Genomic DNA, 72,089 nt, shown 5'->3' with positions numbered 1-72,089 from the left:
TGTTTGAGTACTAGTTATAGCATTAAATCACAATGTACAGCACATTAAGGACAGAGATCCTACATGAGGAGTAAGTGCACAGTGACTCCTGTTGTTGACTTAACAAATTGACACTCTTATTTATGGCATCAGTAATCACCTGAGGCTCTTGTCATGAGTTGCCAAGGCTATGGAGGCCTTTTGAGTTCGCTGACTCTGATCATATTTAAACAAAGTCATAGTCAAAATGGAAGTTTTCTCCTCCTTTCAGAGGACATTCCTCTTGACTATTGCAACTACTTTCTGGCTGATCTTCCTGCCTCTAGTCTCTTCTTACCACAATAATCTTTGTAAAGTGTCTGGTGGGTTTATCCAACTTGTTATTGATCATTAATATGTGAATATATGGTGAAATCTCAGTATAGCACAGAAAATAATATCTGAGATTCTGCCAGATTTATGCTTACTAGATCCTCCATGCCTGTCAAGTGCTCCCTGGCAGCATTAGAATTCTGAGTTGCTGTTGTCCCCTGAGAATGCCATACCTTCAACTCACCCAGGTTTTCAATGTGCGTCCTTGGATTGCTACTCACCAGTCCCAAACTTACCAATGCTTTTGTTTGTGAAGCTTTCTCTGCAGCCATCTCTGCCTCAAATATATTTAATCAACCCAGTTTTTATGCTCATCTTAGATAGAGTACTTACATTTATTATTTCATTCACCTATGAAGGAGCAATAATGGGAATTTACTTATGCATCTGTTTTCCCCATGAGTTTGTGGGTTTTTTGAGTTGGGAGCAATATGAGGTGGTGTTGAGGCTGTAAAGTCTATATGACCATTATCCAGTAGGCCAGCTATGGGACCTGAGGAGTATTTGATATACTTTTTGTGACATTTACACATTTTAAAATTTAGCGGTTAAATTTTGAAAACCTGGTATTTTGCATATGAAATCAAAACTTATGACTTTTCTTGAAAAATCAGAATGTCAGTATCACAGAGACACCATTCCTGTACAGCAGGAACTCTCAGTTGCAGTAAAGCAAATCCTTTCAGGTTTGGTTCTCTGATTAAGATTCCATACCTGCTACACTGGAGGCATTGGGGTTGGAAAACCTTGAAGCAGGAAGGGTAGAGGTTTTAGAGTTGAACTAAGCTCTAATTGTGGCTTTCTCATGTATTGGTTGTATTATCAGACATAAGTGTCTTAATCTCTCTGAACTTGTTTATTCATATACAATATATGGATAATAGTACAAAATATCCCAAAGGGTTTTTTGAAGTTCAAATGGGAAAATATGCCCAGAACACTTAGCTTATAGTAAGTATTCAATGTTAACTGGTATTTTAATATTACTTTACTATTGCTGTTATGGTGAATAAATATCAATGAATGAACGTGAATCTTATTTCTCCAATCATGTTGTGTATTTCTTGAGGCCAGGAAACAGGATTGTTCTTTGTAGGTAATTGGAAAAATTTGACTTATGGAGCCCTTGTGCCATGGGGATAGACAGTATAAATAAGATTTAAGAAACACTCAAGGTAGCCTATACCTTTAGAATTTATCTATGTATGTAAGGGCAGAGTTAATAATTTGCACATCTGTAGAAAAGCTTAAATGTCACTTTCTTAGGGGAGCATTCCCTAATCCTGGAATAGGCAACATTCCCCTAGTATGTGTTTTTATATAATCTCACACTTCTCTTTTCCAGTGCTTTCAGTGTTTCTCATTAAATGCTAATTGTCTTGAATGTATGTTTCATTTATTAGGCAATGTGGTTTACAGAGAAAGGATCATGCCTACTTTTCACTGTTGAACTACTAGTGTCCTATACTATGTTAAGTATACAAAGGGCACTTAGAGGAGACAGTGGATGGGAGTGGTAAAGAACACAGACCATGGAGCCATGCTCCAGTTTCCTCATATGCAATAGGGATACCAATATATTTCTTGTAGCATAGCTGTGAGGACTAAATATGGTAATTAACGTGAAACCCGTAGAATAGGGGCTGGTGGTGTGGTGTAGCAGGTAAAGCTGTGACCTGTGGCTCTGGCATTCCATATGGGTGCTGGTCTGAGTCCTGGCTGCTCCACTTCTGATCCACCTCCCTGCTAATGGCCTGGGAAAGCAGTGGAGGATAGCTCAAGTGCTTGGGCTCCTGCACCTCTGTGGGAGATAGGAAACAGCTCCTGGCTTCTGGCTTCAGACCAGTCCAGCTCCAGAATTTGGAGCCATTTGGGGAGTGAACCATCAGATGAAAGATATCTCTAACTCTTTCAAATAAATAAATAAATAAATCTTTAAAAACCCCTTAGAATAATTCATGGCATATATAAATATGTAGAAGTTTTTACTCTTCTTTTCAGCAAATGTTTGTTGAGTGTATGAAGAATGAATGAATGAATATATTCTTTTTGAGCAAAAAAGGGTGAGTCATCAGGCGGCATGAACAGGTGTATTCTGGTGCAGAATCTTTCAGAGGAAATGCACAATGACAGAACCAGAAGCAGGTGTAGAGAAAACCTGCCCATTGAGTTCTAGGTTAGTACACAATGATTTGGCAAAGACCAGTGTCAGACTCCAGGAGAGGCACTCTGGCTCTTGGTCTCCTACATTTATGTGGTATTTTCCAAATCTCATACTATATTTGAATGCATTACATCAGATGCTGGCTAAGCCAGTGGGTGGCGGGACCATTCATACTGACAATCTCTGTTATAACAATGGAGCTTGACCAAAAGTTGACTGAGATTTCAGTGGCCCAGGCAGTAAGACAAGAAAGGAAGTGGGGAAGGGGTGAGTGTGGGTCTAGGCATGTTAACCTAGTTGAAAGCTGGCTTTTTCTTAAAATTCTACAGACATAAAATTGTTCATATTTGTGGGGTACTATGATATTTGGATGCATGTTTACATTGTATAATGAGATGAGAGCAGTAGTTCACAACCAAATAGATTAGAATTGAATAGATTAGTTAAAAAACCTATCTAATATCTCAGGTGGAACAGTATGACGGGGTCTCTAGCAGTGGTGATTCTCACAATCTGATAATATCTGTATCATGTTTATAGTCAACTGTCAATTTTGGAAAAAAATCTCAAGAGGGAATTGGGACAAGTTATAGCTTCCAAGGTAAGAACAGCAAATGTTTGATGGGCACTCCCAACAGGTTGAGCATAGAGCTCTAATGTCAGGTGGAGAACTTATGTGAAAGTCAAGAAGTAAAAGCATCAGCCACATTGAGTGTTGAAATTGGAGAGTGAGAGAATGTGGTTGGTTGGAAGGGGAGTGGCTGATGTTGAGGAGCCACCTAAGTTATGCTGGCCATAGGGAATAGGTCAGAAAGATGTACAGTACAGGTCTTTCTTCTGTCCATTTGCTGCTTTATATTATCCAAATGGCAGCAGATACCAAATGCTAAGTTGAATTGTTTCTTGGTGTCTGTGTGGAATTGCTTCCAGGACCCCCTGCAAATACTATAATTAGCCAAATGCTCAAGTCTCTTATATAAAATACATAGTATTTGCACATAACCCATGCATAGCCTCTTGTATACATGAAATCATATTTAGATAACTTCTAATACTAAATATAATATAAATGTCATATAATTGTTATATTGGTCAGGGAATAACAAGAATGAAAGTGTGTACGTGTTCAGTACAGATGCATTTTTCCAAATATAAAATATGAATTTCTCTTTTTTGTTTGAGAGTTGAGAGACAGGTGACAAGGAGAGAGAAAGAGAGAGAGAGAGAGAGAGAGAGAGAGAGAAGGGGAGAGAGTGAGAGAGAGCGAGCACGCGAGAGAGAGCATGCTCCCACATGCCAGTTGATACACCAAAGCCTGTAATAGCCAAGGCTAGATCATCCCAGAGCCAAGAAATGGGAATGCAGTCCAGGTCTCCCACACGGTGGCAAGAATCCAACCACTTGAGACATTACTGCTGCATCCCAGGGTCTGCATTGGTGGAAAATTGAAGTGAGGAGTTGGAGCCAGCTATTAAATCCTGGTACTTCTATGTAGTATCTTGATGGTTATGCTAAAGGCTGACAGCTTTTCAAATATTTTTGATCTGTGGTTTGTTGAAGCCAAAGGTATGGAACCCACAGGTACAAAGGGCTGACTGTTCCAGTTCAGGAGTTAAGTGGCTGGGGCTGAACCTCTAACCTTCTTCCCCAGATGTTGACTACTTCATGCCCACAAAAGCCACACTTTAAGATGTTAGATGCCCCACACTGTCATACCCACCGCAAGCTATCTTGTCTTTCATTGATTTCAGCCTTTTGTCTACAGAGCCTTGGGGACAAAGTCTCCTTGTTCATTTTACAGAAGCTCATTTTCCTAACATCTGTATTCAGATGCCACCAGAAATAACCTGTTATCTCATCATCAAACCCAACTCTTCATATTTCCAGCTTACTTTCCAACCCCAATGGATTTAGAGGCGCCTCAATAAGAAGTCATAATCTTTGAGTAAACCTACTCAAACTGTTGGTTCTCAATTGCCACTGTTTGCTTAGCAAAGGGGTTTATGGATGGAGGCCCAAAGACTGAAAAGCACTATCTAAGGTGCTGGCCCACCATTCCTGTTTGGAATTTTATCAGTTGTAGTGCTGAAGTCCATGGTCTTTAATTATTTGCTTCTTTTCTTAAGTGTGTGGGAGTGTTTCTTAAAATTGATTGTCTATAATGATTACTGATGATCTTGTTAAAAAAATTTGGTCTAAAGGATGGATAATGGGTACCAAAACATAGGCAGGAAGTTGTTCTAATGTTCTATAGCCAAATAGGGCAACTATGGTCTACAATAATTAATTACACATTTCCCAATAATCAGAGAAGAGTTTTCCAATACAAGAAATGATAATATTTGAGGAGATGGAAATGCTAATCACCTAGATTTGATCATTACATATTGTATACATGGATGAATTATAACAGTATAACCCCAAAATAATTATAATATTTAAATGAAAGAAATACAAAATAAATTAAAATGCAGTTTTAGATTTTGTTGCTCTAGGATAAGGGTCTGATATTCTATAAGACTCTCAAGTGATTGTCTAAGGACACACTTTGGGTTGCAGAGGTTTGGGTTTTATTTCACATTTATCATACAAACAGTTGCTCCTGAGAGAAGCAATCAAGCCCAAATCAAGTTGGATGTGTTAGAACAAATAACAAGTGTCTTATCAGATTCAATTGCCTAAGGGATAGAATCCCATTATAAAATGAATTTGGGCCGGCACCGCGGCTCCATAGGCTAATCCTCTGCACTCCGGGTTCTAGTCCTGGTCGGGGCGCCGGATTCTGTCCTGGTCACTCCTCTTCCTGTCCAGCTCTCTGCTGTGGCCCAGGAGTGCAGTGGAGAATGGCCCAAGTCATTGGATCCTGCACCCGCATGGGAGACCAGGAGAAGCGCCTGGCTCCTGGCTTCGGATCAGCGCGGTGTGCCAGCCGCAGCTGCTATTGGAGGGTGAATCAACGGTAAAGGAAGACGTTTCTCTCTGTCTCTCTCTCTCACTGTCCCCTCTGCCTGTCAAAAAAAAGTGACTTTTTAGTTCTAATAAGAGGAATGGGTTAGTATATTTTTTGGGGTATCACATCATTTGACCTACCATACCACCAAGGTAGTATTGTAATGTGGCATTTTGGAATTTGGCATTTAATTGTCAGGTAGATTTAAGTTGCCATTGTAGGAAAACCTTTTGAATAATTGTCCCTAAAGGAGAAATAGAGTGTTTCATGGGATATTAAGAAATATGAACAAAACTGTTGGAATGAAGAGATGAAGAGGAATGTGCATAGGGCTGGAATGCTGCACAGAAGGAATGAAAAAAATATCTAAACCCAAACACTGAAACCCAGTAGGCCTGCCATTTAGATCTGAGCCAAAAGAGCACACTTAAGATAAGTTAGCCCCAAACCCCTAAGTTCTGAAGGCAGGAGAAAGGCTAAAGTTAGCATGTGTGGCTTCCTTCACACAGGGAGTAATCTAAAACAGATATTCTCCAAAGGTCATTTCCAATGTTTCCTGGCCCTGGGCCAGATACTTCAAAGCTGCATTATCAGTGAATTGTGGTCCTTGTGTTGGGAAAGCTGGGCGATGCTCTGAGGAAATGTCAGCCCCGGATCCCCATTTCCTCTCCTTTCAATGCAAGGAGGTAAGAAGAGCCGAGGGCTGCCCACAGTCTGACCGGCCAAATTGCCAGCTCTCACTGTGCGTGTTGGAACCCGCCTTCAGTTTCATCATGAGTTAGGCTGCTATCTGACAGGAAGCAGGGCTTGAAATGGTCTCTGTTGGCTGATTGATGATTCTTCTCCAGAAATCTGACTCTGCCAGGAACGACTCACCTTTTTAATGAAAGGAGTGCAGAGAGATTCCATGTCCTTGGCTTTTCCACTGCTCTTATTTGAATGTGTCTGTTGTCAGCACTGAGCATCCATGTGGTGTTAGGGTACCACAAATTAGGAGTTTTCAAAAAGTTCATGGAAAATTCATATTATGAAAAAAACTATGCACGTATTTCTTTTTTTTTTTTGGTTCTAAAATAAACTTACTTTAAAATTCTACTTATCCACAACATTCTTGAAGTACTCCCATTTGTTAGCAAGCTCGTGAGCCAGGGAGTTTTAAAAAACCTCTTTTGAAAATATAAGGATCTGAAGTGGGTATTTAGCTTTGCTCTTAAGATGCTGGATGATGCCTGCATCTGATTTTGGGCTGCTTGGGTTTGATTCCCAGCTCCAGCTCTTGACTCCAGCTTCCTGCCAGTGTAGTCTCTGGAAGGCAGTGGCAATGGGTTCCACTCACCCTTGTGGGAGATCTGGATTGAAATCCTGGCCCACAGCTTTGGCCCAGCGCAGCCCTTCCTGCTGTGGGTATTTGGGGAATGAACCCGTGGAAGGGAGATCTCTCTTCCTCTCAAGTTAAAAAAAAAGTATGAGGATATTACACATTTCTGTTTCCTCAGTTTCTTGATTCTGTCTCTATTTCTGAGCAATAGAAATGAATTGTGGAGTTGAATTTCCTCCAATCTAAGAATTCCTTCAAATATACTCTTTGTAGTATAGTAACCTGAATGAGGCATAAAGATGAGATCACACCCACATAGTAGGCCAGGATCCTGACTCTGGAGCCAGTCACAAAGTTATTTCCAAGGGCATTAACTGGGTTCCCTCTTTTGGCTTGGAATAAGTATGGAAAAGTTAACGGAACTAATTGGGATCCAAGAAGTTGTTCTGTTGTTTCTGGAATTGGTTGATTCTTATTTTAGTGACCTGGATGGAGAGAGGAGAGAAGTAACAGGTTAATAGGCACAAATCATGAGCAAACTTGCTCCAAGTCAGGTATCACCCACCTTTTTTTCTACATCAATTAGCCACGCACCTGTTTTCTGCTTCTGTAGATTAGTTTGCATGTTCTAGAATTTAGTATAAATATAATACATATTCTTTTTTTTTGATCTGGCTTCTTTCACTCAAAATAATTATTGGATTCATTAATATTGTAGCATGTTGTCAATACTTCTTTCATTTTTACCCATTCAGCTGTTGATAGATATTTGGGTTGCTCCCAGCTCTTGGCCATGACATTTTATTGTGAACTTACCAGCTACTATGAAAATTCTTGTCCAAGATTTTGTGTGGATATATGGTTTTACTTTTTTTGGTTAAATACCTAGAATTGGAATGGCTAGATTGTATTGTGAAAGGATGCTTAAGTTTTAAAGAAACTGTCAATTTTTTTCCCAAACTGCTGTACCAATTTATATTCTTATTAGGTCCTCAAAATACTCACCAACACTTTGTATATTCAGTCTTTTTATTTTGAGCAATTTTAATACACATGTAGTAATATCTAATGCATTATGATTTTATCTTGAATTATGTAATGACTAATATGTTGAGTGTCTTCATGTACTTATTTATCATCTATGTATCTTCTTTGGTGAAATGTTTATTCAAACCTTTGGCCATTTGAAAAAAAATTCAGTGTTTGGTTTTCTGTTACTGAGTTTTGAGAGTTATTCATTTATTTTTGATCCAAGTACTTTATCAGACATATGATTTGTAAATATCTTCTCCAAGTCTCCAGCTTATTTTTCATTCTCTAAACAATATCTTTAGAATAGAAGCTTTACTGACTCCATAAACAAGAGTGCCAAATTGTTAAATCAACAACAGGAGTCACTGGGTACTTACTTAATGTGTTGTCCAACGTGAAGTAATGCTATAACTAGTACTGAAACAGTATTTTTACACTTTGTGTTTCTGTGTGGGTGCAAACTGATGAAATCTTTACTTAATATATACTGAATCGATCTTCTGTATATAAAGATAATTGAAAATGAATCTTGATGTGAATGGAATGGGAGAGGGAGCGGGAGATGGGAGGGGTACGAGTGGGAGGGAAATTGTGGAGGGGGGAAAGCCAATGTAGTCCATAAACTGTACTTTGGAAATTTATATTTACTAAATTAAAAAAAAGAAAAAAAAGAATAGAAGCTTTAAATTTTGATAAAGTCTAAATTAATATTTTTTTCTTACTTAGGTCATGTTTTGGTATACATCCAGGAAATCTTTCCTAATGTAAAGTTACAGAGATTTTCTTTGCTTTTTTGTAGATGTTTTATCATTTTAGAGTTGACATTTGGAACAATGATTTATTTGCATTTTTTAAATTGGTGTGAGATATAAATCAAAGTTAATTTTTCACTTTTAATTGTTACTTTTTCACATAAAAATGTTCAGTTGTTTCAGCACCATTTGTTGAAAATGCCATCCTTTGTCCACTGAATAATTTTTCTTTTGGACTTTTGTCAAAAATCGGTTGTTTGGGCCAAGCGTTGGACTTAGCAGTTATGAGTACATCCCATATAAAAGAATATGGTTTGAGTCCCAACTGTTGCTCCTGATTCCAGCTTCATGATAATGTGCACCCTGGAAGGCATCAGGTGATGGTTCAAGTAGCTGGGTCCTTGCAACTTATATGGGAGACCTAGATTGAGTTCCAGGCTCCTGCTTTTTACCTGGCCCAGCCCTGGATACTGTGGACATTTATAATCCTCATTTGCCTGCAACAGCCAGGACTGGGCCAGGCCAAAGCCAGAAGCCAGGAACTTCAGCCAGATCTTCCATGTGGGAGGCAAGAACCCAAGTACTTGGGCTATCATGTGCCATTTTCCAGGTACATTAGCAGGAAGCTGTATTGCAAGTGGAGATAGGGCTTGATTCCAGGTATTCTGATACAGGATGTATGTGACCCAAGTGGTGGCTTAACTTACTATGCCAAGCACCCACCTGTCCCTTTCAAATAAATAAGTGAAATAAATAAACATTAAAGAATAGAAATCAGGTAGTTGTAGTCCACCAAGTTCATTCTTCTTTTTCAAAGCTGTTTCAGCTATTCCAGATCCTTTGTATTTCCAGATAAATTTTAGAATCAGATGATAAGTTTCTACAAAAAACCCCAAACAGAAACAAAAGCAAAACCCTGCCATGATTTTGATTTTTTTTAGCTTTTATTTAATGAATATAAATTTCCAAAGTACAGCTTATGGATTACAATGGCTTCCCCCCCCATAATGTCCCTCCCACCCGCAACCCTCCCCTTTCCCACTCCCTCTCCCCTTCCATTCACATCAAGATTCATTTTCGATTCTCTTTATATACAGAAGATCAGTTTAGCATACATTAAGTAAAGATTTCAACAGTTTGCTCCCACACAGAAACATAAAGTAAAAAATACTGTTTGAGTACTAGTTATAGCATTCAATCTCAATGTACAGCACACTAAGGACAAAGATCCTACATGAGGAGTAAGTGCACAGTGACTCCTGTTGTTGACTTTACAAATTGACACTCTTGTTTATGGCCTCAGTAATCACCCTAGGCTCTTGTCATGAGCTGCCAAGGCTATGGAAGCCCCCTGAGTTCACCGACTCTGATCATATTGAGACAAGGCCATGGTCGAAGTGGAAGTTCTCTCCTCCCTTCAGAGAAAGGTACCTCCTTCTTTGATGACCCATTCTTTCCACTGGGATCTCACTCGTGGAGATCTTTCATTTAGGTTTGTTTTTCCCCCCCCCCAGAGTGTCTTGGCTTTCCATGCCTGAAATAGTCTCATGGGCTTTTCAGCCAGATCCGCGTGCCTTAAGGGCTGATTCTGAAGCCAGAGTGCTGTTTAGGACATCTGCCATTCTATGGGTCTGCTGTGTATCTCACTTCCCATGTTGGATCGTTCTCTCCCTTTTTTATTCTATCAGCTAGTATTTGCAGACACTATTCTTGTTTATGTGATCCCTTTGGTTCTTAGTCCTATCATTATGATCAATTGTGAACAGAAATTGATCACTGGGACAAGTGAGATGGCATTGGTACATGCCACCTTGATGGGATTGAATTGGAATCCCCTGGTATGTTTCTAACTCGACTGTTTGAGGTAAGTCATCTTGAGTATGTCCCGAATTGCACATCTCTTCCCTCTCTTATTCCCACTCTTATATTTAACAGCGATCACTTTTCAATAATTTTTTTGTATCAGTCTGGGGAACATTGATGTCTTACCAACTTTAAGTTTTCTAACCCGTGGACACATTACACTCATTTATTTAAATTTGATTTAATTTTACTCTGCAGTGTTTTATAGATTTCAAGTGTTGCACATATTTAATGAGATTGAGACCTAAGAATTTCATAATTTTTATTCTGTTATAAATAATTTTTTAAAAAAATTAATTTTAATTGTTCATTGCTAGTAAAGAGCAATACAGTTGATTTCTGTGTACTGATGTATTCTGCAATCTTACTAAACTCATTGTCTTTAGATATTTTATAGGTCTGTTCAATTTTCTGCAAAGAACAATATTACTAAAATATTTTTAAGACTAAAATACTTTAAAATTGAAAGTATTTTTAAAAATGAATTTTGGTACTTATATATGAGATTTAAAAATATATTTATTTGGGAGAGAGGGAGGAGAGAACTAGCATGAGAGAGAGTGCAAGCATGAGAGTTTAAAAAAAAATGGGGCTGGCACTGTGGCACAGCGGGTTGAAGCCCTGGCCTGAAGCGCCAGCATCCCATAAGGGTGCTGGATTCTAGTCCTGGCTGCTCCTCTCCTTATCCAGCTCATTGCTTTGGCCTGGAAAGCAGTAGAAGATGGCCCAAGTCCTTGGGCCCCTGCACCCACGTGGGAGACCCGGAATAAGCTCCTGGCTTTGGATCAGTGCAGCTCTGGCCATTGCGGCCATCTGGGGAGTGAACCAGCAGATGGAAGACCACTCTCTCTATCTCTACCTCTCTCTGTAACTCTGTCTTTCAAATAAATAAAATGAATCTTTAAAAAAAAAAAGCATGAGAGTGACAGCAAGATTGAGAGCAAGAGGGCAGGGGTGGGGCTGAGAGAGAGAGAAAGAAGGGAAGTTCACCTGTGATTCACTCCTGAAATACCTATGACAGCCAGTGCTGGGCCAGACCCAAGCTCGGAGCCAGGAACCCAATTATTTGGGTCATTACCACTGCCTTCCAAGGTCTGTATTAGCAAGAAGAGGGAGTCAGGAGCCAGAGGCACATATTCAATCTAGGCACTCTGACAGCTTAGTTATTAAGTCAAACATCTGCCCATAAGAGAGAGAGAGAGAGAGAGAGAGAGAGAGAGAGAGAGAAAGAGAGAGAAACATCTACTCATTGTAGTTCTCCTACCCACTGGTTCACTCCCCAAATGCCCAGTGTTTGGGGCTGACCAGGTCAAAGCTGGGAGATGGGAAATGGGAAATCAATCAAGGTCTCCTATGTGAGTGTTAGGAGTTTAGTTACTTGAGTCATCATCACTGCCTACCAAGGTCAGCATTAGCAGGAAGCTGGAATCAGGATCAGGAGCCCAGAATCACACCCATGCACTCCAATGTGAGGTGTAGGTGTTAATGGCTAGACCAAATGCTCACTCCAAGCAAATGTTATCTTAATAAAAACTGTCACTATGAAAGGCGAGTTCTTCAATAATTCATTTCTGATAGTGGTTCTTTAGGTGATGAATGGCATTCAAGTTTCCTTCACAGACACATAGATCTTACATCTTTGCTTTCTCTGTGTAATAATGAACTAGTTCACTTTCACTGAATCCATCCCAGCCTGGTGCTGGATTGTAAATTCCATTTTATTGTCATATTTTATGTGCACTTATAATACCTCTACAAACCACACAGGAAAATCCTATATGGGTAGCTGGGCGCTAATACACATTCAGATGAATAATGCCTTTCAGTTAATTGATAGTGGTTTAAGATCTTTTAAAACATTTTTAGCTGCTGCTTTATAAAAGGGGAGATAAAATTGAAAAAAATAAATCCAACTCCATCCACAGTACTTTCACATCATTATCCTTTCCTTGTAGCCCTAATGGATTAAAGATTAAAATGATTTTTTTCCTTTTGGAGGAAGGGTTCTAGAAGGAGCTAAACCGCATGGTGAAAACTCATGCAAACACTTAGATTTTGATATGTTTATTTTTGCTGGCTCAGAGAAGCATGATAATTGACAGGTAGAATTGTTTATCTCCTGGATGGTGCAGACAGAAGGGCTATTGAACATTCATATCCTCCACTCATTCTCTCTCACACTTTACATGTGGACTTTCTTGAGTTACTTGCAGAATCTCTCTGACCAGCATGCTTACTATATGTTCCTTATCCAATGCTTCTCTAATCTCCCTGACTCAGTATATTTTGATGTATTTGTCGATGCAGCAGCAGACAGTTAGTATCACTCATGTATGTGGTTCTGGTACAAACGGCAAGAACAGAAAAAATTCTTGGGGCCGGCGCCATGGTGCAGTAGGTCAATCCTCCACCTGTGATGCCAGCATCCCATATAGGCGCCAGTTCTATTCTTGGCTGCTCCACTTCCAAACCAGTTCTCTGCTATGGCCTGGGAAAGCAGTGGAGGATGGTTCAAGTCCTTGGGCCCCTGTATCCATGGGAGAGATCTGGAAGAAGCTCCTGGCTCTTGGCTCCTGGCTTTGGATCGGTACAGCTCTGGCCATTGCAGCCATTTGGGGAGTGAAGGAAGACCTTTTCTCTTTATCTCTCCCTCTCACTGTCATAACTCTACATCTCAAATAAAACAAAGTCTTTAAAAAAATAAAACAGCCGGCGCTGCGGCTCACTAGGCTAATCCTCCGCCTAGCGGCGCCGGCACACCGGGTTCTAGTCCCGGTTGGGGCGCCGGATTCTGTCCCGGTTGCCCCTCTTCCAGGCCAGCTCTCTGCTGTGGCCAGGGAGTGCAGTGGAGGATGGCCCAGGTGCTTGGGCCCTGCACCCCATGGGAGACCAGGAAAAGCACCTGGCTCCTGGCTCCTGCCATCGGATCAGCGTGGTGCGCCGGCCGCAGCGCGCCGGCCGCGGCGGCCATTGGAGGGTGAACCAATGGCAAAGGAAGACCTTTCTCTCTGTCTCTCTCTCTCACTGTCCACTCTGCCTGTTAAAAAATAAAAAATAAAACAAATGAAAAAGTTCTTAGATGTGTAATCATGAAAACACCCTCAGCTTTACTGTCTATCATTTCTAGGGCAATGGAAACATGAAGGAAGCCAATGAGATTTCAAGTAGGTAACTCATGACCATCCAGACTGTATTTGACAGGAATTTCTAGAAGGGCAAGAAAGTCTAGTGCTAGCATCCAATTATTCAACAAGGATTTTTGAGTGACAGCTGTGTGCTAGCCTCTATCTTAAGCACTTTGGATATTCAAACAAACTTAGGGGAAAAACCCTTTGCCCTTTGAAGTTTGTCTTCTAGTAGAGGAGAATAGAGAGGACAAATAATAAATGTCATAAAGTAAATTAAAAGGTGTATTAGAAGGTGAAAATTGCATGAAGAAAAGAAATAGAGCAAGGTTCCACATAATTGGAAAGAAAGCATAATTTGGAAAAGAATTGGAAATGATTGCAATTTTAAATAAGGATTGCCAAATTCAGAATGTATTTGAGCAGTTGCTTAAAGGAGGCAAGAGGGTCAGCCATACAGAACAGTCATTTTCACCAGTGTGAATAGTTTAAATGGAACCATTTCTGGCATGCTTGGTGAACAGCAAGTGGCTTGCACTATTTTGTTAGACCAGGTTCAGTGTATGTCAGTTTCTAATAGACTGAAATGTAAGAAGAAACTCAACTTGGAGTTGAAGGATGGGTTAGGTATCTTCTTTAGGTTCCTGTTAGTCTCCAATATCAATGGCAGTTCTTCGCTGTGCTTTGATCATACTATGTACTACTTTCAATCTCTTGCCATTCCATAAAAGAGAATTGGGTAATAGTAATAATGGAAGATTCTGATACAAAAAGAAGTTAGATGGTCCTTAGAAGGGGGTTGTGTTATGTGAGATGGGATGCTATGGATGGTGTGTGTAGGGAGTTATTTTGTTGTCTAGAAACTCCTGTGAACGTCTTCAATAGTGAAAAAAATTTGACATTTTGTCAGGATACAGGTACAGTGGATCTCACGGGTGAAAAACCAAAATATAATGAAATCAACCTTAGTTAGGCTACAACTTTGATCTGAAGGGAATTTCCAAAGTAATTTCCACAATTGATTTTATTATCAGCAAAACTTCTTGTGTGTGTGTGCATGTGTGTGTGTTTTTGTGTGTGTGTGTGAGAGAGAGAAAGAGAGAGAGAGAGAGAGGAAATCTTTCATCTGGTGGTTCACTCCCCAAATGACTACAACACACTGGAGTTGGCCAGGCTGAATGCAGGAGCCAGGAACTCCATTTGCATCTCCTATGTGGGTGGCAGGAATTCAAGTACTTGAGTCATCATCTACTCCCTGGGAACTAGATTGGAAGTTGAGTAGCTAGGATTCAAACCAGGCACTCTGATATGGCATGCGGGCATCCCAAGCTTGTGGGTTAACCCTTGTGCCACAGTGTCTGACCTACCACTTATTTTAAATATCAGCAATAGAATCACCCCATTTGCCCCTAAACCTGGAGTAACTGCAGCATTCTGGTTTCTTAAAATGTGGAGATGTCGGAGGTCATCCTGAGGTTGAGGAATAATGTATTTCTGATTATTGGAATGATATAACTTGTATATTTTTATGAACCTCTGGGGATTCAATAATGGAGATGGAGTCATAATCTCACAGAAGTGAGGACTGTCCTGATGATGATACAAGAGGGGAGAGGATGAATTGATTCACGTAGGAATCTAATTCTGTTCGTTTAATGCATGGTCCTAAGTATAGATGAAGGCATTGACATGTTTCAAGGCACATCACCAGAGGGTAGGACTTCACATGGTGCCTTCTTTATGGAACTAGGCTAGAAGTTAGAAGTGAGGAAGCAGGCAGGGTGCTGTCCAGCAGCACCAGCCCTCCGATGCTTGAGAATACATGTTTCAGATAATATGGAAAGGAGACCAGTGACTGGGAAGCTTGGCATCAAGCAAACAGAGGCAGGATCAAAGCCCAGGTTCTTTGTGAGCTCTCCTGGTGTTTAATGAAAGGATTTTGAAATTTTGACCCATGTGAAGGATGGTTAACAGTGTTGAAATGGAAGCAACACACTGGAAAGACCAGTAAAATGGTGGGAGTTGGGATAGAAATTAGAGGGATCGAAGGCAAAGGAAAAAGAAGCCAAAGGGCACAAATTGACTCTGCATCGTTATTTACCTCTTCACACTTGACAATTTGCTCTCCCAAAGCCAAAATTTCAAGCTGGCAATTCTGGCTCTAGTTAGAAAAACTGAGACTCTTTTACAAGGTCTCACATCTTCAGTTGAAAGTCTGATCCTTTTCCATTGTCAGTGCTTAATCTGATCAACCAAAGTTTATTTGTATCCTTTTGTCTGTTATCAATGTATTTATTCTTGAGATACATCATCAATAAAGTTTTTGATTAATTAAATTTGATAGAGGCAGTCATGGTCTGGACTCTGTTTGTAACTGGCTTATGAGAGCCAACCCTGTGCATGTCGTGTTAAATTCATCCAGGAACATCACATTGATCATTTGCAATGGACTGTGTTAGGAGTATTTACACAATGGAAATTGACAATCTCTAGAAATGGGTATCCCTTACCCCCAACTCCTGAATGTCTGTGTGTTAAACATTCACCATAACAACACTGTCCTAGTGATTTTCCCACTTTCAATAGAAAAGATAAATTAATTTTTTTATGGATTCAGAAGTGACAAAAACAAAGACAAAAACAAGACATCTACAATTGGATAGTTGCTAAATTTTACTCACAAAACCTGAGAGGCCTCTGACAAAATATTTAAAAGCCTTTTCAGAATTTTCTAGGTATCTTCCTTGTATTTCTTCAAATTATTTTTTTGAAGTTAGAGAATCCTGGACTTGGATATTAACTTACTATTGTAAGACAAGTGATAAAACAAATTACTTAAATTCTCTAAGCTTCAGTTTCTTCACCTCTAAAACAGGAATAAGAATAATTTTACAGGTGAGGGAGCTTTGTAATTTGTAGAATTCTAAAACTACAATCTGTTATTTTTACACAAACTCATTGAGTAAGTTCTAGTATTGTTGTTAGATTTGTGTGATAAAATTCCCAAGTCAGTTTACTTGTTCTAGAGTAAATAGATGTGCATTTTTTACAATTATGAAAGCATTATACAATAGCTGAACATTTGATTGACCAAGCCCTTCCTTTTCTGAAAAGTTGCAGAAGTCTTTTAAGCACCAAATGAGCAATTGTTAGCATTGCCATTTGAATCATGGAAACAATGTAGGCTTATCCCACTGCTGATTGTCACCGTGTGCAATGGAGGATAGGATTGTATAAATACTCATGGTTTACAGGGCAGTAGAAACAAAGCAGGGAAGCTTTTCCACACTCATTTCCCTCTTTCCACACCCAGCCCCCTTCTTAGTCTGAGCTTCCTTCTTTAACCTCTTTGGAGTATTAATTGCTGATAATGACCTAAATACAGGAGTGCACTTCAGTGGGAATGCCTGCTATTGATTAAAACTGTATTGCCCAGGACACTAGTTCAAAGATTTCTGACTCCCTTCCTTATCTTTCGAACTTCTCTTTGGCTTCCATTAACCACACCCGTCATCAGCCCTAAGTATATACTTGCAGTAGGAATCCCATTTCATCATCCCTGTTCTCTGGCTTTGTCAGTTGAACAAAGTTATGTTCTTGTTTTAAACATTACAGTGTTCACTTTTTTCCCCATTCCCATTGTATTCAATATAGACACAGGGTTTGCTATGGCCTTATAATTATTTTATTTTTGTGCATTTTTCATTGAAAAGTAGGTGTAATCTCTTTGCTGTTTTTTTCTACCACCCATCCAAGCATTAGTTTCCTCAGAAAAGAAAAAAAGAAAAAAGAAGATAGTAATACTTTTCTCTGAGGATTGTGTATTTTAAATGATAGGATGTCTGTAAGTGCTCTTTACTTGGTGCTCAGCACTTTATAGATGCTTAAAAAATGTTAGCTTTCTCCTTGTCCTCTTCTGTACCTTTATTTTAGGTTGAAATTTGTTGCCCAGTAAGCAGATTCTTATCGGGTGAATGATAATAGCACCCATTTGAGTAGGAACTGTTCTTCCACAATCTTGATGTTTCTTTCTGTGTTGAGGGATTTATATTAGCAGAACACAGTGCTATCATAACTCTCTTGGGAAAGAATGCTTTGTTGAAGTCCAAGGAGACAAGGAACTTTGAGATGGGGGAAGTGAAGTTTTGGAAGAAAAAAAGGATGAAGAAGTGGTTCAGCCTCTTTCTTCCTTGTTTCTGTGTTTGTGTGTGTAGCAGGGAGAGGAGGAAGATAGAGAAGAGCTTTGGCTGCTGATAAACACATTCTGTCTTTCTCCTTTGTGCTGAAAATATTCCAGGGGCAAACTCCCACATGAAAAATCTATGTTTTTTCAGCTTTACATGAGCCTCCTTCTGGAATTTAGTAATTAAAGATTCACTGTTTCTGCACATGTAAGCCACAGTCTCTGATATGAGATTGATTAAAAATAAAAGTGGCATTTTTGTTTCCATATACTATTGTTTTTCTTTTTAAAAGATTCATTCATTTATTTATTTAAAGGCCAGAGTGAGAAAGAGAGTGAAGGAGATGGAGAGAGAGAGACAGAGGGAGAGAGATGGGGTGGGGGCAGAGAGAGAGAGAGAGAGAGAGAGAGATAGGGAGAGAGAGAAAGAGATCTTCCATTTGCTGTTTTAATTCCCAAATGCCCATAATAGCTGGGGCTGGGTTATGATGAGACCCAGAGTGAGAAATTCTATCCAGGTGTCCCATGAGGCAGGCAGGGATCCACATATTGGATAATCATCTGCTGTCTTCCCAGGTGCATTAGCTGGAAGCTGGAAATGGAAGTGGAAGAAGTGGAACTTGAAATAACATTCCAATATAAGTTGTGGGCTCCCAAAAGCCAGCTTACTATGTCATGCCACAATACCTACCCCATTTACCACTCTTTTGTGCCTCTCAATTGGATCTGAAATTGGATGTGTAAACATTCTTTCTTTCTTTCTTTCCTTTTTTTAAAAAAGCAATTCCTCCTAATATGCTCAGTAGCCTGTCTTTTAGTTTGTGTAATATAAAATTCCCTCAGTCCAACAATATTCTGTTTCCCTTACTTACTTTAAAAATATTTCATATGAATTCATGAGTGTTCTAGAACCAGTGTAGGCTACCACTACATTTTTTTTTAAATTCTAAAACTCTCATTACCTTGCCTTCTTTCATTACCTTGCCTTCTTGAAGATGAATAGTTTTCATTTGATGTTTTGAAATAACTTTTTTTTTTATTTTTTTGGGGCATTCCACCAAATTGACTTATTAAAATGATAATTTCCATGTTTTCATCTTTATTTTAAAAATTCCTTTTTTTACCTCATCCCCAGCCTTCTCCAAATGGCAAGATGGAACATGGTTAGAGACTAAAGTTGTTGATTTCTGAGTGATTACTAAATGCTTGTGTGGATTCATTTATCTTTTTCTCTTAGTTGTCACTCTGAACCTCTGTGTAGGGTCACAAAGAAGAAAAAAATGGGAAAGAGGTGATGAGTATACAAAAGGCAGATGAGACAGGCTAGAGAGCCAAATAGATTTATGACTGGGGTTTTGGAGAGTGGAGTTTTCCTCCATACCAAGCTGCTTTTCTCATAGCCCAGTGAACCTTAGGATAATTGATTGTCTTCATGTCAGACTTGTGGGGAATGAGTCAACATCAGTTGTTGGGAGAGCAGCGGTTGGTCAAATACAGGGATGCATCAATTTAAAGAACCAGGTTGCATTCTGTGGCATTTTGATGGGGAGAAAAATTGCCAATGAGCCTCTTACTGAATTGTTGTACACTAGCCTAAAAGAGAAACACAGGGAACATACTCTCTTCAGAGTTCTGGTGGGTTTTGCTTTACTACATATCCCAGAGCTGAGGTTGTAGAAAATTTATCATTGACTCTGGAGCAGCTGCAATGGTTTGTGTTGCCATTTTTCTTTCAGTACCGTGATTCTATTCACTGCTCACAGGATTCAACTATGTAGACAATGAGAGGTCAAAGGAATACCAGTTACGTGAACTCTTGGCCCAACCAAATGGTCAGTTTTCTGATTTTCTCTTTACTGGTTCTGTAGAAAATCAAGAAGGGTATATTCCCAGGGTCATGTATGTCAATTAATTAATTAATTAATTGTTAATTCATTTGACACTTTTTGGACTCTGTCATTGGGGTTGATGATGGAAACATACAAAATCAAAGAACTTTGGTTCTGGTTGGAACTCATAGGCTATAGGGGAGGCAAAAATGTAAGCAAATAAACCTCAAACTTATGCAATCAAGAATAACTTGCTGAGGCAGGTGTTTAGTCTAGTGGTTAAGATGCCAGCAATCTGCATCAGAGGACCTGGGTTCTATCCCTGGTTCTAGCTCCTGATTCTAGTTTTTTGCTACTGCAGCCCTGGTAGGTAGGGATGGCTCAAGCAATTGATATCCTGTCACTCATGGGAGAGACCTTGATTGTGTTCCCAGATCCTGGCTTGCCTCAGCCGAGCCCTGGCCTTTGTGGGCATCTGGGAGTGAACTAGTAATTGGGAACTCTCTCTCTCTCTCTCTCTCTCTCTGTCTTTCTGCCCACTACTACTTTCTTACAAGGTACAACGACAAGTGTAGATAGATTTTCCAGAGGGAAAGGGCGACTAGAAATGTCCATTATTCCTAAGAATTGCCTATGATTTGTATATTAGTAGAATATGTGCTGCCTGCTTCATCAAATTGTTTCATTCTGAGCAAGCTACATGGAATGCATGAGTGTGAAGAATCTGTTGTGAACAAAAATGATTTTATTATCTCAGTAATCGTTATAAAGACTAAATAAGCATGTCAAAGGAAGATAGATACCGGTGAAAGAATTGTCAAAAATGTGTGGTTGAATTGGATTATAGTTTCTGAAGGAATTTCAATTTTTAAGTGTATTTGTAAACCATGCTCAAGCTTTTCTAAGTGACCTCTGGCAGATAGCAAAGGCTAATGCTAACTCTGTGTGTCTGGGTGTGGTGGGGTTTGAGTTGTTTAGGCCCAGCAGGAGTGATGGGAGATTTTTATTCTCTAGACATCTCTTATCAGATGCAGAATTGGAAGTGTCTTGATAAATCTGGCGCTAGTTAAACATCCGCTGAATTATGAGCTCCCATGGGAAAAACCTATCCTTGAGAACTTGGTCTTTTTATTTGCTCTGAAAACCTCAATTGCTGAACTGTACAATTCCTGGAAGTATCTTGACGGCATGAACTGATTATGAAGATGGTGTAAGTAGCAGTAAAGTTCCGGGGCATTAGGTCATTTGAGTTCTTCATTGTGAAAAAAATGGTTGGGACATTTACTGAAAGGCTGATGACATGAAGGAAGCATTATTTCCTTCCAAATCTACAAAGCTCACCACAGTATTACCTGCAATGGCAATAAAGATACTTTATACAGATTGTATTGTAGTTAGTGTTTCTATAAGGAACCATAGAAAATGGGCATGACTTCAAAATGCTGCTTCATTTTGGTGGTTGTAAAAAATGTGGCCAGTCATTATAAACATGGAGGCCAGGGTATAGTTCTGTGATTAAAGTATTAGGTTGAAGGAAGAAAAACAATTTTACCAAGAACCTAAAAGGCACCTATATGAAATCATTTAACTCTGATGATAGCCAGTTAGGTAGCATTGCACTCATTTTCCTGCCAAGGAAGCAGAAACATCAATAAATTAATGAATTGAGTCACAGTCAGAAGTGGAAAGGACTCTAGACTAAGATATAGAACTTGGAATGTAAACCCAGCTCTTGTTTCTTTGCAGTGTAATCTGGGATAAGTTATTTAGACTCTGATTTCTGTCTATTATTTCAGGTAAACAATTTTACTAATAATACAAATAGTTTTTAGCTTATGATTGTAATGTTTTAGAGCTAGAGCAGTGTTCTTTTAAATATGGAATTTTGAGCATCAGGGAATGATGTTTTTGTGTGAGTGCACTGAGCCCAAGTATTAAAGCTTTTGCTACAAAGGGCAAATCCTATCTCATCTTTAGCTGAGCAATGGGTCATTTCTCATGTTGTTTTCATTGTTCATCTCATTAATGCAAGTGCAGACTTGTGGTAAGGAATCTATAGGTCCATATACATTTGTGTTTTTCCAGCCAATACATTTTAAGAGTAGATTTACTGTCATTACTCTTACCAAAGCTTTTGATGTTAACAAAGAAGCTCTGTGATAGCATATATTAGATGCTGCTGCACTGGAGTGGAAGAATTCTTTGGTAGAAGGAGCTGTTTATTATCTATCTTTGTATACTAGTGCTTTCCATAATGTATTCAAAACTTATTAGAAGTTCAGTAACTATGGCAAATAAATTAATGAATGAATATATTCTTTCATTGATTTAATGCTAGGGTCTGCCCAATTCCTCCCTTTGGATACCTGCAGAGTTCAGATGTGGCCAACTTGACCTCCGGATTCCTTGGCCTTTTCACTTGGATTGGCCTGCTTCTGAACTCTTTGGAGCGTATCATGCTCCCTTGGAGTCTTTTGTCTTATACAGTTTCCCCATCACAGGATGATGGTATCACTTGAGAAATTTAGTGCTTAAAATTCTTTGTCTTCCAAAACAGGAAATGAACTCATCTTGGTTACACTGTATACCTGTTATCATATCTTGACGATATCCTAAACTACCATCTCTGTTGTTTTCATTGTTAATAGGAGGAAGAAAAGCCACAGCTCAAAAGGAACCACAAAACATCTTAAAAGTTTTCAACACTTAACTTAGTTATTATCACCTCTCATAAAACAGATCCTTAGGCATGTGGGAAAACGGCCCCTGAAGTGGAAAAAATGAAGAAAGGGAACAAAATGAGATCAGTGAAAATGAATATAGTACAAAGCTCCAAGTGATTCAGTTTTCTAAAAAGTCAAGTGATGATAGGTACAGGGAGTGCTACGATTGTGGGCTATTTTCTGAAACCCCAAACAAGGGATTTGGAAAGCTGAAAGGCAAATCTGTCTCTTAAGGTTCCGAGAGAGACCTTTCAGAGGGAGCTAATATGTGCAACTATTTTGGGATGGATATTTATTAAATAAGAACCTCATGCACTGGATTCATGTGAAACTAGCATTCAAAGCCCTGGATATCCATAGCTCAAGATGTTCCTGAATGTGGACTGTTATGGACACTGGAGAGTTTTTTTTTTTTAAAGGAATTTGAGCATAATCTTTTCCTCTATGGCCTGCATAGATGTAACCAACACTGGACAGGAGCTCTCTAGTAGATGTAGAATAATTTCCTACATTTGAGTGGCAGATCCATTTTAGATCCATTTTGTTTCAAGGGAAGTCCTCAGGAGAAAAGATGTTACTAAATTCCCATGTACTCTTTTCTGGGTAGATGGTTATGAGAGTGCCTAATGTGGTGGTTAAGGTCTAAGAACTTGGTGTTTGGAGTTGAGTACCTGGTTGAGGCAATAGGGTCAGTGGTGGGTGACCAAGGATTCTGGGTGCAACAGACTGGAATCTTGCAGGCATGTAGCATTTAGCAGGTAAGGACATGGTTTTAGAATCAGATATCCGTCTCCCAGCCACCTCTTGGTTAAATGGCAGAGAACAGGTTAAATATTTTGGAACTCATTGCCTTTTTTAAATAAGAGGGTGATAATAATACATATTTCACAGTTTGGTGTGAAGATTAAATTATCTTCAACTAAACTTGGCCATATTGTCTTCCACAGTAGCTGCACCAGTTTACATTCCCACCAACAGTGGACTAGGATACCTTTTCCCTCCACATCCTTGCCAGCATTTGTTGTTTGCTGATTTCTGTATGAGAGTGATTCTAATGGGGGTGAGATGAAACCTCATTGTGGTTTTGATTCACATTTCTCTGATGGCTAGTGATGTTGAACATATTTTTCATATGTTTGTTGACTATTTGTATTTCTTGAGAACTTTCTTTTAATGTCCTTGCCCATTTATCACTGGACTTTTTTGTTGAGTTTTTTTTTTTTATTTAGTAAATATAAATTTCCAAAGTACAGTTTATGGATTACATTGGCTTTCGCCCCCCCAACCCCGATTTCCCTCCCACTCGCACCCCTCCCATCTCCCGCTCCTTCTCCCATTCCATTCACATCAAGATTCATTTTCAATTATCTTTATATACAGAAGATCGATTCAGTATATATTAAGTAAAGATTTCATCAGTTTGCACCCACACAGAAACACAAAGTATAAAATACTGTTTCAGTACTAGTTATAGCATTACTTCACATTGGACAACACATTAAGGACAGATCCCACATGAGAAGTAAGTACCCAGTGACTCCTGTTGTTGACTTAACAATTTGGCACTCTTGTTTATGGCCTCAGTAATCTCCCTAGGCTCTAGTCATAAGTTGCAAAGGCTATGGAAGCCTTTTGGGTTCGCCGACTGTGATCTTATTCCGACAGGGTTATAGTCAAAGTGGAAGTTCTCTCCTCCCTTCAGAGAAAAGTACCTCCTTCTTTCATGGCCCCATTCTTTCCACTGGGATCTCACTCATGGAGTACTTTCATTTAGGCCTTTTTTTTTTGCCAGAGTGTCTTGGCTTTCCATGCCTGAAATACTCTCATGGGCTCTTCAGCCATATCCGAATGCCTTAAGGGCTGATTCTGAGGCCAGAGTGCTGTTTAGGACATCTGCCATTCTATGAGTCTGCTGTATATCCTGCTTCCCATGTTGGATCATTCTCTCCCTTTTTGATTCTATCAGTTAGTATTAGCAGACACTAGTCTTGTTTGTGTGATCCCTTTGACTCCTAGACCTATCATTATGATCAATTGTGAACTGAAATTGATCACTTTGACTAGTGAGATGGCATTGGTACTTGCAGTCTTGATGGGATTGAATTGGAATCCCCTGTTATGTGTCTAACTCTACTGTTTGGGGTAAGTCAGTTTGAGCATGTCCCAAATTGTAAATCTCCTCCCTCTCTTATTTTGTTGAGTTTTTTGAGTAGCTGATATATTTGGGATATTAATTCTTTGTCAGATAGATGGCTTACAAATATTTTTTCCTCATTCTCTTGGGTGTCACTTCACTCTTTTGATCACTTCCTTTGCTGTGCTAAAGCTTCTGAGTTTGATATAGTCCCATTTGTTTAGCTTTTTTTGTTGTTGTTGCCTGTGCTTTGGGTGTCTTGTCCAAGAAGTCATCCTCTATACCTATGTCTTGGAGTGTTTTCTCTACATTTACTTCCAGCAGTTTCATAGTCTGAGGTCTTAAATTTAGGTCTTTGATCCATCTTGAGTTAATTTTTTATACAGTGAGAGGTATGGGTCTAATTTAATTTTTCTGCATATATAAATCCAATTTTGCCAGCACCATTTGTTGAAGAGACTGTCCTTACCCCACTGTATGGTGTGAGCACTTTTGTCAAAAATCAGTTGGCTGTATATATATGGATTTATTTCTGGGATCTTTATTCTATTGCATTGATCTATGTATCAGTTTTTATGCCAGTTCTGTGGTGTTCTAATTACTATAGCTTTGTAGTATGCTTTGAGGTCAGGTATTGATGCTTACAGCTTCATTCTTCTTGTTCAAGATCACTTTGGCTATTCTGGGTCTTTTGTGATTGCATAAGAATTTTAAGATTGCTTTTTCTAATTCTGCATTGAATGCCATTGGTATTTTGATAGGGATTGCATTGAATCTATTGGTTGATTTTGGTAGTATTAACATTTTAATGATATTGATTCCTCTGATCCATGAGCAAAGAATATCTTTGGATTTTTTTTCTGTCCTTAATGATTTTGTTCATCAATGTTTGATAATTTTCATTGTAAATATCTTTCATTCTTTGATTAAATTTATTCCTAAAAATTTGATTTTTTGTGGCTATTGTGAATAGGATTTCTTTCTTGATTTCCCTTTCTGTGAGTTCTTCATTAGCATAGGAAAAAGCTACTGGTTTTTGTATGTTTATTTTGTAACCTGCAGCTTTACTGAATTGGTTAATCAATTCTAATAGATTTTTGGTGGCATATTTAGTTTTCCATGTACAACATCATGTCATCTGTAAACATGGATAATTTGACTTTCTTTTTTTCAAATTTGATGCCCTTTATTTTGTTCTCCTCCCACTTGCTCTTGCTAAAATTTCCAGTACTGTATTGAATAAGGGTGGTGAAAGTGGACATCATTTTCTTGTTCCAGATCAAAGGGGAAATGCTTTCAGCTTTTCCCCAATCAGTATGATATTGGTTGTTGGTTTGTCATACACAGCCTTTATAATTTTTGGGAATATTCCTTCTATACCTAATTTGTGGAGGTTTTTTTTTTTTTTTTTTAAATCAGGAATGGGTGTTGGATCTTATCAAATGCTTCTCTGCATCTATTGAAATGACCATATGGTTTTTGCTCTTCATTCTATTGATATGATTTATGAAGTTTATTGATTTGCGAATGTTGAGTCACGCTTGCATTTCTGGGATAAATCCCACTTGATCATGATGTATAATCTTTTTGATGTGGTTTTTGATTCATTTTGCTAGTGTTTTGCTGAGAATCTGTGCATTTATGTTTATTGAGAATATAGGTCTGTGATTTTCTTTTCGTGTTGTCTTTGGTTTTGGTATCAAAGTAATTCTGGCCTCATAAAAAGAGTGACAGAGTTCCATTCTGTTCAGTATTTTGTAATAGTCTGAGGAGTATTAGAGTTACTTCCTCTTTGAATGTTTTGTAGAAATCAGTAGTAACACCATAGGTCCTGAACTTCTCCTTGATGGAAGACTTTTGATCATTGCTTCGATCTCATTGCTTGTTATTAGTCTGTTTAGGCTGTTTATATCTTCTTATGTTAATCTTGGTAGTTATATGAATACAGGATTTTATCCATTTCTTTGATGTTTTCCAGTTTATTAGCATATGTTCTTCAAAATAGTTTCTTATGATCTTTTGTATTTCAGTGATGTCAGTTGTAATGTCTCCTTTTTCAACTCTAATTTTATTGATTTGAGTTTTTTATTTTTCAATTTGGCTAGAGGTTTATCTATTTTATTTAACTTCTTAAAAAGCCAAATTTTTGTTTTGTTGATCTTTTGTATTTTTTTTTAGTTTCAATTTCATTTATTTCTGCTCTGATCCTTATATTTTTTGCTTTCTGCTGATTTTAGATTTAGTTAACTTTTATTTTTCTAAGTGTTTAAGATACATCATTAGATCTTTAATTTGGGGCATTTCTCATTTTTTTAATATAAGCACTTAACGCTATAAACTTCTTTCTTGATCCTGTTTTTGCTGTATCCCACAGGTTTTGATGTTAATTTTTTTTCTTTTCAACTTTTATTTAATAAATATAAATTTCCAAAGTACAATTTTTGAATTACAGCAGCTTTTCCCCCCATAACCTCCCTTCCACCTGCAACTATCCCATCTCCCACTCCCTCTCCCATCCCATTCTTCATCATGATTCATGTTCAATTATCTTTATATACAGAAGATTAACTTAGTATATACTAAGTAAAGATTTCAACAGACTGCACCCACAAAGACACACAAAGTATAGAAAACTGTTTGAGTAGTAGTTTTACCATTAATTCTTATAGTACAAAAATTAAGGGCAGAGGTTCTTACATGGGGAGCAGGTGCACAGTGACTCCTGTTGTTGATTTAGATATGTTAATTTTTCATTTTCATTTATTTCAAGCAAGTTTTTGATTGCCATTTTAATTTAATCAGTGACTCATTGATCATTCAGTAGCATGTTGTTTAATTTCCAAGTATTTATGACTTTTGTGTCTATAGAGTTGAGACTTTGTTTCTCTCTGTAGAGTCAGGCAGGAGGCTGACCTATATGGACTACAGTAACAGATTATCTTGCTGGTGGGTAGGGTCAACTGGGGCCATGTCAAGAAAGTAAGCCTGGTATATTTAATTCCCTGGATCCCTTTTTTTGAGGACCTCAAGTGGATATGACCTTAATTGAAGGACTCTGCTTCTTTCAACATGGCATTCCTTTACATGGTGTGTGCTTTCTGGGTTTCTGTATCATCTTCTTCCTCTTGTTGCTCTGGCCTGGGAACAGTAATAGTACATCAAGGTGCCGGCGCCGCGGCTCACTAGGCTAATCCTCTACCTTGCGGCGCCGGCACACCGGGTTCTAGTCCTGGTCGGGGCACCGGATTCTGTCCCGGTTGCCCCTCTTCCAGGCCAGCTCTCTGCTGTGGCCCGGGAGTGCAGTGGAGGATGGCCCAAGTGCTTGGGCCCTGCACCCCCTGGGAGACCAGGAAAAGCACCTGGCTCTTGCCATTGGATCAGCGCGGTGCGCCAGCCGCAGCGCGCTGGCCGCTGCAGCCATTGGAGGGTGAACCAACAGCAAAGGAAGACCTTTCTCTCTGTCTCTCTCTCTCACTGTCCACTCTGCCTGTCCAAAAAAAAAAAAAAAAAATAGTACATCAAGGTAACAGTAATTGGTACATCAAGGAAAAATCATGAAAATGGCAGGATGGTGGTTAGTCTTTTAAGTAGTTGCTGTAGTATATTTTCCAGATTTTCCTTTTCAAAATTTAGCTTGTTCCTCCAGCTGCCATGAGTGTTGGTGGCAGAGTTTCCTTCTGGTGAATATCCCCACTGAAGAGCACTCACCTCCACCAATATTACATCTGTTCCTGGGGGCACCCAGTAAATGCAATGTGAGAATAGAAAGTGTGCCTGTTTGATCCCAAACTGGGGTGACTGTAAAAGGCCACTCCTCCTTTAGAGGTCTGCACAGAATTGGTTGAGGCTTTTGTTGTGATTTCCCAACTTTTCCCTCTGCTCAATATTTCTCCCTTCACTCCCAAACAATTATTGATCCTGAGTATTCTTTTTTTTTAAATTTTTTGACAGGCAGAGTTAGACAGTGAGAGAGAGAGACAGAGAGAAAGGTCTTCCTTCCATTGGTTCAGCCCCCGAATGTCCGCTATGGCCGGTGTGCTAGAACCCCAACCAGGATTAGAACCCAGGGTGCCGGCGCCGCAGGTGGAGGATTAGCCAAGTGAGCCACGGCACCAGCCAATCCTGAGTATTCTAACCAATAAACTTCCTTTATGGGGCCGGCACCATGGCCCACCAGGTTAATCCTCTGCCTGCGGTGCCGGCATCCCATATGGGTGCTGGATTCTAGTCCTGGTTGCTCCTCTTCCAGTCCAGTTCTCTGCTGTGGCCTGGGATAGCAGTATAAGATGCCCCAAGTGCTTGGACCCCTGCACCTGCATGGAAGATCAGGAAGAAGCAGCTGGCTCCTGGATTTGGATCGGCACAGCTCTAGTCATTGCAGCCATTTGGAGAGTGAACCAAAAGAAGGAAGGCCTTTGTCTCTGTCTCTCTCTCACTGTTAACTCTACGTGTCAAATAAATAAATAAAATCTTAAAAAAAAACTTCCTTCCTATTATCTCTAAGTCAGAGTGCAATTCCTCAGGAAGTCCAATCTGTGAGCCTTTTTCCCACCTCCGCAGCTATTCTTTTAGATCAGTCTCCACCTTTTCTCACCCCTATGCATGGGAGCATACTTCGGGATCTACACTCCGAAAACAGTTTTTAACACAAACGAAGGAATGATACAAATATGAGAGCTGAAAACAGTGATGATTCTAGTCATGAAAATATATGGAGGGCTGAGTGAAATGGGTCTCATAGTGTCTTCTTAGGATTAGTGTCCTTGTGGATACCAAAATCCACAGATGCTCAAATCTTTTGTATAAAATATCATTGTATTTGTATATAACCCACATACAACCTCCCACATACTTTAAATCAGTTCTAGATTACTTATAATGCAATATAAATGCTGTGTAAATAGTGATACTCTTTGGGGAATGATAAAAACGGGAAAGATTTTCTGGAAATTTTTGAGAATATTTTTGATCTATAGTTAGTTAAATCCATGGATGCAGTACCGGAGATGGACAAGGATGGCTATATATATAATTCTCTTCCTAGAACCAGGTAGGGAAAAGAAAGGGGAGTGAGCATGACAAAGATAAATAAGGGTAAAGTAGAAAGAGATGATGGTTCACTGGATCAGTTGAAGATAGTTTTGAAGGATAGACTGTCCCATGGTGGATTCAAGATATTAACCTAAATATGGTTGATTGCTTGCTGTCCCATAACCTATTCAGACCTGCGTAACCCTTATCTTACATTTACTCTCTGCTGTGAATGAGACCCAGGAGCAGCAAGGGTAAATTCCATTTTCAAATTAGATTTTTTATCTCTTCCTGGAGAATGAATTATGGAAACCAAAGCTCTTTCTTTCATACAGAGCTTATGGAAACTTCTTTATGAAAATCATGTGTTTTGCCCTTTTAAAAGTGTTGAACAGAAAAAAGTACAATTTTTAGTTTTAAAAGGATCCAAAGCAGAGTTAGATCCAACCCTACCTTGGTTTGGCTGGATTTTCAAGTTTGTGACCAAACCACCCATTTGTCACCAAAAGCAAATGGGGAGCATTGAACAACTCTAGCCTGCTGACTATTTCCTGGAAGACAGACAGAATGCCTATTCACTGACCACTTGGAAGCCTTTGAAATTCTCACCCAAAGATAAAATCCTCCTAGAGAACCTTCTGAAGAATTTGCTTCCCAAGCAGAATACAAGTTGGCCCAAAGGTTGTTTAAATTGCCGTGTGAGCTTGATTAAGGAAAGCATCTATTTCATTTTCAGTCAGATTTAATAAAAGACAGGATGCTGTGGCTCTGAGTAATAATTTGCAAAGCAAAAAGTATTGCTGAAAGGTAGAAACGAATGATTAGGACTATTTTCCTAAAGGTGCTTAGAATGAACATGGAATATATTTCCCCTCTTCAATTGCCCTTTTATATTGTATTTAACTGCTGGGCTTTCTATACTTCAAATACCACAAAACCTAGTTGATTTGCTCGATAGTAAATTGGGAGGGCTTAAGATGATCTCTTCAACTAGTTTTTCTATAGAAGGAATCCAGTATTGTCAAGTAAAGGTAATGCGTTTAACCTTTCTATGGCCTCACTGTTTGACGTTTACTTGGTTTATTTTTTTTTCCTGTCATGTATTTTTATTTTATTGCTTCCTCTTACAAACTTTTTTCCTTTATTTTTTTTTAAATTATTATTTTATTTGAGAGAGTTACACAGAGAGAGGAAGAGAAAGAGAGAGAGAGAGAAAATCTGCCATCTGCTGTGTCATCTGCTGGTTCACTCCCCATATGGTGACAATGGTCGGGGCTGGGCCAGGTCTAAGCCAGGAGTCAGGAGCTTCTCCAAGTTCTCCCACATGATTTCAGGGCCCCAAGCACCCAGTCCATCCTCTGCTGCTTTCCAAGATGCAATAGCAGGGAGCTAGACTGGAAGTAGAGCAGTTGGGTCTTGAACCAGTGTCCATATGATATGCCAGCATTGCTGGTGGTGACTTTACCTGCTACACCACAATGCCAGCCATGCTCTTTGAAAATTTTAAAACTTTGCTCAAATATTTTCATTAATGACAAATATATGTTTATTTACACTAATAATTAATCACCTATTTGTCTTCTATACCAGACTCTAAGCAATGATTTATTTATTCTTAACTTGCAACGCAGTGCCAGCACATAATATATTATAAAAATTGTTTTGAATAAAGGAATGAATTTATATTATGCTACATTACACATGCATTTTCTTATTTTGGTTTTATTTTTTCAAAAACTTCTAAAAATTTACTTATTATTTAAAAAGCAGAAGACAGGGAGGGAAGAGGGAGAGCATTGAAGAGAGAGAAATAGAGAGAAGAGAGAGAGGTGAGAGAGAGAGGGAGAGAGAGAGAGAATCTCCCATCTTCCCATCTGCTGATTCACTTCCCAAATGCCTATAATGGCTGGGGTTGAGCCAGGCTGAAGCTTGGAGCAGTTCTCAATCTGGGTCTCCTGCATGGGTTGAAGGAACCAAACTATTTGAATTATCACCTGCTGCCTTCCAGAGTGTGTATTATCAGGAATCTAGAATCTGGAGCATATTTACTATTTTGATATGGGATGTAGGTATCCCAAGCTGTCTTAATTGCTATGCCAAATACTTGCTCCTTATTTTTTTTTGTGGCCTACTTTTAAAATATCGTTGGATTGATTTTGTTGGTAGATATTATTGACATCTCTATTTCACAAATGAGGACATGGAAACTCAGAGAGATTAAGTGGTATACTTGAGGTCACACAGCTACTAAGTAGTAAAGCAGTGGCTCTCAAAATGTAGCTCCTCATCTAGCAGTATTAGCATCACCTAGTAACTTCTTAGACATGTGAATTCTCAGGTTCCTTCACTCCAGACACAACAAATAGTAAACTCTCTGGGCGAGGTCAGAAATTTGTGCTTTAGTAAATGTTCCAGGTTCTTGTGATATTTGCTAATATTTGAGAACCACTGGTGTAAAGGGAAATTTTCCACTATATCTTCTTGATACAAAGTTATATTATTTCTACTTTGTTATTTTGATTCTCTAATATTACTTAAGTGTAAATAGTTACATCTTTGTTGAATTTATCATGCCTATCTGAATCTCTGAAAAGTACTAGAATTGATTTAAATTCTTTAGTAAATACTGGAGACATTTAGTGAAGAACTAGTGGTTCTATAAATGTATTTGATCATTAGTCTTTCTTTTTTTTTGTATTGCTTTTGTTTTGTATTAATGTTAGGGTAATAATAGTTTTGTGAAACAAATTGAAGAGTCTTCCTTCCTCCTTTAGAAGGGATTGTTTGGATTGACATTAATCCTTCCTTAAACATTTGGTAGGGTTCTCCAGTGAGATAATCTAACCCTTCAGATATCACTTGTGGGAATTTATATATTAGACATTTAATCACCTTGATAGTTTGCAGCTATTGATATTATCAATTTCATATGGATGAATTGTGGTAGTTTATGTTTTTTGAGGGATTGATCCATTTTGTCTAGGATATGGAATTCTAATATGAAGACTTATTTATAGTTTCCCCTTATTATTCTTTCGGTGCATGTAGGGTATATAGTAATAGCTACTGTTTTATTCCTGAGTTTGATAATTTGTGTTTTCTCTCCTCTTTGTTTTTTAGTCTCAGATTTGTCAATTTTGTTGATATCTTTGAGAACCAGCCCTTTGCTTCACTGACTTTTCTCTAATTCATTTAAAAAATTTCATTTATCTCTGCTCCTGTTTTTCTTCTCTTCTTCTTGCTTTCAATTTATTTTGCCTCATTTTTCTTTTTATTTATTTAAAAATTTTTAGAGTTTTTTTTAATGAATTCAAATGTCATAGGTACAACTTTAGGAATATAGTGGTTCTTCTCCCCATAACCACCCTCCCACCCCTACTCCCGTCCCATCTCCTACTCCCTCTCCCATCCCATTCTTACTTAAAGTTCATTTTTAGTTTAACTTTATATACAGATGACCAACTCTATACTAAGTAAATATTTCAACAGTTTGCACCCCTCACATGCAACATATAAACTACTATTTGAGAACAAGTTTTGCAGTTAATGTTCATAGTACAATTCATTAAGGACAGGGGTCCTACGTGGGGAGTAAGTGCACAGTGACTTCTGTTGTTAATTTAATAATTAGCACTCTTATTTATGACATCAGTGATTACTCAAGGCTCTTGCCATGAGCTGCCAAGGTTATGGAAGCCTTTTGTGAGCACAAACTCTATCAGTATTTGGACAAGGCCATAAACAAAGTGGAAAATTCTCTCCTCCCTTCAGAGAAAAGTATATCCTTCTTTGATGGCCCCTTCTTTCCACTGGTGTCTCACTCACAGAGATCTTTTATGTAGGATATTTTTTTGCCACAGTATTTTGGCTTTCCATGCCTGAAATGCTCCCACGGGCTTTTCAGCCAGATCCAAATGCCTTAAGGGCAGATTCTGAAGTCAGAGTGTTACTTAAAGTGATTGTAATTCTATGAGTCTGCTATGTGGACTATTTCCCATGTTGGACATTCCTTCCTTTTTAATTCTGTCTATTATTACCAGGCACTTGATGCTATTTATATGATCTCGTTAATGCTTAATCCTATCTATATGTTCACTTTAACACTTAATATGATCCCTTTGACAATTAAGATGGGATTTTTACCACCAATTTTAATGGGATTTGGAGTCCCATGACAAGTTTTGAAAGTGAATGGTGGATGTCCTAAACAGCACTCTGGCCTCAGAATCAGCCCTGAAGGCATGCAGATCCGGCTGAAAAGCCCATGAGAGTATTTCAGGCGTGGAAAACCAAGACACTCTGGCAAAAAAAAAAAAAAAAATGACCTAAATGAAAGATTTCCGTGGGAAGATCTCCCAGTGGAAAGAACAGGTCATCAAAGAAGGAGGTACCTTTCTCTGAAGGGAGGAGAGAACTTCCACTTTGACTATGACCTTGTTTAACTATGATCAGAGTTGGTGAACTCAAAAGGCTTCCATAGCCTTGGCAACTCATGACAAGAGCCTAGGGTGATTACTGATGCCATAAACAAGAGTGTCAATTTGTTAAGTCAACAACAGGAGTCACTGTGCACTTACTTCTCATGTAGGATCTCTGTCCTCAATGTGCTGTACATTGATATTTAATGCTATAACTAGTACTCAAACAATATTTTTCACTTTGTGTTTCTATGTGTGTGCAATGGTTGAAATCTTTACTTAATATATGCTTAACTGATCTTCTGTATATAAAGAGAATTGAAAATGAATCTTGATGTGAATGGAAGGGGGGAGGGAGAAGAAAAGGGAGGGTTGCAGGTGGGAGGGAAGTTATGGGGGGGAAGCCATTGTAATCCATAAGCTGTACTTTGGAAATTTATATTCATTAAATAAAATTTAGAAGTAAGTCTGTAGGGTTGTATGCAGAATTGTACAACTTTATAGTTACAAACTTCCTCTTTCCTCTCTTATTCTCCCTTTATTATTTTTACTGGGACCTATTTTCAATTGACTTTATATACATACAATTTACTCTATGTTAAGTAAAGAGTTCAACATGTAGTATGAAGAAGAGAAAAGAAAAAGAAAAAAAATAAAAATAAAAAGCTATTTCTCTACAGTCAAGACGAGGGCTGTTCAAGTCATTGTTTCTCAAAGTGTTAATTTCACTTCTATAGCTTTCAAATTGGGTGTGCTATTAATTCTCACAGATCAGAGAGAACATATAGTATTTGTCCCTTTGGGACTGGCTTATTTCACTAAGTGTAATGTTTTCAGATTGATCCATTTTGTTGCAAATGACCAGATTTCATTTTTAACTGCTGTGTAGTATTCCACAGTGTACATATTCCATAATTTCTTTATCCAGTCTTTGGTTGATGGGCATTTAGTTTGATTCCATGTCTTAGCTATTGTGAATTGAGATGTAATAAACATTAAGATGCAGATAGCTCTTTTGTTTACTGATTCATTTCCCTTGGGTAAATCCCCAGGACCCAGGAGTGTGATTGCCTTTTTTTTTTTTTCTAAGTTCTTGAACTTACAGCTAAGGTGATTTATTTGTGACTTTCTCTCTTTTTTATTGTATGCATGTTGTGCTATAAATTTCATTTTCAGCACTGTTTTAGATGTGCCCAACACACTTTGACATGCTGTGTTTTCATTTTAATTTGATGCATTGTATTTTTAAAAGATTTATTCATCTATTTGAGAGGCAGAGAGAGATAGAGAGAAAATATGCTGGTTTACTCCCCAAATGGCCGCAAAGGCCAAAGCTGGGCTGATCCAAAGCCAGGAGCCATGACCTTCCTCTGGGACTCCCACATGATACAAGTGCCCAAGGACTTGGGCTATCTTCTAGATCTTTCCTAGGCCAGTAACAGGGAGCTGGATTGGAAGTGGAGCAGCCAGGACTAGAACCAGCACCCACATGGGACGCAGGAGTACAGGTGGAGGCTTAACCTATTACGCCAGAGTGTCTGCCCCTAATGCATTGTATTTTTAAAAAGTTGTTTGGAGACTTTCTTTTTGACCTATCAATTATTTGGAAATATTTCATTTAAAAACATTTGGAGATTATTTTCTTCTTTTGTTATTGATATCTACCTTGATTTTACTGTAATCACATGATACACTGATTGTAATTCTTTTAAACTTGTTGAGGTTTGTTTTTTGGCCCAGTATATGGTGTATGTTGGTATATGTTCCACAGGTGCCTAAAGTAATTGCATATACTGCTGTTGGCTGTATTATTTTATTAATGTCATATTATGTTGCTTGATGGTACATTCATCTGGTAGGGATGCTAGTGTTGCTATAACAAAATATCATAGACTGAATAGCTTAAAAAACAGAAATTTATTTTCTTTCAGTTTTGGAGACTGGAAGCCCAAGATGAATTGGCAGATTTTGTTCTCCAAAGACCTCTCTCCTTGTCTTGCAGATGGTGGCCCGAGTGCCCACATTTTGATCAATTTTTTTTTTAAATTTCAATTGCTATATTTAGACCATTTGTATTTGATGCTATTATTCATATATTAGGGCTAAAATTTGCCATTTTATTCTTTGCTGTTTGTTCATTTTTACTTTTGTTTCTCTGCTATCTTTTCCCCGCCTTTCTGTGGATTACTAGTATATTAGAGTCCCAGTTTATCTATAGAGTTTTCAGGTATATCTCTTTTTTAATAACTTTTTAAATGGTTGCTTTAGGTATTACATTATATATACATAATATGTCACAGTCTAATAGTACCATAATTTACCATTAAAGTGAATTATAGACAGTTTACCTATTTATATACTTTTACTCCCACTGCATTTATAATTTAATTGTGTTAAGAATTTCCTTTACAAACATTTAGATTGTGTTGTACATAAAACACGTTTCAATTTTTCAACAAATATAATATAGAAAAGTCAAGTGAGAAAAAAAAGCCTGGTCAGTTTACCTATATTTTTGCTCACCTTGTTTTTTTCTTTTTCCCTGAAGATCCAAAATTCTTTCATTGTTTGTTTTCTGTTTAGAGAAGTTATTTATTTATCAATTCTTTAAGGTATGTCTACTGGCAACAATTTCTCTTAATTTTACTTCATTTGATCATGTCATGAGTTCTCCTTCATTTTTGAAAAATATTTTCACTGGGTATAAATTCTGGTAAACAGTTCTTTCAACTCTTAATAAAATGTTGTACCACTTTCTTCTAGTTTCCCTGGTTTTCTGATGAAAAATGTATTGTCTTAAAAATGATTTTCTTTGGCTATGATCAAGATTTTTTCCCCTTTGTCCTCAGTATTTGGAAGTTAAATTATGATGTATCTTCATGTGGATTTGGGTACTATTTTTTAAAATTTATTTGACAGGTAGAGTTATAGACAGTGAGAGAGAGAGACAGAGAGAAAAGTCTTCCTTCCATTGGTTCACTCCCCAATGGCTGCCACAGCCGGCACTGCACTGATCTAAAGCCACTAGCCAGATGCCTCTTCCTGGTTTCCCATGCGGGTTCAGGGGCCTAAGCATTTGGGCCATCCTCCACTGCCCTCCCGGGCCACAGCAGAGAGCTGGACTGGAAGAGGAGCAACCGGGACTAGAACCCGGCACCCATATGGGTTCTGGCTACTGCAGGCAGTGGATGAACCAAGTGAGTCACGCTGTTGTCCCCTTGGGTTCTATTTTATTTGACCTGCACTAAGCTTCATGAATCCACACATTGCTGTCACTTACCAAATTAGAGATGTTTCCAGCCATCATTTATTAGAACACTTTTTTCAGTCCAACCCTCTTTCTTCTCTGTCTAGTACTCCAATGACCTATATGTTGGATTTTTTAGTCTCATAGGTTCTGAAGTTTCTTCTTACTTTTAAAATTCTAATTTCTCTTTATCTGAAGATTTCTCCCTGTTAAAATAAGAATGCGAATAAGAGAGGGAGGAGATGTAAAGTTTGGCACACACTCACTCGGACTTACCCCTAATGGTAGAGCTAGAAACGTGCCACGGGATTCCAAATCCCATTAAGGTGGCATGTACCAATGCCATCTTACTAGTTAAAGTGATCAGTTTAAGTTCAGAATTGATCATAAAGATAGGAGTAAGTGTCAAAGGGATCACATAAACAAGACAGGAATTAACTGACAGAATTAACTGACAGAATTAAAAGGGAGAGAATGGTCCAACATGGGAAGCAGGATACACAGCAGACTCATAAAATGGTAGATGCCCTAAACAGTACTCTGACCTCAGAATCAGCCCTTAAGGCATTGAGATCTGGCTAAAAAGCCCATGAGGACAAGAGCTTAGGGTGATTACTGATGCCATAAACAAGAGTGTCAATTTGTTAAGTCAACAACAGGAGTCACTGTGTATTTACTCCTCATGTAGGATCTCTGTCCTCAATGTGCTGTACATTGTGATTTAATGCTATAACTAGTACTCAAACAATATTTTTCACTTTGTGTTTCTATGTGGGTGCAAACTGTTGAAATCTTTACTTACTATATGCTAAACTGATCTTCTGTATATAAAGAGAATTGAAAATGAATCTTGATGTGAATGGAAGGGGGGAGGGAGAAGAAAAGGGGAGGGTTGCGGGTGGGAGGGAAGTTATGGGGGGAAGCCATTGTAATCCATAAGCTGTACTTTGGAAATTTATATTCATTAAATAAAAGTTAAAAAAAATCTTTAAAATAAAAAGCAAAAAAAAAAAAAAAGCCCATGAGAATTTCTCAGGCATGGAAAGCCAAGATACTGTGGTATAAAATGATCTAAATGAAAGATCTCTGTGAGTGAGATCCCAGTGGAAAGAATGGGCCATCAAAGAAGGAGGTAGCTTTCTCTGAAGGGAGGAGAATAACTTCTACTTTTATGGCCTTGTCTAAATAATGTTGGAGTTTGTGAACTCAAGAGGCTTCCACAGCCTTGGCAGCTCATGATAAGAGCCTCGGGTGATTACTGATGTTATAAATACGAATGTCAATTGTTAAATCAACAACGGGAGTCACTGCGCACTTACTCCCCATGTAGGACCTCTGTCCTTAATGTGTTATGCTATGTGAATTAATGGTAAAACTAGTATTTAAACAGTACGTTATACTTTGTGTGGATGCAAACTATTGAAATTCTTACTTAGTATATATTAAGTTGATTTTCTGTATATAAAGCTATTTAAAAATGAATCTTAATGAAGAATGGGATGGGAGAGGGGGTGGGAGATGGGATGGTTGGGAGGATGGTGGGAGGGAGGTTATGGGGGGAAAACCACTATAATCCAAAAGTTGTACTTTTGAAATTTATAATTATTAAATAAAAGTTAAAAAGATTCTATTTTCTCTTTCTTGTTAAGATTAGATAATTTCTATCTTTTTCAAATCATCTAGTAGGCTTTAAAGTCTATTTGGCTTTTTCTGATATCAGGAGTGTTGAATGTCTCATTATAGCCTCATAAGTGTGATAGTCTGGATTTCAATTGGCCTTTTCTGATATGGGCAGGATATGGTGACTCTGTGTGTGTGTGTGTGTGTGTGTGTATTTGACTAGAGAAGAATGGTTGTTGCCTAAATGTTTTCATTATTTTAGGGCTTCCTTTTCTTCATCTTTTGGCTAGTGGAATCAGGTATTTATTGGAGTTGCTCTTTATCTGCACTTGTTTGCATTTTGGTGGCTGATTCTTTAGCTCCAAGTCTGGAATACTTGAGGTTGAAAGAAAACCTAGATAACTCACCAGTGTATCCAGGACTTTAAGTGCACCTGGTGGGTGGACTAGGGAAAGTATATCTACTCATCTTCCAGGAAACAGAAGTCAAACCATGTTTCTTGATATAGTTCTTTTCTCAATAGAATGGAGGAATTTTTTTCAGATGTATGCCCTTAAAATGCCTGAATTAAAAGTATATTTCATATAATTCCCTAATGCCTTTACTGTGATGATCATGTAGCAAAGTATGTCAGGATTTAGAATGTTGCCTTTTGATTAGATTGTCATTCAAAAGTTGATGTTGTTGATTGGTTCTCAGATTTTCTTTCTATGTATATAAGGTAACTATTTCATTTTGGTCATTAAATGAGGAGTTTGTTTTGCTGACAGGCCTCCAATCTTAAATAATTCTGTTTAAGAAATGACCAGGAAAATATTTAGATTTTTTTCATGGAAAGTCGATAAATATTTCAATCAATGATTATATGATTAGAGACTAGAGCAACTGGGATTTCCATTGGGAATTGATTGGTAAAATTTTATTGCGCGAGAGGAAAGGGATAAATTTGTAGGTTTCAGAGATTTTCTTAAGCAATGGAACTATTTAAGGATAATTAGACAACAGGACTATCTATAGTGAACGGGTGTTTTGGAATGCCCTGGGAAGAATTCATTGAACCAAATAGAAATCTAACAAAGATCTTAATGGCTAGTTTAATCTGTAAGGACCACATTAGTGTTGAATCTTGAAGCAATGGAATTCATGCTGACAGGAGCAAGAAGCAACACTCAGAAAAGGACAACTTTGCTGAGGCATCAAGGATTTCCAAGCTCCTGTGTTTCAGGCTACTCAGTAAATGCCTCTTTACCTTTTGCGCCCATGATGTACAATGGTAAGCAAGAGATCGTTTATGTAAATAAACTTTCGTGAACCAGGTGAAAAAATTTGCTTTTAACATACCCTTTTATTGTGATTTTTAAATTGCAAATGTGTACAGGTGAATTCTCTGTTTATGTCTAGCAACAAGGCAAGACCTCAGGACATGCATGTTAGTATGCTAAATTTATTCTGCTATTATCCCTTCATCTTGGTTTAATTGTTGTTACTTTTATCGTATTGCTTAACTTTTGAATATGGTGAGTTTCATTCCAATATATATTAACTTTTTCTCAGTAAAATTTTTTCATTATATCTGCTATATGACCTATAATTGAACTACTTCTTATCTTTGTACAAATCACATTCATTTAACAGAAATCTTCAGCTTCCATACTATGTATGTCAGAACTTCATTCAATGACAAGTGACTGCCTTTCTGAATTAGATAATAATTTATAAATTCTAGAAGAATTAAAACATATTTTTTGTTGTTTAGGATGCATGGCTGCATCTTAACACGTTTAAGGTTAAGCTGCATTAGCAATATCTTATTCATCTGGTTTTAAAACCAAGTCAATCAATATAGTAAATCAAACACAGTCTTTTAGTTTTGCTGGTTTTCATGATATAAATTATCCACATGATGCCACTGAAAGAGAAAGTAGGAAGAAATTTGGCCGGCACTGCAGCTCACTAGGCTAATCCTCCGCCTTGCGGCGCCGGCACACCGGGTTCTAGTCCCGGTCGGGGCGCCGGATTCTGTCCCGGTTGCCCCTCTTCCAGGCCAGCTCTCTGCTGTGGCCCGGGAGTGCAGTGGAGGATGGCCCAAGTGCTTGGGCCCTGCACCCCATGGGAAACCAGGAGAAGCACCTGGCTCCTGGCTTCGGATCAGCGCGATGCGCTGGCCGCAGTGTGCTGGCTGTGGCGGCCATTGGAGGGTGAACCAACGGCAAAAGGAAGACCTTTATCTCTGCTCTCTCTCTCACTGTCCATTCTGCCTGTTAAAAAAAAATGTGTATTGACTGTAAAAACATAGAAAGTATTTAAACAGAATTTTGAATATTCTTTTTTTTATTTAAATAGAAATAATTTAGTTGTAAATTTATATAATTTAATTTTATTAATTGTCTTTATTGGAAAAGCAGATAGAGACACAGACAGAGAGAGATCTTCCATCCACTGGTTCACTTCCCAAATGTTTGGAAGAGCTGGGGCTGGCCATGACAAAGCCAGGATCCTGGAACTCAATTCAGGTCTCCCACATGGGTAGCAGGGACCTAACCACTTAAGTGATCTTCTGTTTTCTCCAAGGTACATATTAGCAATAAGCTAGAATCAGGAGAGTAGCCAGGACTTGAACTCTAATATGGGATGTGGGTATCCTAAATAGTAACTTAATTGCTACACCAAACTGATGCTGCTAATTTTAATAATGGTTTTGTCTAACTCTGGTTCACATTAACAAATGGGTCTTTGCCAGCCTGTGTGAGAAGCTGCATTACATCCCTGCTAATGTCGCTATTAGAGACAGAGTACTGGATTAACTTTTGTGCATATGAGATTTCAACTTTTGAAAGTCAAATTCTCAAGAATACAGTATGGAGAGCCCTCAGGAATTTGACAATAGATCTCCAATATGACCCAGGCATCCCACTCCTAGAGATTTACCCAAAGGAAATAAAATCAACATATGAAAGAGTTATATGTACTCATGTTTATGGCAGCTCAACTCACAATAGCTAAGTTATGCAATCAAACCAGATGTCTGTCAACTAATGACTGGATAAAGAAAATGTGGTATATATACATGATAGAATGAAAGAATGAAATCCTGTCTTTTGCAACCAAAAGGATGCAACTGGAAACCATTATGCTTCATGAAATAAACAGACCCAAAAGACAAATATCATGTTTACTTTGATTTGTGGTAAATAATATGTAGATACTAAAAAAAGTAATGTAAATTAGTGAAATTGGGCCGGCGCCGCGGCTCACTAGGCTAATCCTCCGCCTAGCGGCGCCGGCACACCGGGTTCTAGTCCCGGTCGGGGCGCTGGATTCTGTCCTGGTTGCCCCTCTTCCAGGCCAGCTCTCTGCTGTGGCCAGGGAGTGCAGTGGAGGATGGCCCAGGTGCTTGGGCCCTGCACCCCATAGGAGACCAGGAAAAAGCACCTGGCTCCTGGCTCCTGCCATCGGATCAGCGCGGTGCGCCGGCTGCAGCGCGCCGGCCGCGGCGGCCATTGGAGGGTGAACCAACGGCAAAGGAAGACCTTTCTCTCTGTCTCTCTCTCTCACTGTCCACTCTGCCTGTCAAAAAAAAATTAGTGAAATTAATATCTTGAGATTTGATTATTGTTTATAGCCTTTGTCTATATTCCTGAGGAATAGTGGTCTTTCTACTTACTACTTGCTGAATTCCTTTAGTGAACAGTTAAATTGTGATTCTAAAGTACGTTGAATATGTCATCACAAAAATTAAAAGAAAAATAAGAGAGAGGAGGAGAAGGGATGGAACAGAGTCAGTGTAGGGTAGAATGTATCATTATGTTCTTAAAACTGTATATATGGTAAACAACAGAAACAAAGCTGGAGACAGCACAATATCAGACATCAAGACATACTACAGGGCAGTTATAACAAAACAGACTGCTACTGGCACAAAAATAGACATGTAGATCAGTGGTACAGAATAGAAACCCCAGAAATAAATCCACACATGTACAACCAACTAATCTTTGGCAAACAAGCTGAGATCAATCCCTAGAGAAAGGACAATCTCTTCAGAAATTGGTGCTGGGAAAACTGGATCTCTGCATGTAGAAGTATGAAACAAGACCATATATCTTATACAAAAATCAACACAAAATGGATCAAGGATCTAAATCTATGACCTGATATCATCAAATTACTAGAGGAAAACATCAGAGGAAAGCTCTGCAATATATTGACATAAACAAAGATTTGGAAAAGACCTCAGAAGCACAGGAAATAAATACAAAAATAGACAAATGGGATTACATTTAGCTAAGAAGCTTCTACCCTGCAAAGAAAACACTCAACAAAGTGAAGAGGCAATTGACAGAATGGAAGAAAATACTTGCAACCTATGCAAGAGACAAAGTATTAATAAACAGGATATATGAAGAGCTCAAGAAACTCAACAACAACAAAACAAACAATCCAGTTAAGAAATGGGAAAAGGACATGAATGAACAGGCCATTTTCAAAGGATGAGATACAAAGGGCCAAAAGACACATGAAAAAAATGTTCAGAATCACTAGCCATCAGGGAAATACAAATAAAAGCCACAATGAAGATTCACCTCACACCAGTTATAATGGCTATCATCCAAAAATAAAAAAAATAATAAATGCTGGCAAGGATGTGGAGAAAAAGGTATCCTTATCCATTGTTGGTGGGAATGTAAACTAGTAAAACCATTATGGAAGACAGTATGGAGATTGCTCAGGAATCTGAAAGTAGATCTACAATAAGACCAAGCCATCCCACTCCTGGGAATTTACCCAAATGAAATGAAATCAACATATGAAAGAGTTATTTGTATCTCAATGTTTATTGCAGCTGAATTCACAGTAGCTAAGATATGGAATCAACCCAGATATCTACCAGCTGATGAGTGGATAAAGAAAATGTGGTGTATATATACTATGTAATATGACTGAGTCATAAAAAAAAGAAGCCCTGTCTTTTGAAACAAAATGAGTAAGTCTGGAAACTATTATCCTTAGTGAAATATGCCAGTCTCAAAAAGACAAATGCCATGTCTTCTCTGATATATGGTAGTTATATAGAATACCAAAAAAATAAATAGGAATAAAATGGTAATTTTGGGATATGATTGTGATTTTTAGCCCTTGTTTGTACTCCTATGGAATTGTGGTTGTCTTAATTTTTTTTCCCCAAAGAAACTTTTTACTTAAGGAATACAAATTTCATGCATTTTATTAGTATAACTTTAGGAATATAGTGATTCTTTCCACCATACCTGCCCTCCCATCCACACTCCCACCTCTCCTCCTCCTCTCTCTTCCATTCCCAGTCCCATTCTCACTAAGATCCATTTTCAATTAACTTTATACACATTAAGACCAACTCTATATTAAATAAAGGGTACAACAATTTGCACACAAAAAAAACCAAAAAACAAAAAACTGTTTCTCAACAGTTGAGACAAGGGCTGTTCAAAGTTATTGATTCTTGAAGTTAATTTCACTTCTTTTTTTTTTTTTGAAACTTAAGTTCAAAGAGTCACCGAAGAATGATACATCTTTTGCTAGCATTTAGACATAATTATAATATAACTCTTTAAGTACAGAGATCCTGCATGGGAAGATAGTGCATGGTGACTCCCGTGGTTAATTTAACAATTAACACTCTTATGTATGACATCAGTGATCACCCAAGACTCTTGACATAAGCTGCCTAGGCTATGGAAGCATTTTGAATTTACAAACTCTGTCAGTATTTAGACAAGGCCGTAAGCAAATTGGAAGTTCTTTCCTCCTTTCAGAGAAAAGCATATCCTTCTTTGATGGCCACTTCTTTTCACTAGGGTCTCACCCGCGGAGATTTTTTCATGTAAGACATTTTTTTTTTTGCCACAGTGTCTTGACTTTCCACACCTGAAATGCTCTTGTAGGCTTTTCAGCCAGACCAGTATGCCTTAAGGGCTAATTCTGAGGTCAAAGTGCTACTTAAAGCGATTGTCATTCTATGAGTCTCCTCTATGGACTGCTTCCCATGTTGGATCATTCATTCCTTTCTAATTTGATCTATTATTGTTACCAGACACTTAATCCTATCCATATGAGCACTTTAAATCTTAACATGGTATTTTTACCACCCAGCTTGAGGGGATTTGGAGTCCCTTGGCAAGTTTTTAAACTGCACCCTTAGAAGTAAGTTCATAGGAATGTATGCAGAACTATACAGCTTTACACTTACAAACCTCATACATGTCATAATTACAACTTTAGGAATACGGTGATTCTTCTCACTGTGCCCAGCCTCCCACACACACTCCCACCCCTCTTCCTTCTTCCTCTCTTATTCCCACTCTTGGTTTTTTACTAAGATCTATTTTCTGTTGGAGTTTGTTAACTCAAGAGGCTTCCATAGCCTCAGCAGCTCATGACAAGAGCCTTGGGTGATCACTGGCGTCATAAACGTGAGTGTAAGTTGTTAAATCAACAACAGGAGTCACTGTGCACTTGCTCCCCATGTAGGACCTCTGTCCTTAATGTGTTGTACTATGAGAATTAATGGTAAAATTGGTATTCAAACAGTACTTTATACTTTGTGTATCTGTGTGGGTACGAACTGTTGAAATCTTTACTTAGTATAGAGTTGATCTTCTGTATATAAAAATAGTTTAAAATGAAGCTTAATGAAGAGTGGGATGGGAGAGAGTAGGACGTGGGGTGATCTGGGGGTGGGGATTGGGTATGGGGGGAAGAACTTCTGTGGTCCAACAGTTGTACTTAATGAAATTTATATTTATTAAATAAAAGCTTTCTATAAAAAAGATCTATTTTCAATTAACTTTATATGCATATGATTAACTCTATGTTAACTAAAGAGTCCAACAAATAGTATGAAAAAAATTATTCCTCTAGACAAGGGCTGTTCAAAGTAATTGCTACTCAGAGTATCAATTTCACTTCTACACATTGTCTTTTAGGTGACCTATTAGTTATAACAGGTCAGGGAGAACATGCAGTATTTGTCCCTTTGGGATTAGCTTTTTTTGGTAAGTATGATGTTTTGCAGATTCATTCTTATATTTGCAAATGACTGGATTTCATTTTTTAGGGCTGTTTAGTATTCCTTGGTGTACATATCCCATAATATCTTTAACCATTTTTCAGTTATTGGGCATTTGGGTTGATTCCATGTCTTAGCTATTGTAAATTGAACTACAATAAACATGGGCTTAAATATAACTCTTTCATATACTGATTTCATTTCCCTTGGTTAAATTCCCAGGATTGGAATGACTGGGTCATACGTTAGGTTTATATTCAGATGGCTAAGATAGCTCCAAACTGTCTTCCATAGTGGCTTTACCCATTTACCTTCTCATGAATGGTGGATTAGGGTACCATTTCCCTCACATCCTTGGCAGCATTTGTTGTTTGTTGGTTTCTTTATGAAAGCCATTGATAAGTAATAACTTTGTCCTGCTATTTTCCCGTAAATATGCCAATTTTTTTACTTTAAATTTGCTTTGTACTTTTGTGGGAGATTTTCTTTTTTTTTAACTTTTATTTAATGAATATAAATTTCCAAAGTACAGCTTATGGATTACAATGGCTTCCCCCCCGTAACGTCCCTGCTACCCGCAACCCTCCCCTTGTCCACTCCCTCTACCCTTCCATTCACATCAAGATTCATTTTCGATTCTCTTTATATACAGAAGATCAGTTTAGCATATAGTAAGTAAAGATTTCAACAATTTGCTCCCACACAGAAACATAAAGTGAAAAATACTGTTTGAGTACTAGTTATAGCATTAAATATCAATGTACAGCACATTGAGGACAGAGATCCTACATGAGAAGTAAGTGCACAGTGACTCCTGTTGTTGACTTAACAAATTGACACGCTTGTTTATGGCCTCTGTAATCACCCTAGGCTCTTGTCATGAGCTGCCAAGGCTATGGAAGCCCCCTGAGTTCACCGACTCTGATCATATTGAGACAAGGCCATGGTCGAAGTGGAAGTTCTCTCCTCCCTTCAGAGAAAGGTACCTCCTTCTTTGATGACCCATTCTTTCCACTGGGATCTCACTCGTGGAGATCTTTCATTTAGGTTTTTTTTTTTTCCCCCAGAGTGTCGTGGATTTCCATGCCTGAAATAGTCTCATGGGCTTTTCAGCCAGATCCGCATGCCTTAAGGGCTGATTCTGAGGCCAGAGTGCTATTTAGGACATCTGCCATTCTATGGGTCTGCTGTGTATCTCACTTCCCATGTTGGATCATTCTCTCCCTTTTTGATTCTATCAGCTAGTATTTGCAGACACTATTCTTGTTTATGTGATCCCTTTGGTTCTTAGTCCTATCATTACGATCAATTGTGAACAGAAATTGATCACTGGGACTAGTGAGATGGCATTGGTACATGCCACCTTCATAGGATTGAATTGTAATCCCCTGGTATGTTTCTAACTACCAGCTTAAGCATGTCCCAAATTGCACATGTGGGAGATTTTCTGTCTTTACTTTCTTTTGTAGTGATGACCATGTTTCTATGTTTCTGTGCACAGCATCTTTTGCAAGGCTGGATGGGTGGTAACAATTTTTTTCAATTTTTGTTTGTAATGGAAGGTCTTTATTTCATCTTCATTCATAAATGAGAGCTTTGTGGGGTGTAATATTCTGGGTTGACAGTTTTTTTTTCTCTTAAGACTTGAAATGTATCTCGCCATTCTCTCCTAGCCTGTAGGGTTTCTGATGAGAAGTCCTCTGTGAGTCTAATTGGAGATCCTCTGAAAGTAATTTGGCGTTTCTCTTGTACACATTTTAGAATCTTTTCTTTATGTTTTACTGTGGAGAATCTGACTACAATGTAGCATGGTGAAGATCTTTTCTGGTCATGTCTGTTAGGAGTTTTATGTGCTTTCTGTACTTGGATGTCCCTTTTTTTCCCTAATTAGGAAAGTTTTCTGTTGTTTTATCACTAAAAAGGACTTTTAATCCTTTCTGTCTTTCCACACCTTCAGAAACTCCTAGGTCTTGTATATTGAGTTGTTTGATTGTATCCTGTAGATTCCCAACAGTGTTTTTTAGTTTTCTGATTTCTTCTTCTTGTTTTGGCATGACTGTATAATTTCCTATGATTTTTCTTCTTTGTTGAATATTCTTTCTTTTGCTTCACTGCTTCTTTTGTTAAGGCTTTCACTTCTTTTTCTAATTTATTCTATTTAATTCCTCATTTCCAAGATTTCATTTTGATTTCTCTTTAAGATCTGAATTTAGGGGGAAATTTTCTTTCATGTCATGTATGGATTTCATGTGTTCATGCATTTACTTCTGGTTACTTCTAAGTCATCCTATGACTGATTTTTTAAATTGCATTTCTGGCATTTCTATAGTTTCTTCATCTTTACATTCTAGTAATGAAGTTTGTATTCTTTTGCTGGTGTCACGTTGTCTTCCTTATTCTTTTTATCTTGAATTGCTGCATTTATTATTCTGCATTTGTGAAGATACTCATTGTTTTATTTTTTTCCCTGTAGTGGCTTTCATCTTTGTATTATGTCTCTGTAGATTACTGGAGTGTCTACTTTTTTCAGTGAATACCTAGAGGCTTGTGGTGGGTGTGGCCTGGGAGCTGTGTTCAGTGCCCCAGGTTGAAGGTTGTGTACAAAGTGGCACTCAGTTTGGGCGTGGTACATCTTTATTTTTTTTATCAGAGGTGAGGTTTTTTTCTGCTCAGTTGGCATAGACTCAGCTCCTCTCCTCTCCTGAAAGGAGACCAGTGCCTGGGTGCTAACCCCAGTGGGTATAATATTCTTCCATGCTGTCATAAGAACTACACAAAGGATTTTGCAGTCCTTGGTTTAAGCACAGATTCTGCAGCAATGACCCTCACCAGTGAATCAGGGAACCCTGAGCATGTGGAGTCTCCCACGGTGGCTGCCCAAAGTCCCAGCCACACCCTGAGCCCTCTCATGCAGCCTCAGTGTTATCACAGTCCAGGCACACAAGCCTCCCACTGTCACAAGCACCCAGCCCCCAGTCAGTGCTCGCTGCCAGACTCAGGTGTCTCCACTTGGCTGTTTGCTAGGTGCACAGACACAACCTGGTGCAGCTGTTTTATATCCTAAATGGATCCTTCCCTCTATTGGCTTGTTAGAGGACACCATTGCAGGGTGACTGGGGAGAGAAAAGTGCCCCCCTTTTTTTTCTCCTCTAATTTGGCAGGTACACTATCCCTCGCAGAGCTCCAAGCTGGATTCCCTCCTGGCTCTTCCCACAGCTTTATTGCCAGTGGCTTGGGTTCCTACATACATGTCTTACTTCATTCTGGGGCTGGTGCTGAGGTTTTCACTCCTGGGGTCGAGTTATTCATGCCCACACCCTTCACATAGTTCCACAGTATCCCTCCAATTTATGTGGAGTTTCCTCTGCCATTTTTCCACTAACTCTTCCCTGAGACTGCACTCTCCACTTTTTTAAAACTATCTTCCCCTAGGCTAGAGAAGTAAGCTCCCTCCCTATTCCGCCATCTTAATTCCAATCCAAGTCTATTTCAGAATATAGGAAAACAAAATAATTACCCATTATGGGACTGGCACTCTTCCTTTAGCTGTGGCCCTGGCCGTATGATCCTCTGTTATTTTGAGGATGTCTGAACAGTTCTATGTATAGCCCCTTCCCACTTCAGTTTTGTAAACAATTCTTTTACAAGGAAATAGAGGTTAGTTTTGACCCCCAGATAAGGGGGATGCAGGTGATCAAGTACTGGTCACTGGACATTCCTGAGTCATGTGATGATAACTTGTTCTACCTGTGACAAAGGAGAGCATCTCCCAGGAAAAGTTATGGGGAAAAGCAAGGTGAGAAGCAATTTTCCTGCATCAGTTGTTTCCATCTGAGAAGCAGAGAAACGGTGAGTGATATAAAACAAAGGGTTTATAAGATACGGCACCTACAAAATTACAGGGCCCAGTCAAAACTTCTGTAGGTGGCTATGGTCCCTACCTCTGTTGTTTACCTGAGGTTGCTGTGGTTCTGTAGGAATGACTGTCAGGAAGAAGAGCTGTGTGTGAAGTAAGAAAGAGCAAAAACCAACTGAAATCCATGATTTTAAAATGGATCCCTCAATGACAAATTTTCTTGGTGTTGAGAAAGATGAAGGAAACTGTCTGGTGGGAACTTGGGTTGCTGTAATCCTTTTTTTTTTTTTTTAAATATTTATTTATTTTACTTGAAGGTCATATTTATGGAGAGAAAAGGAGAGAGAGAGAGGGAGAGGTCTTCCATCTGTTGGTTTACTTCTCAATTGGCCACAACGGACAGAGCTGTACAGAAACCAGAAGCTGATCCAAAGCCAGCAGCCGATCTGAAGCTGGGAGCTTCTTCCTGGTCTCCCACGTGGGTGCAGGGGCCCAAGGGCTTGAGTCATTTTCTACTGCTTTCCCAGGCCATAGCAGAGAAGAGCTGGATGGGAAGTGGAACACCCGGGACATGAACCTGTGCCCATATGGGATGCTGGCACTGCAGGTGGTGGCTTTACCCATTACACCACAGCGCCTGCCCCGGAGTTGCTGTAATCTTGAAGAGTCCCACATCAACAAGGTCAGCAAGAAGACTAAGGACACCATCCATAAGCTGCATGTCTCATGTCCTTGACTGACCTTCAGTTTGGAATGGCTGCTGCTTCATTGTACCTTCTATAACTTTTGAATATTCTCTTGTTGCCACTCCTAACCTGACATTATGGGGAAGAGGAAATTCTAAAAAATATAGTCCAAAAAGTTGCCTAAGGTGACACAGTAGTAAAAAGTTAGCAAGGACATCGTCATGAGGTGCTTTTCCATCTCCAAATTCAGATGAAGTCTTAGAACTGACTTATTCCACTACATTTACCACAGAAGTCTTACATGCTCCTGGTAGGAGAGGGACTTACATCAGCTTCTACTTCAGTTGAGATTTATTAGGTTGATCCATGAGCTTTTGATATTCTTTTCTCACTTACTCTCCCCAACAACCCCAAGAGATAGGCATTCTATCATCTACTTCTTACAGTTTAGAGAACTGGAGTATTTAATTCACCATGGAACCTGAGGTTGAGAAAGAAGTAAAGTTAGTAACTATCACAAGGAAAGCATCCCTTGACTTTAGGTCAGTAGCAACAAGTTGACAGTCAAAAGTAAAATCTGACCTTGGGAAATGTTGCTTGTGGCCATCCTTTCTTGGATGGCATGTGCTTGAATAAATTTTCTTGGAACTGGCCACCAGCCTTATGATGTTCACTGGCTTCTCAGTGAGCATATGAGTGCCTTCTGGGTGAGGATGGACTTCTGGCCATGCTCATTCTGTTGTCAAGTTCAGCTGAAAAATCAAAACATCATTTTGGCAGCCTCAACTTTCCCTTGCGTTTCTTCACCACATCAAGAGCATTCCTAGCATTTTAAAATATGAGGTTATACTCATTTCAATCATAAGTTGAAACAAAAATGTTGACATTTGCATTTATAAAATCTGCACCTTCTGGAATCTCTCTCTTCTTGTTGATGAATTCCATCTGATTTTGGAAGTATCAATTCACAAAAAATGTTCTGGCAGCAAAAAGAACAATAGCCTTTTGGGTACTAAGGACTCAGTTTCACAGAGTGGTCATGTTTTTCTTTTAGAGATATTTGTCATTTGAATGCCAGCAGTTTGCTTAGTCATGATAGTAGTTTGAAAGCTCACCTCTAAGAAAAAGGTCTTGAGGTAACAGAAAGAAATCACCTTAGTTTTTGAAAAAACAATCAATACATATAAAAATGATGACTGAGGAAAATGAATCTAACCATCCAGGATACATGGGCTAAGGACTCTTGGATCTTTCCAATCCTCCTTTCTGTTCATTATCCATTAGGATGGGCACCATTGTGGTATGTTAGGAATTCATTGATGGTTAAACCCCATCCAAAGGGGTTTTTCATTTCATAAAAAGGAAGGAATAAAAACATATTAAGCATTCAGAGTATTATTAAAAAGTTTCCCAGGCAGTAGCGGAGTCATAAAAGTGAAACAATGGATTTCATGAAAAAAAAAACAACATTATTTAGCAAGACTCGAAAGTTGAGCTGATATCGCTTCTTGGCATTTTGGCTAAGATCAAGTGTAAAAGTTGAACTGAAATTTTTCTAAGCCAGAGTTTTGCTCTCAGAGTGATAGGGAACATGGATTATAATTGTGTTAAGTTATTACATTCCTCAGCCTTTGAGCTCTTGATGCCAGAACTGTATATTCCAGCATGTTGTGTAAATATTTTTATTTTTAAATGTGTGCCATACATTTTTCAAAAGAGGAAATCCAAATGGCCAACAGGCACATGAAAAAATGTTCAAGGTCACTAGCAATCAGGGAAATGCAAATCAAAACCACAATGAGGTTTCACCTCACCCCGGTTAGAATGGCTCACATACAGAAATCTACCAACAACAGATGCTGGAGAGGATGTGGGGAAAAAGGGACACTAACCCACTGTTGGTGGGAATGCAAACTGGTCAAGCCACTATGGAAGTCAGTCTGGAGATTCCTCAGAAACCTGAATATAACCCTACCATTCGACCCAGCCATCCCACTCCTTGGAATTTACCCAAAGGAGTTTAAATTGACAAACAAAAAAGCGGTCTGCATCCTAATGTTTATTGCAGCACAATTCACAATAGCCAAGACCTGGAACCAACCTAAATGCCCATCAACGGTAGACTGGATAAAGAAATTATGGGATATGTATTCTTTAGAGTACTATACCGCAGTAAGAAACAACGAAATCCAGTCATTTGCAACAAAATGGAGGAATCTGGAACACATCATGCTGAGTGAAGTAAGCCAGTCCCAAAGGGACAAATACCATATGTTCTCCCTGATCGGTGACAACTGACTCAACACCAAAAAGGAAACCTCCTGAAGTGAAATGGACACTATGAGAAATGGTGACTTGATCAGCATAGCTCTGACTGCTAATGGACAACTTAATACATTATCCCTCATAGTATTTTTTTTTGTCTGTTCTACTTAATATGACTGGTTTAATTCTGTAATTATCACACAGTTATTCTTAAGTGTTGAAAATTAACTGAAATGTGATCCCTGTTAAACATAAGAGTGGGAATAAGAGAGGGAAGAGATGTATAATTTGGGACATGCTCGGGCTGACTTGCCCCAATTGGTAGAGTTGGAAACATACCAGGGGATTCCAATTCAATCCCATCAAGGTGGCATGTGCCAATGCCATCTCACTATTCCAAGTGATCAATTTCAGTTCACAATTGATCATAATGAAAGGACTAAGAGTCAAAGGGAGCACATAAACAAGTCTAGTATCTGCTAACACCAACCGATAGAATAAAGGGGAGAGTGATCCAACATGGGAAGTGAGATACTCAGCAGACTCATAGAATGGCGGATGTCCTAAACAGCACTCTGGCCTCAGAATCAGCCCTAAAGGCACTCGGATCTGGCTGAAAAGCCCATGAGAGTATTTCAGGCATGGAAAGCCAAGACACTCTGGCAAAAAGATCTCTGTGAGTGAGATCCCAGTGGAAAGAACAGGTCTTCAAAGAGGGAGGTGCCTTTCTCTGAAGGGAGGAGAGAACCTCCACTTTGACTATGACCGTGTCTAAACAAGATAAGAGTCGGAGAACTCAAGGGGCTTCCATAGCCTTGGAAACTCATAACTGGTGCATAGGGAGATTACTGATGCCATAAACAGGAGTGTCAATTGGTAAAGTCAACAACAGGAGTCACTGTGCACTTACTCCTCATGTAGGATCTCGGTCCTTAACGTGCTGTACACTGAGGCTTAATGCTATAACGAGTACTCAAACAGTATATTTCACTTTGTGTTTCTATGGGGGTGCAAACGACTGAAATCTTTACTTAATGTACACTAAACTGATCTTCTGTAAAAAAAAAAAAAAAAAAAAAAAAAAAGAAAGAAATTTTCAATTCCCAACTTGACTCTCACTGGGATTAAACATGACAATAGGTCTGATCTGATTTCATCATCATTTAAAAAAAATCATCTATTATTTTTCACTTTATGTTTCTGTGTGGGAGCAAACTGTTGAAATCCTTACTTAAGGTATACTAAGCTGATCTTCTGTATATTAAGATAATCGAAAATGAATCTTGATGTGAATGGAAGGGGAGAGGGAGTGGGAAAGGGGAGGGTTGTTGGTGGGAGGGACGGTATGGGGGGGGAAGCCATTGTAACCCATGAGTCGTACTTTGGAAATTTATATTCATTAAATAAAAGATAAAAAAAAATAAATGTGTGCCATAACATGAAAAGACTGATGCATGGGGAGAGGAAAGAGCAAAGGGAGGTGCCAGAGCAAGGGTTCTAAGGTGTGAATTATCATCAATTTAGGGACATCAGAAGAGTTCTGACCAGGGGAAAGCTATGCTCAGATTTATATTTTAGGAAATTCGCTCTTCTCAAAGTATGTAGGTTGGATGAGATTACTGTGATACTGGAAGTATGAAGGCATTTTGATGAATAATTTAATAGACTAGATGAGAGACTGTTAATCTCTGAATGCAGAGAATTGGGGATGGAGAAATAGAGATGAATATGAGGGAAGTTAAAGAGTAGAATTGAAAAGAAATTTGACTATGTATTGTTTAGAGGAGGAGTAGAGGCTTCATTTTTTTGTCCATCACAAACTTATTGGCTACTTACAATGTTCTAGGCATTAGGCTAAGCTCTGGAGATATAATGACTAGTAAAGTGGATATAGTCCTTGCATATGGATATTACATTTTGGTAGGAGACTTACTATTCAAATAATCACAAATAAACATAAAATCACAAGTTGTCTGAAGTATAGATTTCAGATGGGTTATGTACATATAACAGAATGTAACCTAGTCTATACAGTTCAGGAAAGATTGTCCTGTGAGGTGAAGTTTGAATTGAGATCTGAAGGATAACTAGAAATAAACGAGATACTGTAAGAGATGTTGTGGTGGGGAGAATTATGGATAGAGCCAGCATGTTCAAAGGCCCTGTGGCAATGGGAAACACAAGAAGCAAAAGCTTGCCATACTGGGCCTTGAAGGGTATGTAAATGATTTTTCTATTTATCCTGAAGTGAAATTAGAGAGGTTTAAGCAAATGTGTGTGTGTGTGTATGTGTGTGTGTGACATGATCACATTTGATTTTTATAAGTTTTCTAAATATCTCTGAAGTGGCTGTAGTGTGGAGAATGGATTTGAGAGGGACAGTCATGGAGACTTGTGGCAGGCCACTCAAGCCCATTGCAGTAGTCATGGTGGGACTTGGAGGTGTCCAGAATTAGGGAAGTGGCATAAAGAATGAAGAGAATCCAATGACTCTGAGAGACACTGTGCTTGTGTTGGGAGTGGTAAATGAGAGAGAAAGACAGGTATATTTGTAGGTATCTGGCTTTGGGCTGGATGATTATTTCATATTCTCTGTAACTTAAAATATAGCAAAAAGAAGTAGATGAGGGAAGAATGTTGAACTTGTGCTTGTGGGACTTTCGCTGGATGTGTCCACTGATCATGCAGAATGAAGGAAAATGATCTGGCTGAAGGTACAGATTTGGGAACCATCAGTTTGTTAATAATGGTCAAATATGTGGCAGTGGAATATACTTAATAAATAAGGAAGACTGTGCCGGGAATAACAGAAGAGAATTGAAGGCATGATCCTGGGCAGTGCCAGTCCAAAGGAGAGGAGCCGAGGTAGAGGTACCTTCCTTTGAAGGTGGGAAAGAGAAGAATCATCTTCCGTCAAGATCACTGACAACATTAAAGGTCTAAGGTTTGTCAATATCAAAGAAAAAAGATAGGGAATCATTGTGTGTTGAGTCTTCAAAAAACATTAATTCATCTTTATAAAACAAATGGCTGGGTTTATGATATAACAAAATAACTTATTAAGAAATGAGCAGATAGGTATACAAACATCATGAAACATCCTGCTGGACTCCTGTTTGTCCTTGAACATATTCTTTCACTATTTCTCCCAAATATATGGGAACAGCAGACTGAGGCCAAATACCTACTATTTTTACCTCTAAATTAGATTGGTTGAAATATAATAAAATATAAAAGAAAGAACTCACCAATACACCTAATGAATTCAATCAAACAACCCATTCTTATGTGTTTTCCTCCCTGCCCCACTACATGTAATCAAAGGGTTATGGACTACCAACATGTAGACTAATTGATCTTGATGAGCATTTCAACCAGAAGGTATTGTGATATGCTTCCAGGTTCATCTCCAGCAGGTTGCTAGGTGCTTAGGAAGGCATTTTATTTTTTTTTTCAGTGTGGACACACAGGTCCTGAAACCTTGGAAAGATGTTCAATAAATGTTTCCACTAGCTGAAATCTTGGGGATGTCATTGTTGATGATTTATTGAGCATATTAGTCCTTATTGGCCCTCTTTTCAATCAACACATAGTTATTCTGTATCTATCATTTGTAAGCCATTGTTCAACACTGGGGTGCCTAGAAAGGAATATAAATTCTGGCATCTTTCCAGCATGGCCCACCTTCACTGTCCTCCATGAAACCTCTTGACACCTCCGTCTCCCAGTAACATTGCCCTCCTTTGAACTCTTCTTGGCTTCACAGCTCTTCTAAGATCTAGGTTTAGCACGATGATGGCTCAGAGATGCTTGGGCTTTGCAGTTCTTCCAAGACAGTGCTTGGCAGGTTAATTGTAAATTAATCAAAGCCAGATGGATTTAATCAGACTTGCAGAAAGATTTAAAAAAGGGATCTGGGCTCACCAGAATGTCCACCAGCCTGGAAACATTTTGATAAAGATAACAAAGGTTTATAACACTCAAGAGAATTTTACATATTTGTAGGCTGGGACTCAAAGCCTCCTGATGTAATTGCATAAAAATATTGATTTTCCCAATGGAATTGAGCATTCTTAAACCTACATATGGGGTCATTTTTCTCCCATGTGGTGTAATCTTGTTCTTGCTAAGAGATCTGAATTCAGTTTTCACAGGCTGCATGAGTTCATCTATTTTGTACAGGTTTGGCTCACACAGAGTTACAGAGGAGACATTTGCCTTTGGGACCTTCTTCTGCCTGTCTTTATGCTCTCTTCCACAGATGCTGTTGCCCTCTCTGGATTCTCAGCTGCTGAACTTCTTCCTTTATAAGCATTCACTGGGTGCATTTTGATCTCCCTCTGTTGCAGCTTGTCCAGCATCCCACTCCCTCAAAGCTCTCTAGCTTCTACTTTCTAAGGAGATTTCTAGTTATCATGCAATAGCTTGTGTTTAGTTTTTAACAACTAAGAGTGATTTAGTGTGTTACTCCCCCCTGGGATATATAAGGATACTTCAAAGTGTTCGTAGAAAAATGGAATTAAAAGATAAGTTTGTTTTGGTGCAGATTTTTTTTTTGAAATCTTTGCATACATTTTCTTAATATGCATTTTCCATGAACTGTTTGAATATTCCTCATATACATGAATTTCAAAATGTTTTGCAATAATATAAACTTACAATTTAAAAAAAAGATTTATTTATTTATTTAAGAGACAGAGTTACAGGCAGAGAGAGAGAGAGAGACAGAGAGAAAGGTCTTCCATCTGCTGGTTCACTCTCCAAATGGCTGCAATGGCTGAAGCTGATCCAAATTAAAGCCAGGATCAAGTAGCTTCCTCCAGATCTCCCACATGGGTGCAGGGGCCCAAGCACTTAGTCCATCTTCTGCTGCCTTCTCCGGCTATAAGCAGATTGCTGGATCAGGAGAGGAGCAGCTGGGACATGAACCGTCACCCATATTGGGATACTGGCGCCACAAGTGGAGATTTAACCTACTATGCCACAGTGCTGGCCCCAATAAACTTATCTTTTAATTACATTTCCCATGAATTTTGAGTACTCTCAAAGATACCAGCATGCAGGATTTTAAACCAAAAGAGTGAAACAAATAGCATTTCAGATACTAGATGGGGAGACAGTGTGAACTGTAAAGCTAAGCTTGTTCCTTGTGGCTGATGTCTCCTGAACAATAAAAACATTTTAATATTTTTCTCAGATCCAGAATGTCAGAAAATTAGTTAATGGCTTTTGGAATAAATTTGGAAAAATGAGTTTCTAAGGGTTGGAACAATGTCTGCTTAATGTTTAATGAAAATTTGTTGCTTACTGGAACTTTGTTCATATTAATCACTTGAGCAGGTCAGGTAAACATCACAGGTTTCCTATGGAACTACAATTTAATTAATATACATTAATTATATGTTAACTTACATTTAATTATGCAAATTCAATTTGGTTTAATAGCAAACAGTCTAGACTTCAGTTTTCTACCCTTTCTAATCATGGAAACCTAATTTAACAAACACCAACACATTTAGTTTCTTCCTGTACTCCATTTTTCTTTCTTTCTTTGCCAGCTTTGTCCCTTCCCCCTCCTGCAGGTATGTTGTGACCACAGGTTGTGGATTGTATGCTGCTGCACTGTATCACAAAGTCTGGCAGAGCTGGGTCAAACCAGGGAGTGGGTAAGCTCAAAGGAGGCTGCTTTCAGCAACGTTGTGGCAATGGAGCATGCACAGAGTATACCCTGAGCTTTCTTGCAGGGCAGCTTTGTTCACACTTCTCCCGCTATGCCCTGTCTGCCTCTTCCCAGGCAAAGCCTTCACCCAGTTATCTCTCTGTGGTTTCTCTAGAATCTGTTCCCTTCATATTCATCATCCTTCCCTAAGTTTGTTCTTGGACAATGTTCACCAGTTGTATCAGCTGGTCTCACAGATCACATTTCATGGATTTGTATGTTTATTCTCCATTTACCTTGCCATATAAGAGGTTTACCAGTCACTGTGAAATAGGAACTATGCTGAGTGTTTGGCATACATTTTCTGATATAATCACTACCACAACTTTGCCTCCTGTTTATAAAAATAACTATTTATTTATTTATTTGAAAGACAGAAAGAGAAAGAGAGAAAGAGAAGCATGATTATTCACTACTTCACTCCCTAAACACTTGTAACTGGGGCTAGGCCTGGTCAAATCCAGGCGCTGGGAACTCAGATCTCTCATGTGGGTGGCAGGGGCTCAGTTACTCATGTGGGTGGCAGGGGCTCAGTCACCTGCTGTCTTGCAGGGTGTGCTTGAGCAGGCAGTTGGAATTGGGAGCTGAGCTGAGACTCAAACCCTGGCACTCCAACATGGGACATGGGTGACTTAACTGCTAAGCCAAAGACCCACCTCTACCATCTATTTTATGGAAAAGCAAAGTGAGGCTGAGGGGGATGAAGTCAGATAACGGGTGCACTGTCTCACTGCTTCAAAGAGTCTGTGCTCCTTAATGCTGCCCTCTGTTATCTTCTTTCCTAATCCAAAGGTGCCTGCATCTTCTCTTCATTTGAAGTTCAACTGCCCCCAGCTTTGAGGTCTTTAAGGGCTTTCTGTCTCCTGACCTCCTACTCTCTACCTTTTAGCTAAAGCAGAATCATCCTCAGGGAAAGCCTCATCAAAGGGACAGGCTTCCAGTTAGACCATCACAGTGGAGATGATAAAAATATTTTCAGCCATGAAGGGCCTGATATGACTGCTGAGGGCACACATGGGCACTTAGTAAACAATGATGGAAGGAACATCCACAAAGACTGAATAATGATTGGTAGAGATAAAAGACTTTTTTTTTTTTTTTTTTTTTTGACAGGCAGAGTGGACAGTGAGAGAGAGAGAGACAGAGAGAAAGGTCTTCCTTTTGCTGTTGGTTCACCCTCCAATGGCCGCCGCGGCCGGCGCGCCGCGCTGATCCGATGGCAGGAGCCAGGATCCAGGTGCTTTTCCTGGTCTCCCATGGGGTGCAGGGCCCAAGCACCTGGGCCATCCTCCACTGCACTCCCTGGCCACAGCAGAGGGCTGGCCTGGAAGAGGGGCAACCGGGACAGAATCCGGCTCCCCGACCGGGACTAGAACCCGGTGTGCCGGCGCCGCTAGGCGGAGGATTAGCCTAGTGAGCCGCGGCGCCGGCCAAGACTTTTTATGTTTGTCGTATGTATGAGGGGCCTTCAAAAGTTTCATGGAAAAGCAGAATTAAAAGAAAATGCACATTTCCCATGAACTTTTTGAAGACCCCTTTATACTGTATCATGATAAAGCACATTTAGGAGTTCCTGATCATGGCATTTAGGTACAACTATGTGTATCAATCCATCATGAGCCTTGTTTGAGTAGAGTTAAAATTTTCCAATGATTTATTTAGACATACTAGCTTAATTCAAAGCCAACGCTGACACTTTGATAACTTTCTTTTATTTTTTGTAATTTTGAATTATTTATATTTATTTTTATTTGAAAGACAGAGGGATGGGGGAGGGACAGAGGGAGGGAGAGAGAGAGAGAGAGAGAGAGTGAGAGAGAGAATATGAATGGGAATCTCCTTTCCCTTGGTTCATTTTTCAAATGCTCACAACAGCCAGAGCTGGGCCAGGCTGAAGCCAGGAGACAAGAGTTAGAAAATCCATCCGGGCCTCTCATGTGGGTGATGGGGAACCAACTACTTGCACCATCCATTCCCTCGCAGGGTGTGCATTGCTGGGAACTGGATGGGAAGCAGAATAGTCAGGACTTGAATCAGGGAATCAAATAAGGAATATAATTTCTTGAGTGATGACTTAACTACTGTGCCAAATACCCTCCCTTGATAATGTTTCTTGAATTACAGAAAAAAGAGTAGAATTACCCAGAATCTATGACATTTCCACAGTCTAAAGTAAGAGACTTTTGGATCTCTCAAAAGTTTTGCTGCTGTGTTTGTCTTGCTCTGCCAATTCAAGGGTAAATTTCTCTGAAAACCTGGGTATGCACATGAGATTAAGTGTACTGTGGCAGAACCAATGTCACAGGTTCCCAGGTATTCACTAAGCTATTTCATTTCCCTCCCAAGAACACAGGAAAAATCACATTTCCCAGTCTCCTTGAATCTGTACAAGAAAGTCTGACTAATTTAGGCCTATTAAGTGTGAGCAGGAAACATGTGTGCTATTTCTGGGAGTTGGTAAAGTATCTGGTACATTCTACTCACTCCTTCTTCTGCCTGTCTGCTTGAACCAAGAAACTAATGATTCTGATATGGTGGAGCAGTAAGCTAGAAAGAGTCAGAATCACTGAGTTCCACTTGGACAACTGTGAACTCAAAGCAGATTGTGATATGAATGAGAAGTGAATTGTTATTTTGTCAAGCCACTGAGATTTCAAAATTGTTTATTAGACATGCTTACATTGATGAACACTTATATCATCTATGCTATAACAAAATGGTTGGGAACCACATGTACATATTTTCACTCCAAAACATACTTCCTAATTCTGACATTTGAGAGGTTATTCTGTATTACAATGGATCTTCTGAAAGTTCATGGAAAAAAGTGTATCATCTTTTAATTCAATTTTTCCATGAAATGCTTTCATTTATAAAGCATCATTTTTTTCATCCTATTCTTCTTCTTCATCTTCATCACCATCATCATCATCATTACTTTGACCAACAGAGCATTAGTGTGGGTCAGTAGGATCCTGTGGTTCAATCAGTACCTAGCATCTATCTCTTTTTGCTATGCTTGGGACAATAGGCTGGATACTTTGGTTTTTTTTCTTTTTTTTTTTTTAAGATTTATTTATTTATTTGAAAGGCAGAGTTAGAGATGCAGAGACAGAGAGAGAGTGAGGGAGATAGAGAGAGAGAGAGAGAGAGAGAGAAAGAGAGAGAGGGAGAGGGATCTTCCATATGCTAGTTCACTCACCAAATGGCCTCAAGGGCCGCAGCTGAGCTGATCTGAAGTCAGGATCCAGGAACTTGTTCCACGTCTTCCATGTAGATGCAGGGGCCCAAGGACTTGGGCCATCTTCCACTGCTTTCCCAGGCTCATTAGCAGGCAGCTGGATGGGAAGTAGAGCAGCCCAGACTCAAACTGGTGCCCATATGGGATGCTGGCACTTCAGGTGGTGGCTTTACCAGCTACGCCTTAGCACTGGCCCTACTTTGGTTCTTTAAAAAGCCACACATGTTATTATTATAACATATATATATATATATAATATATATTATATATATATGCTTAGGGCTCAGCATCTGTTTCATCTGCCTGGAACTTTTTTCCCTAGAATTTTGCTGAATGACTCATGAGTCATTCAGGTTGCCTATCAGTTATGAACTTCTTGGTGAGGCCTTGTCTGATCATTCAGACCAAAATGTCCATCCAGTCCCTCTCTCACTATAGCCCTGTTTTATTATCTTCTTGGCTCCAATCTAAGATTATCTTATTTCCTTATGAATTGTCTGTGCTTTGGGCCATTCCCTCCCAGCTCAACACTGTAACTTTAGCCCTTGGAAGAATGCCTGCAAATAGTAGGTACTCAGTAAAATACTGTTGAATAAATGAATAAATAAACCTTGTGTGGTAGAAGCTACTATATTTTCCTTTCCTTTTGAAAAGAAAATGGTACCTATTAACCTATTATATAGAATGTTATCTGTGACTGAAGTGAAACATTAAGCCCACTAACTAAACCTTTTTTATTTAAACAATGGCAAACATCCATACTTGGAAATGTTAGATATCTAGAATAATGTGGACCCAGTTACTTGACAAATGGATTTAAACCATTTGGATGGACTTTATACCTAAAAGCATTAAAAAATTCTTTGATGCATATTGGAACCATATCTACCGTTTTTAATGTCTAATTTTTTCTTCATAAATATAAGCTTTTTCTCTCTGAGTAGAAGTATATCTAAGTAAACTGAGCTTTGGAAATGTACATACTGTAATTCTTTCTCTGAAATTCATCATGCTTATTAGCATATGTAAGGCTCAGAGAAGTTCTGTGCTTAAGAAACCTGTTTAATTTTATTTAATCCAGCCTTTCTCAATTTATTTGACCCTGGGATCCATTTTTTTCCACATAATGTATTAACATTTCAAACAAAACTTACTGGGAATGCTCCAGGGTATTCTAAAAATTCATTGTGATTTTAATGGTTGCTACAAAGAGTTTTCCTGTTTAAGTTTCCAACTCTCTCTGTACAAAAATTATGTCATTTTATTTCACAAAACTTGGGACACAAATCGAAATAAACCATGCATTGTTAAATATTTGCTGCCCTGTCTTGTTGAAAGAAATGTTTATTTATTTATTATTATTGCCTGCCAAATGGATCATTGATGTGGTCTGATCAACTTTCCTATCATGCATAGGGATTGCCACGTCTGTGTGATTACCATATTTTCTTTAAGAATGCTACACTCACCAACTATTTTCTCTTATCTTAATCCAATACCACAAATATGGACAGATTTTTTTCATAAATTCAGAGATGAAGTGTTGATTGAGGTAGAAGAATATGACCTAGATGTAAGAACATCTTAGCAAAATATCTTTTTTTTTTCTTTAGGGATTTTCTGAATTTGAGGTTCCCTATTAATCAAGCAATTGTCAGTACTTATGAATACATTTAGTATGTGTCTAGTTTACATTTGTTGCTGAGGCTTATAAAAGAGGTTGTGACAATGCTCTTGTTCCAGTGGAGCCTGTTGTCTGGCTAGAGAGAAAGCAAGAATACTCATTAACAACAAGAGTAAAACTCAGTCTATGAATGGTAGGGTCTGAAATGCACAAGAAAACAAAATGCGTTGACTTAATTAGCAAAATAATCACTTATCTTAAGATTAATAGTGCAGTTATGTCTTTACAGAACTCCTAATTACTCACTTGTCTACTGTAGTCAATTTGAATACTTGAGGAATAATAATGTATAATATATAATGTATAATTATGTGTGTATCAGTTAAACCAAAATTAGAACATTTCCGTCAGTCATAAACATTGATTTGATTAATGTTTTGGTCTGTTTTCCATAGCTAATATATAAGATGACTTATAATTTTTAATTTCACTTTCACCATATACTAATAGGTTTAGGTTTCCTTGAGTTAATAACTATATTAGTATTTACTTTTAAGTTTCATTTATCTCAGGCAGCATAAACATGAATGTATTTAAAATTTAGATTCAAGTTAAATATTTTAAATTTGTCCTATCCACACAAACTAGTTGTCCTTTTGAATGACTGAAATGAGGCCAGACATATGCCTGTGAAGTTGAGGAGCTCAGGGAAGATGGTGACTGAAGGTGATGAATAACCTGAGCTCCTTGCAAGGATTCAGGAGTTTTCTTTGGGCCCGGCATATAAAGCAAGAACATTAGCTGTAAACGTGTTGCAAGAGGCCACTAGGCCAAGTGGGCCCTTTTCATGAATGAAGTCTTTGGAAAAGACTTGTTCACTGGAGTATAGGACAGTGGCTATGGCTCAATGGCATCATTCAGGTCAGGACACCGCCTGGGTCCAACAAGAAGGTTATGGAATGCAACCTGACAGTGTCAGAGGCTTATTCTTCAGATAGTGTCAAATGCCTATGGATCTAAGAAGATAGGAATCAAACCATACCAAGAAATTGAACATATTAATCCTCTCCCTGTCTTTTCCCCCAGATCCTTATCTGCTTCTGAGTCTTTAAATTTTTCATGCTTTTGGTAGAAGGTAATGCAAGTGGGAGTACAAAGACGTTTCGAAAGCCTCATTTAAAAATAGCTGAGTTTAAATTGAATTTTGAAGTAGATTATATTGCACCAGATTTTTTGTTTCTGAGTTGCAATGGAGGATCCAGAGTTGAGATCAGTAGTAGAAAATAGAGCTTCACTTTTGCAGCATTGTTGTAACCAAACACTTCATCTTCACTACACATATGAGTATCCCTTTCAAAGTTATCACCAAAGTATAATGTGAGGAACTGTTCCATTTCATCCAAACAGATTCTTCTGTTAGGTGTTATGTTGGTTTTTGGTTGACTTTTTTTTGCAACAATGATGAATCTTGGGTAAGGCATTTGGTGTAGCAGTTAAGAAGCCTGTGCCCCACATGGCAGGGCTGGGGTTTGATGCCCAACTCTGGCTCCTGACTCCAGCTTCTATGCAGAGCCTGATTCAGTAATGACTGAATAATTGCATTCCTGCCACTCAGGCAGAAGACCAGGATTGAGTTCCTGGCATGACACAGGGCCACCTGTTGTGGGCATCTGGGGAATAAATAAGCAGACATGATCTCTGACTCCATCTCTGTCTCTCTCAAATAAATAAATAATAAATAATATATAAAGTAAGTAAAAGTACCATTGCAAAAAGGCAAAAGACCAAGGGAATAAAGATGAATCTTGGTGTCTATTTATGTGCAAAGATGTAAACAGTGAGAGCAAAGTGGAGAGAGGGAAGAGAAGAGATACCGTGGATTTATTTGCTCCAGCAGATCCTCTTGGAACGCTCATCAGTAAATTCCAGGATTGCTACATACATCATTAATTTACTTACTTATGGAATTTGCTTCATAATACTATCATTTGGAACCCAATTTTATAAATGATTTTCATAGAAGAGCACAATGTGCTAGAAATAAGTTTTGGCTTCCATAGATACTCTAATAAATCCCAACAGACAGCTATAATATACTTGGGGAGATCTCATCTGGGCAATAAGATCAAAGTGTTCTTTAAGAACATTTCCTCAATTTTTTTGGAGGCAGTGTCTTTGGGAAATGTCATTAAAATATAAAAACATTTAAGGGCAAGGTGGGAAAAGGAGATATAGGAATCCAGAAGAAATATTTCTTAATTATGTGGTAAGCCTATTATGTACCATTCCTCTTCCAACAGTAAACACTTGCTGGGTGGGTTGCTCTACACATGCATAAATGGACAGGATCCAGCCACGCCTGGGAAGCAGAAGCTTGGTCCTGGAATTTATGACTACGTTGGGTGCTGTTTTTCTCATCCTCAGATTTAGGAAGAGGTAATATATGCTTGGGTAGCTGTAATCTACATAGTAGGAATCTCAGCTGGAGAATCCAAGCTGCTTTTAATCTTAGCATAAATGTGTTTGGGCATCTCTTAGGATAACGAATGGACTAGCCAGTGTCTTATTTGCAAGGGGAATTATGGTAAATTGAACATAAATGGTCCATATTTTCCATTCTTCCCTTCAGGCACATCCTCTGCAAGATGGGTTTGAACATCTTCCCCCTGAGGGATGGAATGTAGCTCCTCACTCCGGCAATCTGGGCTGATCTTTTAAATTGGTTTGGCCAATAGAATTCAGTGAAAATGAGGTTATGGCAGTTCTAAACCCAAGTCTCAAAACTTCAGGAGTGCTTTAGTTGTTCTTGGAATCATTCCACTACCATATGAACCAACCAGGGGTAGCCTACTGGAGGATGAGCATCACATGGCTGAATAACTCTTGACGCCACAGCTGACAACTAATCATCCTCCAGAGTGAGACAATCAGAGATCGACCCACCTCCAGCAAGTGGACCCTAGCTGCATGGTGAATCCCAGATGTAGATCAACCAAGTTGGCTCAAGTCAGAAGAAACACTGTGCTGAGCCATAGACTTGTTAACAATAATTCTATTTTTTCAACTACCAAATTTCAGAGTTTTTTTTTTTTTTATGCAACACTACACATGGATATAGAGATCAAGGTCTTTCCTGGGAAAGTAAGTGTCTTGAAGGTGAGGATTATTAACAAGCACTAGTTTGGTACAAAGATAGTGGGTCATTTTAGAGTTGAGGATAAGACAGAACAGTGGTTCTCAAAGAATGATTCTGGGGCCAGTAGCATCAATTTCACTTAGGAAATCATTAGAGACACAAATTTTGGGTGATACCTTGGGCCCACTGAATCAGAACTCCTGGGGGTAGGTCTCAACAATCTTCATTTTAGTAAGGCCTCCCAATGATTCTGATATAATGGAAGTTAGGAAACCATTGAGAAATTAAAAAGGGCTTGGAGAATAGTAACATTTCTTAGTACTCTCCCCCTGGAGATTCTTCAAGTGATTATGATTTGATAATTTTGGAAACACTAACTTAAACTACCCAGATAATTATAATTATTTATGAAGGACAAGGATTTCAGATAGTTATTTTAAAGGCAAATAATTTCTTTTCAACTTGATGCTATGTAATTTGTCTTGAGCCTCAGAAATAGAAGTGGCCTCAAAACTTCCACAAACAATATTGAAATATCAGTCTCTAATTTTTTAATAGAAAACTTTTATTTAATAAATATAAATTTCAAAAGTAAATTTTTGGATTATAGCAGTTCTTTCCCCCATAACCACCCTCCCACCTGCAAACCATCTCATCTCCTACTTCCTCTCCCATCCCATTCTTCATTAAGATCCATTTTTTGTGGTCTTTTTTTAAAATTTATTTATTTATTTATTTTTTTGTGGTCTTTTTTAAAAAAAACTTTTATTTAGTAAATATAAATTTCCAAAGTACAGTTTATGGATTACAATGGCTCCCCCCCATAACTTCCCTCCCACTCGCACCCCTCCCATCTCCCGCTCCCTCTCCCATTCCATTCACATCAAGATTCATTTTCAATTATCTTTATATACAGAAGATCGATTTAGTATATATTAAGTAAGATTTCAACAGTTTGCACCCACACAGAACCTAAAGTGTAAAATACTGTTTCAGTACTAGTTATAGCATTAATTCACATTGGACAACACAAAAGACAGAGATCCCACATGAGGAGTAATTACACAGTGACTCCTGTTGTTGACTTAACAATTTGACACTCTTGTTTATGGCATCAGTAATCTCCCTAGACTCTAGTCATAAGTTGCCAAGGCTATGGAAGCCTTTTGAGTTCACCAGCTTTGATCATATTGAGACAAGGCCATGGTCGAAGTGGAAGTTCTCTCCTCCCTTCAGAGAAAGGTATCTCCTTCTTTGATGGCCCGTTCTATCCACTAGGATCTCATGCGCAGAGATCTTTCATTTAGATCCTTTTTTTTTGCCACAGTGCCACAGTGTCTTGGCTTTCCATGCCTAAAATACTCTCATGGGCTCTTCAGACATATCCGAATGCTTTAAGGGCTGATTTGAGGCCAGAGTGCTGTTTAGGACATCTGCCATTCTATGAGTCTGCTGTGTATCCTGTTTCCCATGTTGGATCATTCTCTCCCTTTTTAATTCTTTCAGTTAGTATTAGCAGACACTAGTCTTGTTTGTGTGACCCCTTTGACTCTTAGACCTATTAGTGTGATCAATTGTGAACTGAAATTGATCACTTGGATTAGTGAGATGGCATTGGTCCATGCAACCTTGATGGAATTGTATTGGAAGATGCATTTTTAATTAGCTTTATATATATAAGATCAACTCTATACTGAGTAAAGATTTCAACAGTTTGCACCCACACAGACACACAAAGTATAAGGTACTGTTTGGGGATTGGTTTTACTGTTAATTCTCGTAGTACAACACATTAAGGACAGAGGTCCTACATGGGGAACAGGTGCACAGTGATTCCCGTTGTTGAACAATTGACATCTTATTTATGACGTCAGTGATAACTGAAGCTGTTGTCATGAGCTGCCAAAGCTATGGAAGCCTCTTGAGTTTGTTAACTCTGATCTTATTTAGACAAAGCCATAGTCAAAGTGGAAGTTCTCGTCTCCCTTCAGAGAAAGGTACTTCCTTCTTCTTCTTTTTTTTTTTTTTTTGACAGGCAGAGTGGACAGTGAGAGAGAGAGAGAGAGAGACAGAGAGAAAGATCTTCCTTTTTCCGTTGGTTCACCCCCCAGGGGCCGCTGCGGCCGGTGCACTGTGCTGATCGGAAGCCAGGAGCCAGGTGCTTCTCCTGGTTTCCCATGCGGGTACAGGGCCCAAGCACTTGGGCCATCCTCCACTGCACTCCTGGGCCACAGCAGAGAGCTGGACTGGAAGAGGGACAACCAGGACAGAATCTGTCACCCTGACTAGGACTAGAACCCGGGGTGCAGACACCTTAGGTGGAGGATTAGCCTATTGAGCCATGGCGCTGGCCAGGTACCTCCTTCTTTGATGGCCCCTTCTTTGCACTGAGATCTCACAGAGATCTTTCATTTAGGTCATTTTTTTGCCTTAGTGTCTTGGCTTTCCATGCCGGAGATACTCTCATGGGCTTTTTAGCCAGATCCGTTAAGGGCTGATTCTGAGGCCAGAGTGCTGTTTAGTCTCTACTTTTTTTTTTTTAAACCTGACTATATGCCACAATGATGTCTGTTTCTAGCATATCATCCTGAGTGCCTCCACTCTCATCCACAGATGATTCCTGTATGCAGGCATTTTATTGATACTTCACATCCATTATCCCAATTAATGCTCCCCACAGTCCTTTTTTTTAAAAAGGCTTATTTATTTACTTGAAAGTCAAAGGCACACACACACATGCACAAACATACACATACACATACACATACACATACACATACACATCTTCTGTCCTCTGGTTCACTCCCCAAATGGCCACAGCAACCAGGGCTGGGCCGGGCCAAAACCAGGGGCCAGGAACTCCATTCTGGTTTCCCACATGGTGGCAGGATCCCAAGCACCTGGGTCATCTTCCATTGCCTTCCCGTGAGCTAATATTAACAGAGAGCTGGATTGGAAGAGGAATAGCTGGGACTTGTGAACTGAGGCTCTGATATGGGATGTCAGTGTTGCCAGCAGCAACTTAATCTGCTGTACCACAATTGTCCGTAATCACAGTGTTATGAAACAGAAATTATTATTTTTGTTTCAAATATGAATGAAACACTATGCAGTTGGCTTTTCTGTCCCAGTGTGAGCTGACTCCAAAACACCATTCTGTGGAAGCATGAATGAGGGCTACTTTCTATGGCTATGTGGGCATATTAATGTTTTAAAGTTTATCTTTAGAGTAATGATTTTCAGAGAAGGACTATTTTGTCTGTTTTAAGCACAATCAAAATAGGTATTGTAATCTTACTACCTTAAGTTTGGATTTTAGCCTTGACTTTACAGAGAAAATATATTTCAAAACTCAGCTGTTTTATGAACTTTTGAGAGATGCTCCTTTTACACAATCAGAACTGGGTTGTACCTTAGGAAAACATTTGGTTTTGTTCTCTGACTTTAGCAAGGCATGATTACTCTGAACAGATATTTTGTCTTCTTGAAGATCTCTTAGCATGAAGGCTTTGCCACATGGGTCAGTGTTCCAAATGAGTACCTTATCATCATTAAGAGGGCTCTTTCCTGGGCTGATATGGAAGCCTTCCAAATGTAATTTAAGCCTATTCTTTATGTTTTGTTGCTACAGACATGAAAAGCAATTGATTGGCATTCACCTCTTCGAAACTCTTCTGTGTTGACAAAAGATGTTAAAAGATTCCTTTAGTATCTAATTTCAGCTTCTTTAAAAATAACCTTTCATCATTACATAAAGAGGAAGATTTCTAGTTAGGCAGGATGTCATTACTGGTCTTCTGAAAAGTACAATCTTAAGTCCTCTCAAATTTCTAGACAACAATGGTCTGACCAGACTTTGACATCTCCTTTCTTGATTTCATCCAGTCTTGAAATTTTTTGAATTGTGGTAGGAAGATTTAGCATGAGATCTACCCTCTTAACAAATGTTTCAGTGTATAATACAGTATTGTTAACTATAGGTATGATGATTTACAACAGGTCTATTACAATTGAAAACTTTAATAATTGAAACTTTATGTTTGAATTTTAAGGAGCAAGTTGCACCAGGTATACATTTCCAGTGTTGTAAATGGCTTCTCACTCATCTTTCACTGGAAAGTTTCACTTGAAACTTCTTTGCTGTGATGCTTTTAGTAAAATAGAAAAAATAATACTGCCTATGAGCAACATGGTTAAACTGTATCTTCTACAATAGAGATGGAGATGGTTTTTGTTATATAACAACTTTAATTGCATATGGAGAGTCATAAGAAACATTACAAGGAGTCAAATTTTTCTTAATTCTCTTCTCTGTGTTCTCATTCCTTAAATAAGGTCAATTTTTGAACATATATAGAAAATTTCTTCACTAAAGTGTATGGAAGGAAGGTATCAACAAAGGTATCATTTTGATATTCCTTAATACCCTCTTCCTACCCTTTCTTGCTGCACATTGGTTTATTGGTTTTGCTTCTTCTTTTGTTTGTTGCCATGAGAAAATCAGATGCTAAATTTTCAACCTCATTTTTGTTAGAAGCAGAAGATCTTCTGGGAAAGTTAAGCTATGGGGATAGAAGCTGTAGAGAAATCAGTGCTTGTCATGAGATGAACAAGTCTATTAGAATGTTAGATAATAAAAGGCATGTTAGAAAGGGGAAGACAAATGCTAGAGATAAATTCACCAGAATTATAATGGTGTTATTCCTACTTAATTGAAGTGATTCTTCACTTGCTTCATGTACTTAACTGAACCTTATGAAATCATTTAACTTTTCAGTTCTTGTATCTATAAAAGTTAGGCCAATACTCTATACTGCAAAGGATAAAAGAAGTTGATGTAGATGTGATTATCAATTTAATTTCTGGTATGTAATACATGCTCAAAAATGCATGTGGGTCTTCCATGTTCAGAAGGCTTAGGGTTCCCAGGGTAAATGAGGGGACTTAAAAAGTTCTTGGGAAATGGAATTAAAAGATGTTTATTTGTGTGCTAAATGTTTTGAAATCCATGCATAGTTTTAAAAAATATATAATATGAATATATGCATTTCCAGGAACCATTTCTGTGCTGGGTTTCTATGTGTTTTCCTTTTTCTTTTCTTAAAGATTTATTTATTTATTTGAAAGGCAGAGCAACAGAGAATTGGAAAGACACACAGAGAGAGATCTTTCATTCACTGGTCTACTCCCCAAATGGCTGCAACAGCCAGGGATGGGCCAGGCCGAAGTCAAGAGCCTTCAAACTCCATTTGGGTCTTCCATATTGGGGTCAGGGGCCCAAGAACATGGATCATTCTCTGCTACTTGCCAGGTGCATTATAGCGAGCTGGGTCAGAGTGGAACAGCTGGTACTTCATCCAGTGTTCTAATATGGATGCTTGTGTTGCAAATGGCTTAACCTGCCTTGCCACAATGATGGCCCAGTGTTTTCCTTTGTTAATAGAATTGTAACATTTCAATTAACTCATGGATCTCTTTGCCATCTCTCTGAGTTGCTGAGCTTACCTTGTGTTGCTGAAGTGTTGGGTTGTCAGTTAAGTAGAATACAAAAAATTTCTATGCAGCATATAAATGGAATTCTTCTCCTACCTAAGCAATTCCAACTCCATCATGACAGCTGAATAGAATTCTATTCTGCTACACTTCTGGGCAGAATTTTCAGGGAAATTAGTTTGCTATTATTTCTATCTCTGAAACTTTGAAATGCAGTTCACATTTAAAGAGGCAGGGGTAGCTCACCATGTGTACAAGAGACATGATCAGTGTATAAGACAGCA

This window comes from Oryctolagus cuniculus, chromosome 13 (genome assembly GCF_051225735.1).
Source record: "Oryctolagus cuniculus isolate XC-2025 breed Fujian yellow rabbit chromosome 13, ASM5122573v1, whole genome shotgun sequence".
Lineage (NCBI taxonomy): Eukaryota > Metazoa > Chordata > Mammalia > Lagomorpha > Leporidae > Oryctolagus > Oryctolagus cuniculus.
Note: the sequence above shows the minus strand (reverse complement) of the source record.